Source organism: Tamandua tetradactyla, chromosome 2 (assembly GCF_023851605.1).
Source record: "Tamandua tetradactyla isolate mTamTet1 chromosome 2, mTamTet1.pri, whole genome shotgun sequence".
Classification (NCBI taxonomy): Eukaryota; Metazoa; Chordata; class Mammalia; order Pilosa; family Myrmecophagidae; genus Tamandua; species Tamandua tetradactyla.
The window spans coordinates 222396352-222466557 of record NC_135328.1 but is presented as its reverse complement, the minus strand read 5'-3'; the positions used below and the strand labels follow the sequence as shown (position 1 = coordinate 222466557).

The 70206-nt window shown below is 51.8% G+C and overlaps 2 protein-coding genes across 3 annotated transcripts; one reads left to right on the top strand and one right to left on the bottom strand.

Annotated features, from left to right (window-relative positions):
- The first annotated feature begins 11495 nt into the window (after positions 1-11495).
- Positions 11496-14162, top strand: PRXL2B (peroxiredoxin like 2B). Its single transcript, XM_077138252.1, has 7 exons — positions 11496-11662; positions 11748-11952; positions 12295-12346; positions 12888-12951; positions 13047-13122; positions 13440-13558; positions 14036-14162. The coding sequence occupies exons 1-7, from the start codon at positions 11600-11602 to the stop codon at positions 14060-14062; spliced, it is 606 nt and encodes a 201-aa protein (XP_076994367.1). The 5' UTR covers positions 11496-11599; the 3' UTR covers positions 14063-14162.
- A 926-nt stretch (positions 14163-15088) lies between these two features.
- Positions 15089-67359, bottom strand: MMEL1 (membrane metalloendopeptidase like 1). Of its 2 annotated transcripts, none has more exons than XM_077151539.1 (24): positions 67202-67359; positions 62701-62865; positions 34246-34323; positions 33562-33615; positions 32361-32522; positions 32114-32194; positions 31084-31179; positions 30507-30625; positions 29916-29981; positions 28795-28908; positions 28620-28709; positions 21748-21884; positions 21317-21410; positions 19468-19596; positions 18815-18913; positions 18210-18293; positions 17623-17726; positions 17443-17501; positions 17002-17121; positions 16180-16313; positions 16028-16093; positions 15812-15907; positions 15353-15429; positions 15089-15259 (listed from the first exon to the last, which is right to left on the bottom strand). In XM_077151539.1, the coding sequence occupies exons 2-24, from the start codon at positions 62855-62857 to the stop codon at positions 15160-15162; spliced, it is 2316 nt and encodes a 771-aa protein (XP_077007654.1). In that variant the 5' UTR covers positions 62858-62865; positions 67202-67359; the 3' UTR covers positions 15089-15159. The 2 variants fall into 2 exon arrangements, with proteins under 2 accessions (XP_077007654.1, XP_077007653.1); XM_077151538.1 differs by having other exon boundaries at positions 28795-28929; positions 62701-62863.
- Positions 67360-70206: the final 2847 nt, after the last annotated feature.

Sequence of the window (70206 nt, the reverse complement as noted above, 5' to 3'; positions counted from 1 at the left end):
CAAATGTACTAAGAAATGATGAATATGAAACTATGTGATGATATTAAGAATTACTGATTGTATATGTAGAATGGAATGATATTTAAATGTTTTGTTTGTTAATTTTTTTTAATTAATAAAAAAATTAAAAAAACACGATACAGCTAAATACTGCTTGTCAGACACTTACTAAAGATTCAAAAGACATAAATAGGTTGATAGTGAAAAGACAGGAAAAGATATATCTTTTTTTGCAAAGTGCAAACAAAGAGTGCTGGGTTGGCTTTACTAATATCAGACAAAATGGATAGTAAGTAAAATATTGTACTGAGTGACCAAGAAGTTCATTTATATTGATAAAATATCAATTCCTGAAGAAGATATAACATTATAAACATGCATGCACTAGCAAAAGAACCTCAAAATATATGAGGCAAATATTGGAGACTTCAGTGCCCATTTTAAGTAATGGATAAAACATCTCAACAGAAGATCAATAAACAATAGAGGATTTGAGCAACATTATGAACCAAGTCGATTTAACAGATATTGATAGCCCATTCTTCTCAACAACAGCAAAATACACATTCTCATCAAATGTATATGGAACATTCTCTAGGATGGACAACATGCCAAGCTACAAAATAATTCTCGGTGATTTGAAAGCATTGAAATCATACCAAGCATCTTTTAGGGCCACGACGGTAAAGCCAGAGACCAACAATAGAAGGGAAACTGGAAGAGGTACAAATATATGGAAATTAAGCAAAACACTCTTAAGCTACTAATGGGTCAAATAAAAATCAAAAGGGGAATTAGAAAATTCTATAAGATGAATGAAAAAGACAGTATAATGAAACTTATGGTTTTTTGAGAGGATCAACACACAGAATGTCCTTCCATTTATTTAGATCTTCTTTGATTTCTTTAAGCAATGTTTTGAAGTGTTCTGTATACAGTCTTTCACATCTTCGATTATGTTCATTCCTAGATATTTGATTCTTTTAGGTGCTATTGTAAGGCGGATTTTTTCCCTTGATTTCTTCTTCCAATTGTTCACTGCTTGTGTATAGAAATATTACTGATTTGGGGGTGTTGAACTTGTACCCCACCACTATGCTGAATTTATTTATTGGCTCTAGGAGTTTTGCTGTGGATTTTTCAAGGTTTTCTGTATGTAGGATCTTTTATCTGTAAGTAGGGAAAGTTTTACTTCTTCCTTTTCAATTTGGATGCTTTTTATTTCTCTTTCTTGCTTAAATGCTTTGCCAAGAACTTCCAGTACAATGTTGAATAACTATGGTGACAGTGGGCATCCTTATCTTATTCCAGTTCTTAGAGGAGAGTTTTCAGTCCTTCCCCATTAAGCAGAATGCGAGCCACTGTTTTTCATATGCCCTTTTTCATGCTGAAGAAGTTTCCTTCTATTCCTACTGTTCTGTTTTTTTCAAAAAATCAAGAACAGGCGCTGGATTTTTCAAACGCCTTGTCTGCATCAATTGAGGTGATTTTTCCCCCTTGGTTCTGTTAACATGGTGTATTATATTAATTAATTTTTTGTGTTAAACCATTCTTGCATACCTGGGAAAAATCTCACTTGATCATAGTCTATAATTCTTCTAATGTGTTGTTTGATTCAGCTTTGTTCTAATCTTTGTTATTTTCTTAGTCCTGCTCATGTTGGGTTTAATTTGCTCTTCTTTTCCTAGTTCTGCCAGTTTTGAGGTTAGGTGTCTGAAGTCTTTGTTCTTTTTTGGGGGGGGGTGCACTGTCTGGGAATCAAACCCGGGTCTCCCGCATGGAAGGCGAGTGTCCTACCACTGAACCACTCTGTTCTTTTTAAATGTAAGTATTTAGAGTTATAAATTTCCCTCTCAGCCCTGCTTTTGTTGCATCCCATAAATTGTGGTATGTTGTATTTTCAGTTTCATTCAACTCAAGATATTTCCTAATTTCCTTGTGATTTCCTCTTAGACCTATTGGTTGTTTATGTGTACTTTGCTGAATTTCCACATATGTGTACATTTTCCATTTCTCCCTGTTATTGATTTCTGGTGTCATTCTGTTGTGGTTGGAGAAGATGGATTGCATGATTTCCATATTTTTTAATTTATTGAGACTCGTTCTGTGACCTAAAGTGTGGTCTCTCCTGGAGAATGGCCCACGCACATGAGAGGAACGTGCATCCCGTTGCTGCTGGGTGAGGTGTTGGGCATATGTCTATTAGGTCTAGTTGGTTTAGAGCATCATTCCCCTTGTATTTCCTTACTGACCTTCTGACTAGATGCTCTATCCATTATTGAAAGTGGTGTTTTAAGGTTTCCTACTTTTTTTTTTTTTTTTACATGGGCAGGCACCGGGAATCGAACCCGGGTCCTCTGGCATGGCAGGCAAGCATTCTTGCCTGCTGAGCCACCGTGGCCCACCCAGGTCTCCTACTTTTAATGTCAACCCATCTATCTCTCCCTTCAGATCTTTCAGTATTTGCTTCACATATGTTGGACGTCCACTGTTAGGTGTATGTCCTAGTTTGCTGGCTGCTGGAACGCAACACACCAGAGACGGATTGGCTTTTAATAAAAGGGGATTTATTTCCTTAGTTCTTCAGAGGAAAGGCAGCTAACTTTCATCTGAGGTTCTTTCTTACGTGGGAAGGCTCGGGGTAATCTCTGCTGGCCTTCTCTCCAGGTCTCTGTGTTCCAACAACTTTCCCCGAGGTGATTCCTTTCTGCATCTCCAAAGGCCTGGGCTGAGCTGCGAGTGCTGTGATGAAGTATGCCAAGTTGCTTGGGCTGTGCTCCATTGAGCTCTCTCATTTAAGCACAAGCCAGTTAAGTCAAGCGTCATTCATTGCAGCAGGCACGCCTCCTAGCCGACTGCAGATGTAATCAGCAACAGATGAGGTTCATGTACCACTGGCTCATGTCCGCAGCAACAGAACTAGGTAACTTCACCTGGCCAAGTTGACACCTGAATCTAACTACCACAATGCATATACATTTATAATCGTTACATCTTCTTTTTTTAAAAAAAATTTATTCATTTATTAATTAAAAATTAACAACAAACAAAAATATTAACATATCATTCCATTCTACATATACAATCAGCAATTCTCAATATCATCACATAGTTGCATAGTCATCATTTCTTATAACATTTGCATCAATTTAGAAAAAGAAATAAAAAGACAACAAAAAAAGAAATAAAACGATAACAGAAAAAAAAAGATTATACATACCATACTCCTTACCCCTCACTTTCATTTATCACTAGCATTTCAAACTAAATTCGTTTTAACATTTGTTCCCCCTATTATTTATTTTTATTCTATATGTTCTACTCATCTGTTGACAAGGTAGATAAAAGAAGCATCAGACACAAGGTTTTCACAATCACACAGTCACATTGTGAAAGCTATATCATTGTTCAATTATCATCGAGAAACATGGCTACTGGAACACAGCTCTACATTTCCAGGCAGTTCCCTCCAGCCTCTCTGCTACATCTTGAACAACAAGGTGATATCTACTTAATGCGTAAGAATAACCTCCAGGATAACCTCTCAACTCTGTTTGGAATCTCTCAGCTGTCGACACTTTGTCTCATTTCACTCTTCCCCCTTTTGGTCAAGAAGGTTTCTCAATCCCTTGATGTTAATTCTCAGCTCATTCTAGAGTTTTTCTCAATCCCTTGATGCTGAGTCTCAGCTCATTCCAGGATCTCTGTCCCACGTTGCCAGGAAGGTCCACACCCCTGGGAGTCATGTCCCAAGCAGAGAGGGGGAGGGTGGCGAGACTGCTCGTCATGTTGGCTGGAGAGAGAGAGGCCACATCTGAGCAACAAAAGAGGCTCTCTTGGGGGTGACTCTTAGGCCTAGATTTTAAGTAGACTTGACCTATCCTTTGTGGGTTAAGTTTCATATGAACAAACCCCAAGACTGGGGGCTCAGCCTATAGCTTTGGTTGTCCACACTGCTTGTGAGAATATCAAGAATTCAACTTGGGGAAGTTGAATTTCTCCCCGTTCTCACCATTCCCCAAAGGGGACTTTGCAGATACTTTTCTACTCACTGATTGAATCACTCTGGGATTCATCGGGGGATCACTCTGGACAAACCAACAAAATCTCATGTCCTACCTGAGATTCCAAGTACTTATGGCATTCAATAAAACTATCTACATAAGTTATATTAGGAAATGCACTAGTCAAAACATAAATTTTGTTCATTACATCTTCTTAATAAATTGACCTCTTTATCAGTATATAATGATTGTCTTTGTCTTTTGAAATAGTTTTTGACTTAAAGTCTATTTTATCTGATATTAGTATAGCTACCTCGACCTTCTTTTGGTTACTGCTTGTGTGGTATATATTTTCCCATCCTTTCACTTTCAACCTTTCTGTGTCTTTGAATTTAAGGCAAGTCTCTGGTAAACAGCATATAGTTGGGTCATAATTTTATTACTCATTCTGCCAATCTCTACCTTTTGACTGGAAAGTTTAATTCATTTACATTTATATTCACTACTGATAATTCAGGACTTTCTTCTATCATTTCATCATTTAGGCTTTGCACCTTTTTGTTTCAGAATTCTTCTGTTAATAAAGCTTTATACCTATTTGATTTTTTGTATTGTACCCTATTGAGTACCTTTTCTTTTATATCTGGATATATATTTCAAACATTTTCCTTGTGGTTACCCTGGGGTTAAAATTTAACATGCTAAGTATACAACAATCCTGTATGGTTTACTAACAACCTGACTTCACTAGCATACACACACTTTTCCTATACTCCTGTGTTCCCCCATCTTTTCTTTTTATATAGCTATTACCACTTACGTCTTTGTATGTTGTATGTTCCAAACCATAGATATATCATTACTTTTTTAGGCACTTGGCTATCAGCACTGGTAAGAAGAAAGAAGTGGCGTTACATACCAAATAATACTGGCATTCATAATTTTCCACATGGTCACCGTCACTGGAGGTCTGCTTCTTTATGCCACTTTGAACTGCTGTCCGGTGTCCTGTCTGTTCAGTGTGTAGCCCTCCCTTAGGCATTGCCTGTTGGCAGGTCTGGTGGTGATGCACTCCCTTGGTTTTATCTTGAAAAGTCTTAATCTCTCCCTCATTTTTGAAAGAAAGTCTTACCAGATATAAAACTCTTGGCTGTGATACTGTGTCAAACATTAGGGACCCAAATCAATAGGCCGAGCCCTTGATCTCGAGGCTTACTCTTGCGAAGCTTATGTAGGTAGTGGGCAAGCTTAGTCTACCTATCGCTGTGCCTAAGAGTTACTTCTGGAGGACCTCTTTTGTTGCTCAGATGTGGCCTGATTCTAAGCCCAACTCTGCAAGTGAAATCATTGCCCTCCCCCTACATGGAACATGACATACAAGGGTGAGTCTCCCTGGCAGCGTGGGAGATGACTCCCAGAGATACGTCTGGCCCTGGCACCATGTGACCAATAGTGGCATCCTGACCAAAAGGAAAGGAAGTGTAACTAATAAAGTATCAGTGGCAGAGAGAGTTCAAATAGAGTCAAGAGGCTACTCTGGAGGTCACTCGTATGCAAGCTTCAGTTAGACCTTGCGACCTATTATAATTTGCCAAACCCCAAACAAAAATCATTCCAGCAAATCCTAAAGAACACCTAAGGCAATATATAAGATTCCACAAGGGTTCCATGCACTAGGGTAACTTTCCAGAAACCTACAACCTGTAGATGGGCCCCTGGGCAAGATAAGTACTGAAACCTAGAGGGGCCAGCCTCTCCAGAACCTCAGCTAGTTCCATCCCCCTACCCCATATTACTGACAGCCCCTTCCAACATGAAAAAGTTAGAATGGCCATAGCCCAAACACCCTAAAGAGAGGTATGGAAAGACCAAAGGTGATGGTGGAATTGTACATAGAAGATAGTACTTAACGAATGAATATGATTGCTGAGTCATTAAATTGTTATCTCTTTTAGTCTCCAGTATCTTAGAGCAGCTAGAAGTAAAAACCTAAAATTATGGAACTGTAACCCATACCAAACTCTGAAATCTGTTCTACAACTAATTGTTGTACTGTATTTGAAATTTATTGTTTTGTATATATATTATTTTCCCCAAAAAGAAAAAAAGTAGATTGTGATGATAAGAAAATATTTATTCCTTCTAAAAACAAACAAGCAAACAAAAAATGCTCTTGGCTGGCAGCTGTTTTCTTTCAGTACTGTAAGTATTTCATTCCACTGCCTTCTGGCTTCCATGATTTGTGATGAGAAATTGATGGTCAATCCAATCGGACGCCATTGTACATGTGTTGCTTTCCTTTTGCAGCTTTCAGGACTTTCTCCTTGTCCTTTGTATTTGATAGTGTGATCATTATATGATGGAATGTATTTTTTTGAGCTTCAGTCCTTCTATCAGGAAGGTCCACCAAAATGGTCCTCCCTGCTTTTTTTGAGCCTGCGTCTTGTCCTGGGCTTGTGCTTGCTAGTTGTTTTGGGGCTCCCCTGTTTACAGGAGTTTGGTTGAACCCTCTGTCTCCCAGAAGACAGACACCGCTCTACTGGATGTTTAAAGCAGGCAGACCTTTGCCCCAGACTGTCTGCCTCCATAGTTGCTCACACTTCTTTCGCTGTCTTGAGCTGCTCTTTCCTGCAGGGCAGATTCTGGGAGGGAGGTGCACCCAGAGGTGTGTCTCTAGCCCATTTTCCCCAGCAGGGACTCATGGAGGGGGGAACAGACTGGCTCCTAACCGCCTGGGGAGCGGTCAGGAAGGGCGCCAGGAACTTCTTCCATTGTTCTTCAAAGCCGAGCTTTCCCTTCCTGCCCAGTAAACACAGGCCTTCAGCCACTGTCCCCTGCAGCCTCGAGAAAGCTTAGTGTCTTTAATTCTCCTCTGCCGCTTTCACCTGGGGCAGGTTTGGACAATGATCTCCTTCAGAGCCAGGCCTCCAGGGATAAGAAGTCGCTAATCAAAAGCTGTGACCAGTGATTGGCTGTGTCCACCCCTGGTCTTGTAGAAGAGGATTTTTACACCCCTGTCTCCAGTGATCTAGCCAGGGGCTAGATCCACGGCAGCTTACTGCGAGTGTGGAGGTGGGAGCCAGTGAGCCGGCATGGAGAGAGCTGTGTACTGGTCTTTAATTTACTAGCCTCTTCCTCCCGCTCTTCCCTGGATGCGGTACAGTGTTCTATTGGCTTCTGGAGTTTCAAAATACTTGATTCAGACAGTTCCTCCGTGTTCATAGTAGTTCTAGTGGAGGAATGGATTCCTGGGGCTCCCTACTCCACCGTCCTCCCACAATCCTTACTCTCTTAATTACTCCAGCCTCGTAGTAAGTTTTGATGTCAAGAATGGTGAGGTCTACACTGTGCTCTCCTTTTTCAAGATTGTGTTGGCTATTGGGGGCCCCTTGTACTTCCACGTAAGTTTGAGGTTTGGCTTTTTCATTTCTGCAGACAGGACTGTTGAGATTTTGATTGGGATTACGCTGAATCTGTAGATAGCTTTGGGGAATACTGCCACCTTAACAACATTAAGCCATCCAGTCCATGACATGGGATGTGGCTCTATTTATTTAGGCTTTCTTGACTTTCTTTCAGCAATGTTTGGTAGTTTTTGGTGTAGAAGTCTTTCACCCCCTTGGTTAAATTTATCCCAGATATTTTATTCTTTTAAATGTCTTGTGAATGGAATTATCTTTTTTTTTTTCAGGTTGTTCATTACTGATGTCTAGAAACACAGTTGATTTTTGTGTTGATCTGGTATCCTGCAATTTTGCTGTATTTATTACCTCTAGTAGCTTTCTTATGGATTCTTTCTTTTAATAGGATCTGTCATCTTGAACAGAGATAGCTTTACTTTTTTTCCAATTTGGATGCCTTTTTCTTGTTCTTGCTTAATTTCTCTGGCTAGAACTTGAACTTTCAGCACAATGCTGATTAGCAGTGGTGACAGTGGGTATTTTTGTCTTATTTCTGATATTAGGGGGAAGCTTTCAGTCTTTCACCACCAAGTGTCATATTAGCTGCAGCATTTTCACTACTGCCCCTTATTTTAAAAATTCTCCTTCACTTTTGAAGGATAGTTTTGGTGGATTTAAAATTCCTCGATAACACTTTTTTCTTTTAGCACTTTCACTGTATCACCTTACTTCTGACCTCCATGATTCCAATGCAAAATTGGTTTTTAATCTTATTGAAAAACCTTTCTACAGGGCAAAACTTTTCTCTCTTGTTGCTTTTTCAAAATTCTTTGTCTTTGTTGTAAGACAAGTGTCTGGTTTGAATCTTGTGTACCCCAACAAAGTCATGTCCTTAATCGTCATTCAATACTGCTGGGTGGGACTTTTCTGATTGTTTTCATGGAGATGTAACGCAGCCATTCAAGGTAGGGCTGCTTACTTGAGTCCTTTAGAGGGAACCATTTTGGAAAAAGATTCAGAGCCTACACAACCAGAGACCTTTGGAGATGAAGGAAAATGCCCCCAGGGGCATTTCATCAAAGAACCCTGGAGTGAACAGCAACAGATGTTGCCATGTTCGCCATGTGCCTTTCCAGTTGAGAGAGAAACCCTGAACATAAATAGCCTTCTTGAACCAAGGTAACTTTCCCTGGATGCCTTAGATAGAACATTTCTATAGCCTTGCTTTAATATTGGACATTTTCACAAATTTAGAACTGCAAATGTGCAACTTAATAAATCCCCTTTTAAAAGCCATTCCATTTCTAGTATATTGCATTCCAGCAGCTAGTCACCTAGAACAGTTGATTCTAATACATCTCAGCGCAGGTTATCTTACTTGGAGTTCATTAAGCTTTTCAGATGTGCATATTCATGTCTCATCAATTTGGGAAGCTTTTGGCCATTATTTCTTCAAACACTTTTTTTTCTGACCTCTGCCTTCTCTTCCTGGACCCCCATAATGTGTCTGTTGGTGGGCTTGATGGTGTCCCAGAGGTCCTTCAGGTTCTGTTCATTTTTCTTCATTCTTTGTTCTTCCAGCACCTTAGACTGGGCAGTTTCAATGTCCTATCTTCCAGTCACTGACCCTGTCTTCTGACTGATCAAATCTGCTGTCAAATCCCTCTAATCAACTCTGATGGATTTCTTAAGCTTTTCAGTATACTACTGAACTTTTTGGCCCCAGAATTTTGATTTTCTTTTAAAAAATTCTATTTCATTATATTGTACTTCTTTATGCATCATTCTCCTGAGTTCTTTAGTTCTCTGAACATGGTTTCTGTTTTGGTCTGCTAAAGCTGCTGGATTACATTAAACCAGAAATGCATTGGCTTTTCAGTGGGGGTTTATTCATTTATAAATTTGCAGTTCTATGGCCATGAAAATGTCCAAATTAAAGTACCAAGAGTAAGACACCTTCTCTGAGGAAAGGCAGCTGGCATCTGGGGCTCCTCTTCCCATGGGAGGCACATGACAACGTCTGCTTGCCTTCTCTGCTGGTTCTGTTTTCTGCGGCTGTCTCTGAATGTCTCTGGGCATTTCTTTCTTGCTTAGCTTCTCCTGGGATGTTTTTTCCTGTTAACTTCTCACTCCATGAGCTCTCTTAAACAGTCAAGGACTAAGACCCACCTTGAACTGGGTGGGTCACATCTCCATGGAAACAACCTAATCAAAGGGTCCCACCCACAACACATCAGCCCCCAAAAATATGGGTTAAAAGAACATGGTCTTTTCTGGGGTACATAACAGATTTAAACCAGCACAGTTCCCCTCAACAATTTTAGCATATTAATTCAAAGTCACTGTCTGTTAAGTACATTTCTGGGCTTCCTCAGGGATCTTTTCTGTCAATATTTTTTTTCCTGCTTCTGTGTAGGCTTTGTAATATTTTCATTTGCAAACTGGACATTTTTAATATTATGAGGTGTTAAATCTGGAAATTAAATTCTTCCCCTTTCCAGGATGTCTTTGTTGTTGGCTGAGGGTTGTTTAGTGACTTCTCTAATCTGTTTTTCATAAAGACTATTTTTTGTTGTGTTTTGTCTCAGCAGTCCCTATGCTTTCAGTTTAGTGGCAAGCTAGTGGTTTAACACAGATTTCCTTAAATGCCTGGAGAAAAAAAAAAGGAAGAAAGTAAAAATACACTCCAAGTGTTTGCATATTGGTTTTGTGTTGGGCATTCTTCAATGCTAGTCAAGCCTTTTTCAACTCTGCCTAAGCTTTCACTTCCTACTTATGCTAGCACAAAGATCAGCCAGAGGCAAGAAGCTATGGTCTTTTCGGAGCAGCCATCCAGGGATCCCAGCAGGCATCCCTGGGCACCACGTGCCTTTCGAGGTTCACCAGCATACGTGAGGGCTTTCCAGAGCCTGGATTCTTCAAAACTTCCGACTCCCCAGCTTGCTCCCCCTGGTTGTCCACCTGCGTTTTGTTTTTACCCGCTTCCTTCTTTGCTACAGGTGGCTGCCTTTGTTCATTTGCATTTCACATTCTCTGCACACAAGTTCTCTGCGGGGCCAGAGCTGTGAGGTAGGAGAAACGCAGACCAGCCTCTTCCGTCAGGCCTTGGGGGAGCCCCTGGTGGGTGCAAACAGGCGCGCACGGTTCCTCCGGAATGAGGTCCGCTCTGCTCCTCCAGAACCAGGTACCACCAGCACGGAGGCTGCTGTGCTGCTAACATGCCAAGATTTGGAGAGCGCGCCTTCTTCCCCAGCCCCCGAGCAGGCGGCAGCCCCTCTGCACGCCCAGACCCCGCGGGGCAGCACCTCTGCTCCCACAGAACCAGCTCCGGCCGCTGGGGCTCCGGAACCAGGACCGCTTCCTCTGGGCCCCCAGGCCAGGTGTGCGGGCCCTCCACCTCCAAATGACTTCCCGCAGCTCCTGCCTTCAGCTAATTCTTCCTTCTCACCTGGCGGCAGGTGTGTTTCCCGCGTGGACCCTGAGCCCCGCGCACCTTGCACCGTCGGGGCGGAGGGGCAGCAGCACCGCTGTGGGGTCTCGGCTTCACCTCTTCCGCGTCTCCTAGGGGAGGGGCGGCCCCTTCCTCCCGGCCCTCCCCGGGCCCCCGGCGCCCTCTACGACGCCCTCCCGACGGGCAACGAGATCGCGCCCCTGCCCCTCCTCCCGGCCGGGCTCCGGCTCCCGCGCGACCCCCGCCGCCCCCTGGTCCCACCTCCTCCAAGGCCCCGCTATCGTCCCCCGGTCCCACCGCCCCCCTACGGCCCCCGGCCGGCCCCACGGCCCCCCGAGACCCCCGGCCGGCCCCACGGCCCCCCGAGACCCCCGACCGCCCCCAAGGCGCCCAGATCCCATAAACCCCCAGCCCCGCCGGCCCCCGCCGGCCGCCCCGCCCCTTGCCCTACAAGGCCGTCACTTCCGGGCCGCGGCACTCTGCGCAGGCGCATCGCGTGCGTAGGAGCGCACCACCAAGCTCCGCCTGCCGCCAAAGCGACCGCCCCATTGGCCGACGTCTCATGCATATGCAAACGAAGCGACCCACTTTCGCTCAGGCCCGGGCTCTGCTTTGGATGGCTGGGGCGGGGCCCGGGTCTGGGGCGGGGCCGGGCGCAGGGAAGGAGCCTGGAGTTCCCGCTGCGGCCGCAGCGGCTTCAGAACCCCGAGCAGGAGCCGGGCGCGGAGCTGGACGGCTCCGCCATGAGCGCCCTGGACCTGGCCCGAGTGGGCGCGTGCGTCCTGCAGAACGCGGTGACCCGGGAGGTGAGGCCCGGCTGGCGGGCGGGGACCAGGGCGAGGGGCGGGCCGGGGGTCGCTTGGGCGCCCCTCATCCGGCCACCGGCCGCAGGCGGTGGAGCTGCGGAGCCTGTGGCAGGAGCAGCCGTGCGTGGTGGTCGGGCTGCGGCGCTTCGGCTGCCTGGTGTGTCGCTGGATCGCCCGGGACCTCAGCGGCCTCGGGGGTCTTCTGGAGCAGCACGGCGTGCGCCTGGTGGGCGTGGGGCCCGAAGCCCTGGGCCTGCAGGAGTTCCTGGACGGCGGCTACTTCGCGGGAGGTGGGTGTCCCCCAACCTCCCACTGGAGACGCCCCTGGGCCCCCTGACACCCTCCTCCCGGAAACTGTCCATGAGCAGGAAGGCAGCCCCCAGCCTCCTAGGGCCTCAGCTTCTCCATCTGTAAGGGGCTTCCGAGGCTCTTTGTTTACTGTAGATGGGGCCCCAATGCTGCACCCTAAGTGGGAACAGCAGAGAAATAAGCCTGGTCTGGGCCTGTCCCCGCTTCCCCTGCATCCCCCAAACTGGGAGTGTGGGCCAGGGCCTGCTGGTGGGGGGCGAGCCTGGGTGACGGTGGAGCAGGGGCTGGGCCTGGGGCCCAAGGCTGTGGCCTCTGCTTTCCAGAGCTCTACCTGGATGAGAGCAAGCAGTTCTATAAGGAGCTGGGCTTCAAGAGGTGAGTGTGTGGGCAGGGGTGTCCTCTGGGGTAGGCCTGGGCTGGCTGGGAACCTCTGCCCTCCTGCCCCCTGTCCCGGCCCCTCTGCTTCTCCCAGCCAGCTGGCTCTGACGCTCTGGCCGTCCTATTTGCCTGTTTCTCTTTTGAGTGCTGGGGGTCTGTTAGGGGCTCTGGGTAGGTGTCACGGCCACGCCCTGCCCCAGACTGACTGCGGAGTCTGGACCCCCAGAGAGGTCTTGGAGCCTAGTACCCTGTCATGGCTACCCCAGCCTCTGGTGCCTGTGGTGCCAGGTTCCCCAGGCACACCCAGCCGGGGCCCTGTCCAGGTTCTTGCCCCCTCTGCAGGGCCCCTGGCCAGCTGCCTCCAGCCTGGGGCCCCCTGTCTGGACCCTTGCTCAGATCGCTACCCAGCCCACCCTGGAGCCCCTGCTGAGAAGGGTGTGGGTGGGGCAGGCCTGAGGGTGGGCACTGGCCCGTGCACCAGGCCGTGGGGCTCAGTCCTGGCCAAGGTGCCTGGACGAGTGAGCTGCCACCCCTGCAGGTACAACAGCTTGAGCATCCTGCCCGCCGCCCTGGGGAAGCCGGTGCGTGATGTGGCGGCCAAGGTCAGTGGTGGCCGAGGTTGTGCGGGGACCTGGTGGAGGCGGCAGCCACTGGGCCTCCCCCTTGGGCTGGCTAAGCCCTGGCCCCCTCCCTGCAGGCTAAGGCTGCTGGCCTCCAGGGGAACCTGTCCGGGGACCTGCTGCAGAGTGGAGGGCTGCTGGTGGTCAGCAAAGGTGGGCCGGGCGGTGCAGGGGACAGAGCCAAGGCCTGGGGGGGAGCCTGGAAAGCTCCCGCCAAATGCGGGACTGAACCTTCCCCTTGTTTTCCTGGGTGGGGTGGCCCTCCTCCTGGGGGTGTCAGGGTGGACCTCCCACCCTAGTGGGAGAGGCAGCCGGGGGGGGCGCCCTGCACATGGGGCTGTGTTTGGGACCTGAGGTGGCAGCTGGAGCTGATTCCTGAGCAGGCTGCCTCACCCTCACCCACGGGTGAGATGCACGGAGTCTGCTGAGGGGTGGCGCTGACCCATGTCCACCTCCTCTTGGGGCACCAGGTGGCGAGAATGTGCTGCTGCACTTTGTCCAGAAGTCCCCTGGGGACCACCTCCCCCGGGAGAGCATCCTCCAGGCTCTGGGCATCTCAGCTGAGGTCCCAGCCAGTGAGCCGCCCCAGGTGAGCTCGGGCCTGGGAGCAGGCGGGGGGCTGCTGGCTACAGAGCCCCCTACTCCAGCCCTACCCCTGGGGTGCCACCTGTGCCTCATGCCAGACTGAGCGGGAGCCTTCAAGGCTTCTAATCTCGGTAGCTCCAGGCTGCAGATGTTGCCGGGACCCCACTTTGCAGCAGGAGACTCAGAGTAGAGGGTTGAGGGGCTGAGGGGCTGGGCAAACGGGTAGGGAAGAGGCGAGTCCTGTCCTGTCGGCTTTTCTGGGCTGGGGTTCGGCCGGGGGGTGGCGGCAGGCATTCTGTGGTTCTCGGGGGCAGCCTGTGTCCTTGTGCCCAAGCGTAGGGGAGTGAGCGATGGGCTGGCTCCCCGCCCCTGCAGCAGTCTTGTCCCCCTGCCTGGACACGGTCTGCCTGGCGTGTGAGCCCAGCTGCCCCCAGACCCTCGGGCAGTGTGGCTGCCTGATGGGGTCCCTCTGTCTCTGCAGTGTGATGAGGACGCGTGTAGGAGGTGAAGGCCCCAGGCCTCCGAGGACCCAGGAGGGGCCAGGGTTGGAGGTGAAGAATGTTCCGGGAATCTCCAGGACACAAATTGCCTGTTCCCTGACATTTAATCAGCCATTAAAGCTGGGGTCCTGGGCACTGAGTTTTTTCCCTGGCTCCTGCTGGCCGCCTGTTGGGTTCGTGGCATTTCAGTCCCTAGGAGTCTCTTCCCTGCTGTGACAGTCCCTGTTTCTGGGAAGGGGACGTGGGGCTGGGACCTCTCTGCCTTGTCATTTCCTCTGGGGTGGCACTCTGGGTCGGGGGAGGCTCAGGGCTGGGGGACAGCATGGGAGGGAGCGGTTTCTCTGTTACCTGCTGGGTTTGGTAGGCTGTTGGGGGTTTAGGGAAGGGACTGGTCGCAGGAAGGACATACATCATGTGGGCACATGTCTCAGACCTGACAGGCCCAAAGCAGTACACCTCGCCCCCCCGGCCCGGGGCAGGGCTCCCCTGCCATCTGCGGCCCTCTCAGGAGCTGACTTGCAGTTGTGGACTCTGGTGTCCTTGGTATCTCCCCTGTACCTCTTATTCTAAGTGGGGGTACCCATGCCCTGCCCAGCTTCTGTCCCCGCCCCTCTCAGTGGTGGTTAACACGCTCATCCAGCGCCCAGACTCTAACCCCCTCATCTGGGTCCAGTTACCAAGGCCTCAAGTCCAGACTGTCCAGTGGTCCCCGCCCCGCAGTCTGCAAGCGGAGTCCAAGGGCGGGCCTCTGGGGCAGCCTGGTCACCTCCGTGTCCCTGGAAGAACAGTGCTGGGGAGAGGGCCTCTACCCTCAGACCCCCACAAAGGCCCCGAGCCAGCTTCTTTGAAGCCTTTACTTAGTCCAAGTGTTTAGCGCTGGACTTTGAGAAGGACGCGGTTGGCAGTGGGCGAGGGCCAGGAGAGCGTGTGCGGGCTGCGCCGGGGCGGCCGTGAACCCGCGTGGCGGCGGGGCGCGGGGCGGAGTCTGCGCGGGGGGCCGCGGGTCCGCCCGGGGCGCACGCTGGTCCCGGCTGGCAGCACCGTCTCAGCCGCAAGGCCTCCCGGCTGGGAGCGGGCGGGACCGCGCAGGGCGGCTGGGCGTTGGCTACCAGATGCGGCATCGCTCGTGCGGGTGCATGGGGGTGCCCAGCGCGCAGTGGAACGCGTCGGCGAAGGCCGCCAGGTTCTGCAGCGAGCCCAGCACCCTGCAGGTGGAGGGCGTGGCCTGAGGGGGCGCGGGGGGAGGCGGGGAGGGGCGGGGTGTGCGCGTGCGAGGCTGGGACGGGGTGGCCACTTGCCTGTATTTGAGGGGACTGTGGACGTCGGTCTTGATGGACTGGACGGCGAACTCGGGCCGGTAGGTCCCGCACCACACCTGTGGGCGCAGCGGGAGGCTGCGGGCTGGGCCCGGCTCAGGAGGGGGACCGGGAGGGCGCATGCGAGAGGGCTTTCCCCGCAGGCGCGGGGCAGGGAGAGGGGGCGGCCTTGGCTCCAGTGGGGGCGGGGGGGGGCAGCGCCCACTTTCCAGGCACCCACTAGTCCCGCCAGCCCAGGCTGCCCTTTCTTGGTGGGGAGAGGGCAGCGCAGGTTCTTTCTCTGTCCTGCGACTTCGTGGGACCCCACCCCAGCCCGCCCCCGCATCCTGCAGCAGGCCCGCCCGCCCAGAGGCGCCCCGCGGCGTGTGCGTGAGCCGGACTGCCGGCGTCTCCACGGGCGGCTGCAGGCGTGGGCGCCTGGGGCGGGCCCGCGGCCCCTACCTGTGCGTAGTTGATGAAGAAGAGCTGGCTGAGGGTCAGGTCCAGTCCCGGCAGTTGCGGGTCCCTGCCGCCCTCCATCAGCCACTTCATGTACGCCTGAAGGCGGGGACGGGCCCGGGGCGTGGGTTCCGGAGCGGCGGGCGGCCCTTCCCGCCTCCGCGACCGCAAGCCCGGGACTCCAGCGTCCCTGGAGGGGCCCGCCGCGCGCACACCCACCTTGTACGCCTGCCGCACGCCCCCGTTGTCAGCAATGTTCTCCCCGAGCGTGCTGAACCCGTTCACCTGTGCACAGGACACGGGATGGCGCGGCCGCGGGGGCCGGCAGTCCCCTCCGCGGGGCCGGGGCGCAGGGCGGGCGGCGCACTCACGTTCTGCTGGTCGGCCAGGTCCCAGGTGTAGTTCCCGTACTGGTAGGCCATGCACTCGGACTGCTCCTGAAAGTGCTGGGCCGAGAAGTTGCTCCACCAGTCCAGCATGTTCCCATCCTTGTCGAAGTTCCTGCCTGGCGGGGGCGGCAGAGGCGGCTGCCCACGCGTGCCCCTGCCGCCCCCACAGGCCTGCGGCCCCTCCTCCCAGCAGCAGGAGCCCCCGGTGGGCCAGGAGGCGCTGGCCCCCAAAGGGCACTGGCCTGTGTGAAGGGGACGGCCCGGCTGTGGTGTCTCTTGTGCCGCAATGCCAGGGGGAGGCACTGAGGTCTCAGCAGTCTTGCTCGAATGCCCAGAGTCTCGGACCCCCTGGGGAGGGAGCCCCTGGCCCCGGGACCGCTGCCCTGGAAGGGTCAGTGTACACAGCCACGTGGGGAGAGCGTGTTGAGACAGACCTGGGTGTGGGCAGCAGCTACTCAGAATGAGGCAGGGGTCCCTCGGGGTGGTGGGGGCGTTGGAATGTCAGGGCCAGCAGGTCCCCGCCAGGGAGGTGGCTGGGGATGCTGACATGCCCGGGGCTGCCTGGGCAGGACCGCCAGTCGGCTTTGTTAGGTTTGTGGGCTTTGGGGGGAGCTGCCTGGTCGGCTGGCTCTTGTGCACCTCCTGGCCAGGCATGTGGAGCCTGGTTGGCACCTGGAACCCGCTCTGGGCACCGGGTGATGGACAGTCCCCTGAGCCCTCTGTTCAGCAAAGAGAAGGGCTGATGCTTTCCAGGCAGTGGCTCGACAGGGGTGGGGTGGGGTGGGGTGTGCGCAGCCCCCTTACCATTGTCGTCAAAGCCGTGGGTGATCTCGTGCCCGATCACCATCCCGATGCCCCCGAAGTTCAAGGCCTGGGGCTGCTGCTTGCTGAAGAAGGGGGGCTGCAGGATCCCGGCGGGGAACACTGCCCGCCACCAAGGGGGCACAGAGAAGCTGTGGGCAAGCCCACCTCCCGGGTGCCAAGCTCGGATCCCCCTTCCCATTTTACAGTTGAGGAAACTGAGGTGCAGAGGTGGGGGACAGCTCCAGGACCTAAGTCCAGGGCCTCTGCTCTTTGGAGTTGCCTGTAGGGACAGGTCTCAGCCGACCTCACCCCCTACCCCCACCCTGCGTACCAACTGCACAGACAGGGCCTCTTCGTGCGCACGGGGTACAGGTAGCACCCTCGCAGGGGCCAGCGGGGCAACTGCTCCCTGGGTGGGCAGGGCGGGCGGGGCAGACGTACCGATCTGGTTTCGGTTCGGGGAGTAGAAGGCGTTGACCACAGCAGCCCCGATGATCCAGCTGTGACGAGCAGGTGGGTCGCCTGGAGCCCCATGTCCCAGGGACCCACCTGCAGGGCCCTCCCGCCCTGGCTGACCAGAGCCCCCCTGCCCAGGACCCCCGGCCCCACCACCACACTCACAGATTCTGGTCCACTTTCTCCCGCAGCTTCTTGAGGCTCCTCTGGGCGCCGGCCTGGAGGTTCTGCAGGCTGTTTTCAAAGTACAAGTCCTCGGAGAAGTTCAACTGTGGGGGGGGCGGACACTCACTCCTGGCCCCGGGGCTGGGTCTGCGCAGAGGCCGGCCGGGTGCTCGGGAAAGGGCCTCGGGACTGGCCAGGTGTGCCCCATGGCCTCTGGGCTCCGGGTGCAGAGGGCTGGGTGGTGACCAGCCCTCACTAGGTGTTTGTGACCAGGCAAGTCTGCTTTCCCCAAGCCAAGGTCGGCAATGGAGCCCCCCGGGGCTGGCTGGGCACGGGCTGGGCTAGCAGCTGGGAGGGGTTGGCAGGTGCTGGCACAGAACACTGCCTCCCGGGAATTGGGGGCCCCACAAGTGGGGGGCACCAAACAGCTGGATTGGGGGGAGGGTCTGAGGGAAAGCAGGTAAGGTTCTAGGGTTGGAGCCAAGGGTAGAGGGGCTCTGGGGGTGAAGCCAGGGACAGGCGGGGCTCTGGGGGCATGGCCCGGGGCAGGGGGCCTCTGGGCATGTGGCGCAGCAGCTGGGGCGCACATTGGAATACTCCTCATCCAGATGCTTGTTACTCTCCTCCAGGATGTAGTCGGGATATCCGATCTGCTCCCGGATGTTCATGGCCTATAGAGAAGAGGAGGGGCCACTAGCTGCCCGCCCCATCATGGGCACCCTGGCTCTCTCTCCCACCCAGCCTTGCCAAGGGGCTGTGCGGGGAACAGCTCACAAGAACCCACAGCCAGCAGGGCTCTGGGTGGGGCCGGGAGGAACCTGCAGGGATTCTGATGGCTTCTGGCCCTCACTTCAGGGTGCCCTGTGCCCTGTGGCCATGGCTGCCCTGCCCATCCTGGGGGTGTTGTAGGGTCCCCCAGGCACTGACCAGGGGCTCGGTTTCCCATCCTGTCTTGGGCCAGGATTCCTTTTTTGAGCAAATCACCCCCTCCTAGCCTCAGTTTTCTCACCTATAAAGTAGGGGTGAGGATGTCTGCCCAGATCCTCCCTGGGGGTGTGTGGGGGGGTGTCTAGGGAGGAGGGGGCTTGCCAGGCCCCACCTGGGGCTGTCTGTGCCTCTGTTTGGGTGGCACCACCATGCCCAGCTCCAGCCACCCAGAGCTGGGATTCCAGAGCCTCCGGTGGCCCCTCACCTTCTCCTGAGCCTTCTGCTTGGACTCATGGTCCATCCAGGCCAGCTCGTCCAGGGTCTCCACGAACACGCCTCGCACCTTGTTGATGAGCTCTTTGACCTGGGGGCGTGCACACACGGGCTTGTGCCCCAGCTGTGGCCCGATGGGCCCTTTGCAGAGGGCTCAGTCTCAAAGGCTGCCAGGACCTACGTCTACCCGAGCAGGTGGGGGCGGGGAGGGACGGGGCAGAGCAGTGACCCCGGGACAGGGTCCTCACTGCTTTGGCTTCCATCCTCACACACAGGCCCAGGGCCTGGCCTCTCCTGAACCCACAGCTTGTCCCTGTCCTAAGGCAGCAGGGTCCTGGGGCATGACCCTGGCTGGGGGTTTAGAGGTGCCAGTTTGGAGGTGCCATCAGTGGCACTCTGACTCAGCAGAGGCACACCTAGGCTAAGTGTGACGGTGTGGTGGACACAGGATGCCTTTGGGTATACACCTGGTGCCATTGGAGGGTATGTCGCCCATGGGCCTGGAGCAGTGGAACTTGCTACAGGGGGCTGGGGGTGATGTGAACTGCTCCCCTTCTTGCCATGGGGCAAGGACATTGTGGGGAGGCTGTGCCAGGGTGAGCCAGCCTGGGAGGGACACTTGAGAGCAGAAAGCAGTCCACCTACCATCTTTTTGCTTTCTCTAGGAAATGCCTCCTTGACGTAGAGGAAACCTACGGCGCTCTCCATGTTGCTGTTGACATAGCTGACACACTCCCGCCAGCGCACCTCCTCCACTGTTGTGCCATACAGTGCCTGGTGGGGAGGGTGGGGGGCACCTGTGCATATGTTCATCCACCCATCCACCTGTCCACTCACCCACCCCTCCACTCACCCATCAATCCATCCACTCATCCACCCATCCATCTCTCCATCCATCCATGCATCCATCCACCCATCTATCCTTCATCCACTCACACACCCGTCCACCCACCCACCCACCCATCCATCCATCCATCCATCCACCCATCTACCCAATGACCATCTACTCACCCACCTATCCACCCATCCATCCATCCATCCACCCAACCCCCAACTACTCATCCATCCATCCACCCACCCATGCATCCATCCACCCATCCACCCAACCCCAATTAGTCACCCACCCATCCACTCATCCAACCCCCAACTACTCACCCATCCATCCACCTATCCATCCATCCATCCATCCATCCATGCATCCATCCATCATTCATCCACCCACCCATCCATCCATCCACCCCATCTACCCAACCCCCGATTAGTCACCCACCCATCCATCCACCCATCCACCCAAACCCCAATTAGTCACCCACCCATCCATCCATCCATCCACCCATCCACCCAAACCCCCATCCACTCACCCGCACACCCACCCACCATCCACCCATCTATCACTCATCCACCCATCCACCCATACACCCATCCACTTGCCTACCCATTCATCACCCATCTATCCATCCTTCACTTTGCCACCACATTTACCAACATATAGTGCCTGGCAGGATGTGCAGAAGGTGTCTGTGCATGTGCTCATTCATTCATTCATCTACTTACTCTGCCATACTCGCCAACACACAGCACCTTGCAGGGTGGCAGGCCAGAGAAAGTCCAGACATTCATTCATTCATTCACTCATTAAGCCACATTTACCACTGTCCCCACCTCAGTTTCCCCATCACAATGTAGGGCCTCCATCCTCCATCACTCAGGAGAAGAGCCTTGGAGTTCTCCTCGACTCCCTTCATTCCCTTTTCTCCCATATCTAATCCATCAACATCTGGTCTCCACTGCGTCTCCCGAATCCATCCACTGCCAGCACCCTGGTCCATCTCTGCCATCTCCCTTCTGGATGATCACAGCAGCCTCCCAGAATGCCCCTTCCCTCCACTTGAACCCCCACCCTCCGCCCCAGGCATTCTCAGAGCAGCCAGAATGACTGAGCAGGCAGGAGACATGACCACATCTGCTCCCCACACATGGAAGACAATCCAAAGGCACTGCTCTGGCCCAGGATTACCAGTCCCTGCCTCCCGCCCAGCCCCTGCCTCTATCCCGGCCCCTGCCTGCCTCCCCGCCTCTGCATCCCTCTCAGGCCCCAGCCCCCACCCCCAGCCCCCCGGCATCATCGTCCTCCTGTTGTTCCTGCCTCGGGCCTCCACGCTGGCTGTCCCGCTCCCTGGAAATCTCCCCCGAGGCCTCTTCGTGCCTGGCCCATTCTTGCCTTAAGGGTCTTAGAAGTCACCTCTGTAGGGAAGCCCTCCCTGCCCTCAGCTGCTCCCCCTCCACCACCCTTTTTATTTTGATAGGGCAGATTTCTGATCTGTTGATTGTCCCCCCAACCAGGTCAGGCGCCTCATCTTTCTTCTCTGTGGCTCTGACCCCAGTGTTGAGCTCTGTGTGTGGCCCATACAGATGTGCATATCATATATACACTGAATGAATGAATGAATGAATGAATGAATGGAGGGCCAAGAGCCTCCTCTCTGAGGCGCACCTTGCGGTAGTTCACGCGTGCATCCTTGAACCGCTGGCTCAGGCTGCTGACACGGTCCAGCACCAGGCGCCAGACCAGGTAGTTCTGTACTGTCCTGGGGGTAGGAGGTAAAGGGGGTGAGTGACATTCTCCCGGGAAGGAGTCATGGCTCATGGTCCCCTAATCCGTAGGCTCCGCCCCAAGCAGGGAGTTCAGGGCTCTGGAAAAGACCTCAGACAACAGCCCCTGCCCCAGCCCCTGCCCCAGATACTCCTGTCTGGCCCTGGAGGCTTGAGGTGCCCCGAGGAGAGGTCTGCATCTCTAATGTAAGGCTCCAATGACCCCTGAGATGTCACCCTTCATGTCCCTCTCCCCTTGGCAAATGCTCTTTGGGGGAGGGGGAGAGAAGGGCAGAGATGGAGGGGCCCCTTGGCACCTTTGTTAGGTCTCACCTGGCTGAGAAGATACCTATGATGTCCTCGAGATTCTGGAGGTAGGGGATGCCGTAGACCACCACTTCCTCATTCGGTAGCAGGTTGATTGTGACAGAGGCTAGCACAGTTTGTATGAAGAGGGTCCAGTTAAATCCCTGGGAAAGGAGGCAGTGGTGAGTGTGTGTGAGAGAGAGAGAGAGGGAGATTGAGAGAGAGAAACAGACACTGTTCTGGGCATCCAAGAAACCCAGCCTTTACCCAGGCCTGTTAAAGAATTACGAGTGAAGGCATAGTTGATCAAAGGTGGTACATTAGTACAGAGCCTACAGATGGTAAAAGATAATAAGAGGCTATGTCAATATGCTTGGAAACTTAAGTGTGATGGAAGAATTTCTGGAAAAACGTCATTTGGGGAAACTGACATAAGAATTAGAAAATATGAAGTCTTATATGGTAAATAAGCTGAATCTCTAATTGAAAACATTTCCTCAAAGAAATTTCCAGGCCTACTTACTTTACCAGTGGATTCTCTCTGGCATTTAAAGAAGAAATACTGCCAATTTTATTCCAACTTTCCAAAGAGAAAAACAGTGAACTTGATTTATGAGGCCAAGAATAATCTTAAAACCAAAATAAGGACAGTACATGAAACAAAAACAATTAGCCAGTCTCACTTATAATCATATGATCACAGATGCAAAAATCCTAAATAACATATTAGCAAGCAGAATTCAGCTAGACATATGTAAAAAGGATAATATTTCACAGCCAAATTAGATTTATTCCAGGAATGTACGTTTGGTTGAACATTTGAAAATCCATACTGTGGTGTGGACGCTGTGATAACTGAGGAATGAAGGAAAGGGATGTGGTCATTTCAACAGATGGAGCAAAAGCCAACGCTCATAGCAAACTTGAAATAGAAGGCAATTTCCCTGAACCAATAAAGGGAACCTATAAAACAACAACAGTGATGAAAAGCAAACTGCCACAGCAAACTTTCTGGCAAAATGTTGATAGCTTTTCCTCTGAGGGTAGGAAGGAAATAAGATGTCTACTGTGATGGTTTGAAGCTGGAGATACCAGAGAAATGTGTTCTTAAATTTAACCCGTTCTTCTGGGTGCAAACCCGTTGTAAGCGGGACCTTGTGACGAGGCTACTTCACTTAGGGTGTGTTTCACCTCAGTCAGGGTGAGTCTTTGTGATGGTTTCGAGGCTTATGGACCCCGGAAGATCATGTTCTTAAAGCTAATCCATTCCTGCGGATTTGGACCTATTGTGGCTGGGGCTTCCGATTAGGTGTTTCCTTGAGGTGTGACCCAGGTGGGTCTTACTCTTTTTAGGAGAGGATGAAACTTGGAGAAAGAAACAGAGCAACAGACCAGAAGTTGAGAGAGAAGCGCACAGAAGCTGCGAGAGAAAGCCCCAGAAACAGAGAGGAAGCCACTGACACGACGCTGAGAGCAGTGAACCCCAGAAGAGGAGGGAGAGACCAGCAGATGCTGCCTTACCACATGGCAAGCCAAGGGCCCCGGGATCACTGGCAGCCAAGGCCAGAGAGCTCCGGTCTTTGGGGAAAAAGCATCACTTTGACGATACCTTCATTTGGACTTTCTTTTGGCCTCAAAACCATATGCTAATCAATTGCCATTGTTTAAGTTGGCCTACTTCATGGTATTTGCTTGAGCAGCCTAGCAAACAGATTTTAGTACTGGGAGTGGGGTGCCACTATTGCAGTTACCAAATATGTGGAAACAGCATTGGAGTTGGGTAATGGATAAAGGCTGGAAGAATTGTGAGGTGCGTGATAGAAGGGCCCAGATTGTTTTGGTACAAATATGGACACTAAAGGTACTTCCAGGAGGCCTTAGAAATGATGACTGTGTTGCTGAAAACAGGAGGAAAAGTGATCCTTGCTTTCAAGTGGTAGAGAACTTGGTGAAATCGATTTCTGACGTTGAGTGAAGGCAGAATTTGAGTATAAACTTGGATATTTTGCTGAGATTATTTCCAAGATAAGTCTGGAAATCCTGGCTTCTTCTTAACTTTATAGTGAAATGAGAGAGGAAAGGGACAAGCTGAGAACTGAACTCCTGGGCACAAAGAAACCAGAACCTGATGTTTTGGAAAATTCTCAGCTTCTGGAAAGCACGCCCCCAGAGAATAGTGCTCCATGGGAAATTTAACTGAACATGGAACCAGTCAGCAATTTTTGTGCAAGTCAGGTTTGGAGGTGCAGTTATCCAGGAAGGGTCTGTCCAAAGTCCTGCTGTCCAATGCTGGGCCCCTGGGAACATATGCAAAACTGACAAGTTTTTGCATGATTTGTCTGGACCACTGTCAGCTAGATCAATAGGGACAGAGAGGGGACAAATTGAGGGAAAAATCACTCCAAGGGCAGAAGCATGGAAGCTGAGGCCTGGACCCAACACCTACCCTTGTGTGTGGAAAGGGTGAGTCTTCCCTGGGGGCTTAGAGAGGGCAGGCCTCCCACCCATTGGGCAGCAGAGTGCGGCCGCCCCAGTGCTCACAGAGGGTGGAGCTTGTGTCCTGGGGACTGGGGAGAGTCTGGCCATCACCCTGAAGCTTGGAGAGGGTGGAGCCTTCACCTAGAGTTTGGGGAACACGGCCACTGGGAAGACATTTGGAAAGGGTTGGGGCCACACTCGTCAGGTCCAGAGGACAAAACATGGAGCCATAGATGACTCTCAGACCTTGAAATCGAATGGAGTTTGCCCTGCTGGGGTTTGAACTTGTTTGGGACCCATGATCCTGTTTTCCTCCTAATTTTTCCTTATGGGAATGGAGATGTTTCTCCTAGGCCAGTCTCTCCACTGCATATCGGAAGCAGATAACTTGTTCTCTGGTTTCCCAGGTCCAGACGGGGTGGGGGGGGAGGAATTCTGCCCCAGGAGTGACCACACCATAATTGATTTTGATGAGACTTTGTACTTAGTATTGTTTCTGAAATGACTTGAGGGTTTTGGGATATTCTGATGGAATCAATGTATTTTGCATATAGAAAGAAAATCTCTTTTTTGGGGTCCAGAGGGTGGAATGTGGTGGTCTGTAGCCGTTATGTCCCAAAACATGTGTTCTTAAGGTTGAGCCATTCCTGTGGAAGTTGGACCTTTTGGTGTGGTCACTTCAGTTAAGGCGTTGCCCGCCTTATTCAGGATGGTTTTAATCTGATTACTGGAGTCCTTTATAAACAGAATGAATTCAGACACGAGAGAGAAAGCCATGGAAAGCAAGAAATGAACTTGGAAGGAAAGAGAGACCGAGAAACACCACATGTGCGTTGCCATGTGACAAGCTAAGGACCCCAGGACACCGGCAGCCGCCCTGCCCACCATTCTTCAGGGAGAGGCACTGCCTTGAGGACACCTTGATTTGGACTTTCTTTTAGGCTCAAAACCCATTGTTGAAGTTGGCCCATTTCACGGTGTTTGCTTGAGTAGCCCAAAAACCTAAAACAGATTACTCTCAGAATTTAATTATGCTGAAAGTCCTAGCTGGTTCAATAAAACAAGAACACTAAATAAGAGTGATAGGCATTGAAATGAAGACATGAAAGTTATTTTTCACAAATGCAAAGAAAATCTGAAAAGTTGTACAAATAAACTATTAGAATTAGTGCATGGACTTGGGAAGGCTTCTGGATCTAAGGTCAGCATTTCTACGTGCCAGCACCAAACAAGAAGATGACACCTAACAAAATTATACCATTGACGATCATTTAAAAAAACAACAGCAGTCCCCTAGGAACAAATCTAACATGTGTAAGACCTTGAAATAGGAAACTGCGAAACTGAGAGAAATTAAAGAATGCCTCAACGTCAGGTTTGTGGGCTGGGAGACGTGGCAGAGATGTCAGTCTTCCTGAAATCAGGCTGTGGATTCCAGGCAATCCCTTCAGAAATCCCAGCAGGTTTTCTGTGGAATCGACAAGCTGATTCTCAGTTTTATATGAAGATGCAAAGGGCCCACCATACTTCGGACAGTCTTGAGGACACAAGTTGCTACACTTCTCTCTCTTGGATACCAAGACTTATAGGAAGCTGCAGAAGCAAAGTCGGCCTGGAGATACCAGGAGACCAAGGGAGCAGAAGAGGTTCCTGGAATGCACAGATATGATAAATGTCACTGCAGAGCAGCGGGTAAAAGGGAGTCCTTTCAGCCAGTGGCACCGGCTCATCTGCCTTTCCATGAGGACAAGTCTGGAACTTCTCCATCTCACTGTCTACAAAACTCAATTCCAGGTGGACGGTGGATCTATGCGGCCTCGAGAGTATATGCAAAGATTTCTTAGACAGAGAGCCCTACTCAGAAAGGATGAAGTCTTTGATAAGTTGATAAATTGCATTACTTTAAAAGCTCATTTGGAAACCAAAGAACCATTATGAGAGTAAAGAGGCAAGCTGTGGAGAGGGAGAGGGTATTAGTTGCATATCTACTGAGAAAGGGTGGTGGGCACCTCCCAAATATATACGAACTCTAAAATCAAGAAGAAAAAGGCAGACAGCCCAAAAAGCAAAAGGGCAAGAAGCTTGAACAGTCACGTCACAAAAGAAGGCAAAAAGCAGGAGGTGGTGATCAGCTCCTCAGCTGCTGGGGAAGTAAAGGGGACCCGGCCCCAGAATGGCTAAGATGGAAAGGATGTCTCCAAGCAGGGTGAGGCCCTCTTGCATGCTGGCTTGACATCAGCTTTTAGAGTAGAACCCGTGCCCGCTCTGCCGCCGCTTCATTCCAACAGAAGTGCACGTGGGTGTGCGCCGAAGGTACACAAGAGTGACATGGCGGCCTCGTGGGACACAACCGGAACTGGGCTCACCCAAAGGGGCAGCACAGCAGCCCAGGATGAGCCTGCGTCTGCTGCCAGCACCCAGATGAGCCGGCGCCGCGGCGTGGCTGAGTTCCACCTGCAGAACATGGCGCAAAAGAAGCGAGGAGCGAACAGCTGCGTGTGTGAGAAGCCGGGTCAGGCCCCTGGGGAGGACGGGGGTGACCAGAAGGGGCGTGGGGGGGCTTCTGGGCTGTGGCCTGTGGTGCGGTGGCGGGAGCACGTTCACTCTGGAGATTCTAAGAGTGAAAAAGGCCTTTTAAAGCAAACACGCAGGAACCCCGGGTTCCTGGGCTCCCCTGAACCTGCTCCCATGCCAGCTCCACGGCACCCTCAGGCCTTGTGCCGTCTTCCTCTCACTTCCGTAACTAGTCCATTTGCAAAAAGCCTTTGGTCCTGCCCTGAAAATCAGTCCAGAGCCTGCGCCCCTGGCCAGCCCCTGCTCACCACGCTGGCCGCCTTATCTGTCTGGGAAGTTGCCCAGCTGACCTCTCTATCTCAGGCTTGTGCCCTTTAGCTCAAGAGCCAGAGGGAGCCTCTTAAAACCTGAGTCAGAGCCTGTCCCTCCTGCGCTCCTCCACCCCCCACGTGGTCCTCTCCACCCGCCTTTCCCCTCCACCTGCGCCTCCTCGCCTCTTCCCACATGCCAGGCAGCCCCTGCCCCAGGGCCTTGGCACGCGCCGCTGGACCACGGCACCCAGACTTCACGCATCACCTCCCCGCAGAGGCCTCTCTGCACCCCCCTCCTCCCCGCAGAGGCCTCTCTGACCCCCCCCCCCGTCCCTACCCTCCTCTGCCTCAGCCCACGGGTGGCCGCCCTACACTCTGCACGGCCCTGTGCTCTCCCCGCCCCTCTCCCATCAGAGCTCAGGTGCCCTGGCAGGGGCTCCGTCCTTGAGTTCAACTGTGCCACTCAGTGCCCGGGCAGCGCCTGGTGCCTGGACAAGGCCGTGGTTGAGAAATGGTGGCCCCAAAAGTTGCGTCCCCCCGGGACCTGTGGGCGGGAGATACTTTGGTAAGGAGGTCTCTGCAGGTGGAAGGGAGCACCTTGGGACAGGACACCCTGCATTCCCGGGCAGCCCCAACTCCAACCAAAGAGTCCTTGGAAACCGAGGTGAATACACCCAGGCGGAGTGCGTGACAACAGGACTGCGGCCCAAGGGGTGCCCAGGACAGCCGCAGCGGGGAGCGAACACGGGACGGGGCGCAGGCCGTGCTGACGTGGGCTGCCAGCGCCCCAAGCTGCCCCGTTTGTGGACGTGATGGCTGAACTCAACGGAGGAGCCGCCCTGGGGCTGCCTTGGGGCTGGCGGGCGGCACCCCGCAGGCCGACATGGGGCTGGGCTGCGACTGAAACAGGGGCCCCAGGACCCAGGAGAGCGAACGCCCGGGGTGGATGGGCCTGGGCCCCCCTCACCCCCAGTTTTCTTGTTTTGTCCTGGCTAAGGGCTCTATCACCAGACACCTAGAATTTCCCAACAGGAGGGTGAGTGGAGCTTCGGGTTGCATTCCTGCCCACGCCTTCTGCCCTGCCATGGGGGCCACCCTGCCCATGCCCTCGGCCCTCCGCCTGGGGGGCCACCCTGCCCACGCCCTCGGCCCTCCACCTGGGGGTCCACCCTGCCCATGGCTTCCACCTGGGGGTCCAGCCTGCCCACGCCCTCGGCCCTCCGCCTGGGGGGTCCACCCTGCCCACGCCCTCGGCCCTCCGCCTGGGGGGTCCACCCTGCCCACGCCCTCGGCCCTCCGCCTGGGGGGTCCACCCTGCCCTCGGCCCTCCACCTGGGGGGTCCACCCTGCCCACGCCCTCGGCCCTCCGCCTGGGGGGGTCCACCCTGCCCTCGGCCCTCCACCTGGGGGGTCCACCCTGCCCACACCCTCGGCCCTCCGCCTGGGGGGTCCACCCTGCCCTCGGCCCTCCACCTGGGGGGTCCACCCTGCCCACACCCTCGGCCCTCCACCTGGGGGTCCACCCCCTGCCCACAGCCTCTGCCTGGCCTGAGCCCGCCTCCCGGGCTTCCTGCTCCTGGGACGCGCCGGCCTCACCTTCAGGTTGAACCTGATCTGGAGCTCTTGCAGGTCCATCCTGTGGTACAGGGCGGTCACGTCGTGCCGCTCCTCCTGGGGGGCTGTGGCCTGCGGTGGGGGGGACCGCGAGGTCACGGCAGGCCCCCCGGGACCCCACCGCCGGCAGCCCTGGCCCCGCAGCTCCCTGCCGTACATTCGCCAGCTGCGTCTCCAGCTCCAGCACCTGCGCCATGTCCTGCTGGACCAGCCGCCTGTCCTCGGGCAGGTTCAAGTCCTCGCGCAGCATCGCGGCCACTGAGACCATGAACTGCAGGTAGGCGTCACGCACCTGGGCCGGGGGGCGGCAGGCTGCATCCCGGGATGGGGGAGGGGCGCAGGGCCGGTGGCGCCCCGGAACGTGAGCACCACAACCTGCCCGCACCCTCCAGGGTGGACTCCTGCGTGTGCACCCCCGGCCGGGCTGTCACTCCCGCCCCCCCCGAGCGAGCCTGCCCAGTGGGGCCGTGAGTGCCCAGGCCGGACGTGCCTGCCTCCCTGCACCCTGCATGCAGGCCCGGCTTGCTTAGAGGCCTCCCTCCTTTCCCCCCACCATATCTTCCCAACCTCCAGGGACAGGCCTGTCTGGGCATTTGAGCCAGAGGGTCAGGGATGGGGAAACCCAGAAGCTGCCTCTGTTGAGTCCTTGGCCCCTCATTCTGTGCCAGAGAGGGGGGCATGAGCCCTTTGGTCGTGCTCCCTCCTGCTGCTGCACCCTGGGGCTCCTGGCCTGCTTCTCCCTGCTTCAGCGACCCATCCCGGGACTCCCATCTTTGGCCACACCTACCCTGCCTCCCGGCTCTACCCATCCTTCAGGCCACGTCCTCCAGGAAGCCCCTGGGATGAATGCACACCCCCAGCCATTGCACACTCCTGTCCTCCCGCCTGCTCCTGTCCTTCTCTTTCCCCGTCCCTGACTGGTTCTGGTCCTGCCTGCTCCCCATCCCCGGGCCCCAGCGTGCCTCTGCTGCCTCCTTGCCTTTCTCCTCTCTTGCCTCTCAGCTCTGAGAGGTGGGGGTGGGAAGGCAGGGTGGGGGGCTCTCAGCTCTCAGGCCCAGTCCTGCCTCGGTGGTGGGTGCCACAGAGCAGCCCGGGGCTTCTGAGCTGGGCCCGGGGCGGGGATGGGCCTGCGGTGACAGCCGAGGAGGGGGCTCACGCCTGCGTCCCTGGACCCCTGCACCGGGCTGGACGCAGTGAAGGTGGTGAGGGGCAGCGGCCGGAGTGGAGACGAGCCCAGGGCTGTTGTGAGCTCGGCAGGCAGGCGAGGCCTCCACGTACCTTCCTGTTGCTGCCCTCGTTGAAGTAGTACTCGCGGGACGGCATCCCCAGGGTGGGCTGGTCGATCTGCAGGCAGGACGCCGTGAGCCTGCGCCCGGCAGCGCAGCAGCTCCCCTCTGCCCCCATGGGCCCTCGAGTGGCCGAGCCCCTCTCTGTGCATGACGGGCAGAGGCTTGAAGGGGAACAGTCGGGGGTGCCACGGCGGGGACAGGGGAGGTCCTGAGTGGCCTCACTGCCCACTTGGTCCTCCAACTGCCAACTGGCCTCTGAGGCCGACCCTGCCCCACCTGGAGGGACCACCAGTGACTCTGGCTTCCTGCCTGTGCCCTCGGGGCAGGCGTCCTGCTGTGGCGCCACAGGCCTCCGCCGACCTCCTGAGAGCCAGGTCCAGCCCCCTCGGACCCCCATGGCCAGGCCCAGGCCTCCCCGAGACACCAGGCTCGGGCCAGGGGCCGGGTGGGTCAGCGGCCGTCCCTGAACCCCTGACGTGGACACGCATAGGAGCCCAGAGCCTGGGCCCCAGGGACTCCCCGCCCCCCCCCCCAGGCCACCCCCCAGGGCCCCTGGCCGCCCGCCCGGCGCGGCGCTCACGTAGATGATGTGGCGGCTGGAGTTCTGGTCGTCGTTCCAGATGAAGAGGTCGATGAGGACGCGCTTGTTGAACTGGCTGTTCATCATGGCCAGCTGCTGCTCGAGCTCCCACCTGGGGCCTGGGGAGGAACGTCCCCGCTGGGGCTCCGGGGTCCCTCAGCCAGCCCCTGGGCTGGACAAGGGGGGCTCAGAGGACCCCAGCAGACATGGGTGCCTTCCCACAGGAGATACCCGGGCCTTAGGAGCAGGCTGGGTGTCCAGTGCAGCTTGGGGCCCCCTTCCCAGTACGAGAAGGCCGGGAGGGTGAGAGTGGGGTGTGGGCTCAGAGCAGGGGGCTTGGGGCCCGAGTCGGGGAGACAGAGCCTCCCTGCAGAGCTGAAGAGGCCCGGCCCAGGCAGCCCCGTCCCCAGAGGCACACGTGTCCCCCCAGGGCTTGAACCCAGGACTCCGCAGTTGGCCTCTTGGGGCTCTCGAGAGAGGGCAGCAGCTGGTGCAGTGGCTGGAGCCAGGAGGGCAAGCCCTGCAGGGCCCCGAGGCCAGTCCCCACACCGAGGGCCTCAGTGGACCCTGGCCTTACCTTCTGTCTCGTTCCACTTGTCCATGGTCACCGGCCACCCTCCCACCTCTTGTAGGATGTCCAGCAGGGGTTGGGAGTCCCGTTTCTCTATCAGACCTGGAAGAGAGGGCGCGACCTCACCTGGAGCCAGGTGTGCGGACACACTGTCACACACTCCCTTGGGGACGTGAGCACGGCCCACACAGGCCCCCACCCTCTGCGGCCCAAGACAGAGGCTGGACATGGGCCTGGCAGGAGGCTCCAGTTGTGGCTCAAAGTCCACCGAGAGGGAGCTCAGGAAAGCAGTTAGCAGGGCAGGCAGTCAGGGAAACTGAGGAGAAGGAAAAGCTCGAAGCCCCACACCCCGTGTCCGCAGCGAGGGGCAGCAGACAGACCAGGAGGGCAGGAGAACTGAGGCTGGTCATGTTGGGTGGGGACGCGGAGGACACCTGGAGCGTGTCGGCCAAACCAGGTGATCTGACCTTCAGTTTTGATGGGGAGGAGAGGAGGTGTGCTCCCCCCATAAAGCTGGGGTCCCAAAGAGTCCCGCTCTCGGGGTCCTAGTCACAAGCCCCGCCCCCAGGAGCCCCTGGAGATCTGCTCGTCCCCAGGTGGAGGGCTGAACAGGGCTCCAGACTGGGGACCCCGAGTGTCTAGACGAGGAGATGTCAATCTTTTTAACAGGTACCCAAACACCAACAGTTACCCCCAAAACACATGGGTTTCTGGGTTCCCCAGTGGGTTCCGGGGTGACCTCCTGCCCGACAGAGTGTGGCCTGGGGCAAGCGTGGATGTGCACCCCAGGGAGCCTGGAGCCAGTGCCCCGGCAGGGACAGACACCCCAATATGAGACCTGAGCAGCCCCCCACTCTCACACTGCCATGCTGCAGGGCATGCTGGGGGGGCTGTTTCGGTTTCCCTGAGGCTGCCGGGGATCCTGACTCTCGTCAGGGGTTCTGGGGGCTCTGGGTGTCCTGGGGCTGCCACCGGGGCTCCTGGGGCTGGACTGGGCTCTCGCGGGCAGCCACCCCCCGCCGCGGCCCACGCTCACTCTCGTTCATGCAGGAGCGGTACAGCAGCTTGGCCTTCTGCACGGCCGGCCGGTCCTCAGTGGTGGTGTTCTCCAGCACCGCTGCGGGCAGAGGTGACGCTGCGCTTGACAGAGGCCGTGCTGGCCGGGCTCTGTCCTCCGCGCGCCCTGCCAGTCCGCCGGATGGAAGAGGAGGTGGCGTCCGGGGGCTGCCAGGCGTACCCCGCCAGGGCAAGACCCTGGCCCCCCGCCGGCCGCAGTGCCCCACCTTTGAGGATGACCTCCAGCTCGTCCCGAAGGATGTCGAAGACGCTGTAGCGGGAGTTGGTCTCGGGGATCACGTGGCGGCGCAGCCAGCCCCCGCAGGCGTACTGGTAGAAGTCGTCGCAGGGCTCCTGGGATGGGTCCATGTTCTGGAGGATTCTGGCGGCTGCTCGTTGGGGCGGGGGTGGGGTGAGGAGGAAAAGGGGCTCAGGGTGACAGCCTGTCCCTTGTCCTGAGATGCTGTCCTGTCCCCAGGGGGCGGACTGTTGTCTGTCATCCCTGCTGTATGTCCTTGGGAGAGTGAAGCGCCTTCTCTGAGCCCCAGCAGGGTTGGATGCTGGGGGAGCCACCCGATCTGGATTTGAGGTCGAGCATCAGCTCCTATTAGCCACACGGCCTTGAGCCCCTGGGGCCTCTCCCAGTTCCCGTTTCCTTGTCTGTAGATGGGGGGCGGCATTGGCTGTCCCCCCTTGCTGCACGGCCCCTATGCGCTGGCGCTCGCTCCGGCTGGGGTCAGGGTCTTTGGGGCGAGCTCTGCCCCGGCTGCACAGCTTTGTGGTCAGCGGTGGGTCCCGTGGTGGGGGTGCGGCTCGTGCTGCCATGCGTGGGGGCTTTGCCCCAGGAGTGGGCAGTGGGCAGGGCCGGCAGGGCCCTGGGGTGGCCCCGCCCTGCACGGCCCTGGGATGGCCCCGCCCTGCACGGCCCTGGGGTGGCCCCGCCCTGCACGGCCCTGAGTCGCCCTGGAGGCTGGGCCTTTGCAGAAAGTGTCACCCCGGGCTCTGTGCCCCAACATTTCTGAGGGGTTGTCCCTAGCGGTGCTGCACACCATTTTCACTCGTTTTGTCACCTGCAAATAGCAGCACAGGGCCCCCAGCTTCAAGACAAATTACGAAGGAAAACTTAAAATCAAGAGGGCTGGGGTGGGTGGGGGTGTGGCTGCGGGGCGCAGGGGTGTCCTGACTGGGCTGCTTTCGTGGGGCACCATGGGGAGGGGCAGGGGCTAGGAACACTTCCTGCTTCCCAGGGTGGGGTTTCTCCTCTCCTCTCCTCCCACTCTCCTCCTCCCCCTCCCTCCTTCTTCCCCCCTTCCCTCCCCCCCCCAACCCCGCTGAGCTCTCCGGGTGGTCTCCTCGGCCTGGGGCCAGAGGCGTGCCAGCTGGGAGCAGGGCCATGGGAGAATTTGAGGGCGGGGGTGGGGCCTTCACCTGCGATCACGCAGCCGGGGCTGGTGCAGACCTCTTTCCCGGGTACTGCCACGTCTGTGGGCAAGGGGCAGCGTGAGCACCGGGAGAGGCCGAGCAGGCGGGCAGGGCAGCCTGCACCCCAGCCATGGAGCCCAGCCCCGATCCCCCGAGATGGACCCAGCCTGGGGCCTGAATTGTGGGGGGCCTTATCCCTGCTTGACCCCCGTAGACCTCTGTGGCCCGTCACACCATCTGCCTCGCTGACCCTCCTCTCCCAGCCCCCAGCCCCCAGTGCCAAGGTGGGTCTTTCCACCCACCCTTGGCTCTGCCGCCTCCCTCTCATACCCACCTACCACCCCCCTAACCCCCAACCCCCACACCAGTGCCCCCAGGGAGCCGCCCCTGGGCCCTGCCCCACCCTTCGCCCTGCACAGCCTGTTGCACTGACTGCCCAGTTATGTTGCATTAACTGCCCTACCCCAGGCCTGGGACCCAGTAGGTGCTGGGGGCGAAGGGGGTCCTGCCACTGTCCTCTCTGCCCTAGGGGGACCCTGGGTGATGGAGCGCACGGCCCTCCAGCCCACGGTGCTGCGGGACCGCCTGGGAGGGCTCCCTGCCCCTCCACGAAGCCCCCTGCCCCACGGGAGGCCCCGTGTCCAAGCCCACGTGCTTCAGACCACGTTTGGGTGGGGAAGGCAGGGCTACCTCGGGGTTTTCGTTTTACAGTGGTCCTCTCTTCCTTTGAGAAACAAGGCAGAATAGTAAAGAGTGGCCGCTGCTTCCCTGAAGAGAGAGAGAAGGCTCTGCTTGCTGCCGCCCTCCAGCCCCAGCTCCTTGGGGCCCGCTTGGGACAGCACCAGCCTCTGCCTCCAGGACTGGGATCACAGGGTGCCCGGGGCTCCCTGCTGGGTGGGGTGTGCAGCGGGGGCCCCCTGGCCTCGGGCACAGCCCCTGCCTGCCCTTCCCACGGGCCAGACCTGCCCCCTCACCCCCCTCCACCTCAGCTCCGCCTATGCGCCGGGGCTTAGAAGGCTCTGGAAGTGGAAACTCTTTCCCCCAAAGGAGCCCCGTCTGATTTAGTGGGGAAGGCGCCCGGTGGAGGGAGTCACGCGGCCCCGCCGGGTCGCCCAGCCAAGCCCCTCCACCCTCGCGTCCGAAGACGGTGCACAGTCGCCCACCCTGTCCCTCCGGCTACTCCCAGGAGGGGATGCCGGACCCACTGCTGGAGTTCTGGGTGGGCTGCCAGCTCCGTCGGGCGTGGGGAAGGAGGGACCAGAAAGAGGGAAGGGGAGGCCCCAGGCCTGGCCAGGCCCCTTCGGACCTGTGCAGCTGAGCCCTGGAGGGACGGAGGGAGGCGGGGGCAAGTCCAGGGCCGGGTGGGGGCCTGGCTCAGCTCTGGGTGCACAGACCGCGGGGGTGGGGGGACGACGGAGCGCGTGGCTGAGGGAGGGGTGCTCTCTCCTTCCACCCGGGTTTTCATCCATCAGCCCCACACCATTGGGAGCATCAGGCGTGAGCCACCCATCTGCTGATGCAGACACGCAAGGTGCAGCCCCTGCTGGGTGCATTGCCGCCAGGCTGCACTGTGGGAGAAGTCCGGCCTCGCGGGCAGAGGCAGCAGTGGAGCGGTGAGAGGCCAGAGCCCCCTGCAGATGGGCGAGAGCAGCGTCTTCCGTCCAGCAAAACGGGAGAGTGAGATGGAGACTGGACACGTGTAGGAGCTGTTAGAAGAGCCACCCGAGAGCTGAGGGTGGGCAGAAGCCCAGTGGACCGAATTTCAGAAAGGGATGCGCCTTCCCTGGAGAGACACCAGGGGCTGTGGGGAGGGGGCAGGGCTGCCCTGGAGGGGGCTTATAAAAAGAGGACACACTTAAAAAAAAAATTGCTTTTGTTGTTGTTTTTGGGTGAACTTTTGCTTTTTATGATTACTTTTTAACTTTCTTTTCTGTTTTTGTTCTTGGATGAATTTTACCAAGCCTTTTGCACCTGTGCATGGGCTGGTTTGAGGGCTCTAAGGAGCCAGCCTCAGGTGTCTGAGCCCATCAGCTCGGCAGATGTGCCCAAGGCCAGGGCAGGGCAGGAGAGCTCAGAAAGGCTGGAAAATGTCACCCATGGCCCAAAGAAGTGGACTCAGATAACCTGGGTGTCAGAATTAGCAAACTAGGTCCTTACAATAACTATGATAAGTAAGTTAAAGGGTCTTGTAGAAAAAGTGCAAGACATATAGCAATAGGGTGAATTTCATCTGAGAAGAGGAACTATGAAAAAGAACTAAGTGGAAAGGAAATAAAAGTGATGAGGAATTTGCTCAGTGGGTATTATGGGTTGACCTGCATCCCCCAAAAGATATATTTAAGTCCTGACCCCAGTTATGTGAGTGTGACCTACTTGGAAAGCAGATTATCTCCAAGAGTTAATCAAGACGAGGTCAAATTGGATTCATGTGGGTCCTAATCCTATATGACTGGAGTCCTTATAGGAAGAGGAGACGTGGGGGGTGGGGGGGTAGGGGGGTGGACGGAGGTGGCCGTGTGATGGGGGTAAGTGAGGGCACAAGCCAGGGCGTGTCATGGCCGTGCCGTCACCATCAGGACCCCCGAGGGGGTGCGGACCTGCCGACCCGGTGATTTTGGACTTCGAGCCCCCAGACCTGTGAGACATTCAAATTCCACTGTTTTAAGCCCCGGCCTGTGGTACTTCGTTACTGCAGTCCCAGGAAACTAAGACAACAGGTGGAGCAGCAGACCAAGTGCCGCAAAAGAACGAATCAGCAAACACGGAGGCAGGCCACTATAAATGTTCCAAACTGAGCACAAAGGAAAAAGCATGAAAAAACTGAACACAGGAGAATATCTACAAAAACCTAGATATAATATCCTAGGTAATGGTGAGAAGCTGGGCACGTTCCCGCTAAGGCTGGAAACAAGGCAAGGATGCCCTCTCTTACTGCTTCTTTTCAACACGTACATACTGGAAATCCTAGCTGTTGCCATAAGACAAGAGAAGGAAATAAAAGGTATACAGACTGGAAAGGAAGAAATAAAATTGTGTCTATTCACAGATGATATGATCACTTTTGTAGAAAACCCCAAAGAATTGATCGATAAAACTCCTGAAAGTAATAAGTTGAGTATTGCAGTGTCCAAGAATAAAAGGTTAATAAAAGTCAACCCTTTCCCCATATACCAGCAACAAATGATTTGAATTTGAAAATTTTAAAAATATCATTTTAATATCACCTAAAAAATGGAAAAAGGTATAAAGCTAGCAAAATACATACAGGACTTATAGGTAAAAAACTACCAAATTCTGGTGAAAAAAAAAGCAACGATCTAAATAAATGGAGAGATATTCCGTGTTCATGGATTGTAAGACTCAACATTAAGATATCATTTGTTCCCAACTTGATGTGTAGATTCGGTGCAATTCCAATTAAAATCCCAGCAAGCTATTTTGCGTATATTGACAAAAAGATTCTAAGGTTTGTATAGAAAGACAAGTGATCTGGAACAGCCAGTACAATGCTGGTGAAGATGAGAGTTGAGTACTTTACACTACTTGATTTTGAGACTTACTATAAGACCATGAGTAATCAACACAGTGTGACAGTGGTGAAAGGAAAGACGCAAAGATCAGACAGAAAAGGAAGTTCAGAAAGACGTCTGCACAAATACAGTCAACTGATCTTTGACAAAGAGGCAAAGACAATTCAATGGAGAAAGGCTGGGTTTTTACCAAATGGTGCTCAAACACTTGGATGTCCAAACGCATGCAAGAATGAGCCTAGACACAAAAACGGACTCAAAATTACACAAAACTCTTTGAAGAAAACATAGGAGAAAATCTATATGAACTTGGATTTGGCAATAAATTTTTAAATACAACACAAATAGCATGATCCACAAAGGAAAAAAAGTGGTGTTGGACTTCATTAAAATGAAAATTTCTGCTCTGTGAAGGACACTAAGAGAATGAAATGACAAACCAAAGACTGGAAGGAAATAACTGCAAAACATGTATCTGATAAAATATCTGTGCTCAAAATATGGCAGAGTACTCTTAAGACTCAATAAAAAGGAAACAAACAGCCTGATTACAAAATGGGAAAGAGATCTGAACAGACACCTCACCCAGAATCATGCAAATTTGGAAAATAATCATATGAAAAGATGCTCAACATCATTTGTCATTGGGAAATTGCAAATTAAAACAAAAATGAGATACCACTGCACACCTATTAGAATGGCTGAAAAACAAAAAACTGGCAACCAAAACAGCAAAAATCAAAGCCGACAACACAGATTTCTGGCGGAGATAAAGGAACTCTCATTTATTGCTGGTGGGAATACAAAATGTACAGTCGCATCGGAAGACAGTTTGGCAGAACTTACAATGCAAAACATAATCTCACTATTTGACCCAAAGCTCATGCTTTCCAGCATTTAACCAACTGATTTGAACACTTATGTACGCACCAAAAAAACCCCACAAAAAACCATGCATGTGAATGTTTATAGTAGAGCTTTCTTCATCACATGACCAAAAACTGGAAGCAAATAAGATGTCCTTCAATGGATGAATGGCTGCATAAACTGTTTCACATCATACAACAGAACACTATAATCAATAGAGAGAAATGAGTTATCAAGCCATTAAAATGCATGAATAAATCTTAAATGCATATTGCTAAGTGAATGAAGCCTGCCAAAAAGTTACATGTGGTGTGATGCTAATTTTATATGACATTCTGGAAAAGGCAAAACTATAGAGATATAGAAAAATCTATGGCTGCTGGGAATTCGTGTGTGTGTGTGTGTGTGTGTGTGTTTGAATAGGTGAAGCACAGTGGATTTTAGGATGATGAAACTATTCTGTATGATATGGTAATAGTGAATACAAGATATCAAGCATTTGTCAAAACCCATAGAGCTTTACAGCACAAAGAATAAGCCTTAATGTATGCAAATAAAAAAAATCATTTCGGAGGACGAGGTATCCCAGGATGGAATGCAGAATGTGACAAAAGAACCTAAATGTATTACAAATGTATGAAAGAACCTCGGTGAGGTGGGCAGGGAATAAAATGCTGACCCAAGTAGCTGGATGTGGCTGTACTATAAGAGGACGTAGGCGTAAGCACGGTACTCTGTTTGATAAAGCTGTTCGCACTGGGGATACAGGTTAAGAATTCCGCAACCACTAGGAACAATGAAATAAATGGACAGGAGATGGTGGGAGCCGGTTTCTCAGTGTTGAAGTGGGAGGTTAGGGATAAGCAAGGGGAGGAGGCTAGAATGATCCATGGGGTGATGAATTAGAGTTGGAGACACTGATGTGAACTCCTGTGTAGCTTAACATAGATAGAGCAGCTCCACAGAGAAACGCTCAGAGACGTGCGTGCGTCTAGGGGTTGGTGCGCATGCACAGGTCTCCTGGCGTGCATAGAAACGCTTACAGACGCACATGCGTCTAGGGGTTGGTGCGCATGCACAGGTCTCCTGGCGTGCATAGAAACGCTTACAGACGCACATGCGTCTAGGGGTTGGTGCGCATGCACAGGTCTCCTGGCGTGCATAGAAACGCTCAGAGACGTGCGTGCGTCTAGGGGTTGGTGCGCATGCACAGGTCTCCTGGCGTGCATAGAAACGCTTACAGACGCGTGCGTCTAGGGGTTGGTGCGCATGCACAGGTCTCCTGGCGTGCATAGAAACGCTTACAGACGCGTGCGTCTAGGGGTTGGTGCGCATGCACAGGTCTCCTGGCGTGCATAGAAACGCTTACAGACGTGCGTGCGTCTAGGGGTTGGTGCGCATGCACAGGTCTCCTGGCATGCATAGAAACGCTTACAGACGCGTGTGCGTCTAGGGGTTGGTGCGCATGCACAGGTCTCCTGGCGTGCATAGAAACGCTTACAGACGCGTGCGTCTAGGGGTTGGTGCGCATGCACAGGTCTCCTGGCGTGCATAGAAACGCTTACAGACGTGCGTGCGTCTAGGGGTTGGTGCGCATGCACAGGTCTCCTGGTGTGGACAGGGCCTAGAAACAGTGACACTTCAGTCACAGTGAGCGTACCGGCACAAAGATCCTTTTTTTATACCATTCTCCAACAGATGTAACCAAGACTCCTTGTAGAAAAGACCAATTCCAGGATTGTGGCAGGAAACATACAGTTGGGCCTGGTATATGTTGTAGCACAAGAAAATAAGGAAGGGTTTGGAAAAACAACCCTCAGTGATGGGTATGTATAAGGGATACACAAGCCAAGAGTTGAAACACTTTGAGTAATAAAATAAAATACTATTAGTTTATAACCCAAAATATAAAATAAATACATCTACTCCTTAGTGATAAAAATAAATGTGTGTTTGGGGAGGGGGGGAAGACAAATGCCTCATGCAGAAGAGCTCCCAAGAGTTTATATAAATCCTCCTCTCTAAGGGAGCGTTGGTAACCCCCCCTCCTTATGTGTTGACTGCACACAGCGACTTCCTTCCAGAGAGGTGAGGAGAGAAAAGAGGAGAAACTACAGTGGCAAGCACTGCTTCAAGATGAGTGATCCAGGGATCCAGGTCAACATCAACAGTGCCACGTCATGTTGGTTCTACGTGCCCTTGGTGTGACATGATGAGGCCATCACTCTCATCATGACAAAAACATGGGACAAATCCCAAGTGAATGCTGAGAATGAAGAGTTTGGATAATGGCTCCTTCATGCTCGCTCCCTCTTCTGTTGCCTCCATAACATTTCCGACAGTGCGTACCACAGCTGCTTGTTGGAAGAAATTACCGAGGAAAATTTATCATATGCAGCAGCTCAACAGTTGCTCTAAGACGCAGTGGGCTCTCAAGGCAGCATTTCCAGTACTGAGATGGATGAGGTCATCGTTTTGTCCATGGCATTGCCCCTCGACTTGTATGAAGTCAGTAATTATCCTAAGAAACCTGTGAGGTTAGGACAGTGGAGTCATAAACCCAAGGCCACACAACCGGCAAGTGGCAGAATTTGGAGTTCCAACCTCCATTCTCATTCAAAATATTTGTTCTGTGTAAGATAAAAAGCCAAAGAGCAAGACTGCTTTGACACAAAAGCTGATTTGAAATGAAGACTGACGTACTATAATGCTCAAATACAAACAAAAGGAAACAGAAGGATGCTTTTCTCCTGAATACATGGCCTTTTCCTCCTTCACGAGTCCAGAAGGCAGTAGCTTTCTTTAAATACGCAGCTGACAGGTTATCTTTCTTTTTCTTTTATTGACTTGAATAACTTTTGTGAAATGCTACTTATTTTCACTTAGACTTTCTATTCTTTAAAAATAAATTTTGGGAGCCACTGGGACAGCAGTTTTAGGGTGCGAGGGACCTGAGAGGGTCTTCTGCACCATATGGGGAGGTCCTGGATGAAAAAGCTGAGGAATTGGGACGCAGAGAACAGGGCGAGTGAGATTGGTCGTGACTCCACTGGGGACTAGAGGCTGTGCCCAGGAAAGTGCCTGCCCCCCCAGCTACCTCGGAGATGAGCCCCCTCGGCTCCACAGACCAGGACTTACTGACAAACCAAGTGCAAATGGGGACCGTCAGTGCAAACCCAGACAAACACAAAGCCTTAGGTGACTGAAGGAAATCAACTTTCAAAATAAACTTATCAGGATAATCAAATGCCTTGAAACCAGCTACTATATCACATAAATTAGTCTTTAAATGTAAAGACGTCATAAGAGACAAGGAAGGACACTACATATTAATAAACGGAATAACTCACCAAGAAGAAACCAACATAAATATTTATGCTTCCAATGAAAGAGCTCCAAAGTACATGAGAGAGACACTGGCAAAACTGAAGGGAGCGATAGATGTTTCAACAATAATAGTAGGAGACTTCAGTACACCACTCTCCTCTATAGATAGAACAACCAGACAGAAGATCAACAAGGTAATAGAGAACTTAAACAATTTGATGAATGAATTAGATTTAACAGACATATATAGGTCGTTACACCCCAAACACAAAGATACATTCTTCTCTAGTGCCCATGGAACACACTCTAGAACAGATCATATGCTGAGGTTTTTGTGTTCCCAGTAATTTCAAAATCATTCAAAAATTATTCAAAGCACTCTCTCTGATCACAATGGAATGAAGCTGGAAGTCAATAACCACCGAAGAACCAGAGCTTTCACAAACATATGTAGAGTAAATAACACGCTCTTAAACAACCAGTGGGTCAAAGAAGAAATTGCTAGAGAAATTGGTAGCTATCTGGAAATGAATGAAAATGAGAATACAACATATTAGAACTTATGGGATGTAGCAAAGGCTGTGCTGAGAGGAAAATTGATTGCCCTAAATGCCTTTTATTAAAAAAAAGAAAAAGAAAAAATCAAGAACTTCACCACTCACCTGGAGTAACTTGAGAAAGTTCAGCAAATTAACCCCAAAGCAAATAGAAGAAGAAAAATAACAAAGTTTAAAGCAGCTAAATGAATGCAAGAACAAAAGAACAATCAAAATAGTAAATAAAACTATAACTTGGTTCTTGGAGAAAATCAGTAAAATTGATGGACCTGCTAGCTAGGCTGACAAAGGAAAAAAAAAAAAACAGAGAGAATGCAAATAAACAAAATCAGAAATGAGAGAGGGGATCATTACCATGGACCCTGAGGAAATAAAAAAAAATCATAAGATGATACTATGAACAACTATATGCCAACAAACTAGACAACTTAGATGAACAAACTCCTAGAAACACACGAAGAACCTACAGTGATTCAAGAAGAAATAAATAACAAAACAATCCCAAGTATAGAGATTCAATCAGACACCAAAATTTTCCTACAAAGAAAAGCCCAGGGCCAGATGGCTTCACAGGGGAGTTTTCTCAAGCATTCCAAAAAGAACTAATACCAATCTTGCTCAAACTCTTCCAAAAATCTAAGGAAAAAGGAACACTACCTAACCATTTTATGAAGCTAATATCACTCTAATACAAATTGGGTAAAGATGCTATAAGAAAGGAGAACTACTGGTCAATCTCTCTAATGAATATAGATGCAAAAATTCTCAACAAAATATTAGCAAATCTAATCCAATTACACATTAAAATAGTTATACACCACAAGAAGTGGGGTTTATACCAGGAATGCAAGGGTAATTCAACAGAAGAAAATCAATCAACATAACACAGCACATTAACAAATTGAAAGGGAAAAATCACATAATCATCTCAGTTGATGCTGAAAAAGCATTCGACAAGATTCAGCATCCTTTTTGATAATAAAAAAGTCAAAAGGTAGGAATTGAAGGAAACTTCTTCAATATGATAAAAAACATATATGTAAAACCCATAGCCAACATCATACTCAATGGAGACAGACTGAAAGCTTTCCCCCTAAGATCAGGAACAGGACAAGGATGCCCTCTGTCACCACTACTATTCAACATTGTAATAGAAGTTCTAGCTAGAGCAATCAGGCAGGAAAAAGAAATGAGACATCCAGATTGGAAAGGAAGAAGTAAAACTTTCATCATTTGCAGATGTCCTGATACTATACTTGGAAAATCCTGAGAAATCTATGACAAAGCTTCTTGAGCTAATAAACAAATTCAGCAAAGTGGTGGGATACAAGATTAATGAGCAAAAATCGTAATGTTTCTATACACTAGCAATGACCTAACTGAGGAGACAATTAGGGATAAACTTCCATTCAGAATAGCAACTAAAAGAATCAAGTATCTAGAAATAAACTTAAGCAGGGAAATAAAGGACTTGTACACAAAAAATGAGAAAACATTGCTAAGAGAAATCAAAGATCTAAATCAGTGGAAAAACATTTCCTGCTCATGCATAGGAAGGTTAAATGTAGTTAAGGTGCCAGTTCTATCCAAACCTATTTACAGATTCAATGTAATACCAATAAAAATTCCAACAACTGACTTTGAAGACTTGGAAAAGCTAGTTATCAAATTCATTTGGGAGGGAAAGAGAACTTGCATACCTAAAAATATCCTAAAAAAGAAGAACAAAGTGGGAAGTCTAAACACTTCCTGATTTTAAAGTATATTATAAAGCCACAGTGCTCAAAACAGCATGGTACTGGCACAAAGATAGAAGCATTGACCAATCAATCAAGATTGATCAAATCAAGAGAGCAGAGATAGACCACCAAATCCATGGTCAATTATCTTCAACAAGGCCCCCAAATCCACTGAACTGGGTCAGAATAGTCTTTTCAATAAACAAGTATCAGAGAACTGGATATCAATAGCCAAAATAATGAAAGTGGACACTTGCCTTACACCCTGTTTTAGTTTGCTAGCTGCTTGAACGCGATATACAAGAAACAGAATGGCTTTTAAAAAGGGGAATTTATTAAGTTGCATGTTTACAATTCTAAGGCAAGAAAAGATTCCAATTAAAGTGAGTCTATAAAAATGTTCAAATTAAGGCACCAACAAGAGGTTATCTTCACTCAAGAGAGGCTGATGAAGTTCATGGTTTCTCTCTCAACTGGAAAGGCACATGGTGAACACGGTGACATCCGCTAGCTTCCTCTCCAGGCTTCTTGTTTCATGAAGCTCCCCTGGGGATGTCTTCCTTCTTCATCTCCAAAGGTCTCTGGCTGTGCGGGCTCTCGTGGGTCTGTCTCGTGCCTCTCCTGGATCTGCTCTCTCCAAAATGCTTCCTCTCTTAAAGGATTTCAGTAAACTAATCAAGACCCATCTGGAATGGGTGGAGTCACATCTCCCTCTAAGACAATTTATACCCACCATTGGGCATGTCACATCTCCGTGGAGATAACTAAATAAGTTTTCAACCTGCAGTACTGAATAGGGATTAGAAGAAATGTCTCCCTCCACAGGATGGATCAGGATTAAAACATGGCTTTTCTGGGGTACATAATCCTCAAATCAGCACATACCATGTGCAAAAACTAACTCCAAGTGAATCAAAGACCTAAATATGAGCCAATACCATAAAATTCCTAGAAGAAAATATAAGGAAACATCTTTAAGGCCTAGTAATAGGAAGTAGCTTTGTAAACTTTACACTCAAAGCACAAGCAATGAAAGAAAAAATACATAAAGGGGAACTCCTCAATATCAAAACTTCTGTGCCCCCAAAAGGTAAAGAGGCAGCCAACTCAATGGGAGAAAATATTTGGAAATCACATATATGGATAAAGGCTTGATATCCTGTACACATAAAGAAATCAAACAACTCAGCATCAAAAGAACAAACAACCTAATTACGAATTGGGCTAAAGATATGAAGACATTTTTCCAAAGAGCAAATACACATGGCTTAAAAGCCCATGAAGAGATGCTAATTTTCTTTTTTTTAAATTATTTTATTTTATTTTTTTAAATACCAAAAAACACCAAGCAAACGCAAACATTCCTAATTTCGTTCTACATATATAATCAGTAATTCACAATATCATCACATAGTTGCATATTCATCATCATGATCATTTCTTGGAACATCTGCATCAATTCAGAAAAAGAAATAAAATTAAAACAGAAAAAAATTTATACATGCCATACCCCTTACCCCTCCCTTTCATTGATCACTAGCATTTCAAACTAAATTTATTTTAACATTTGTTCCCCCTATTACTTGAGATGCTTATTTTCATTAGCCGTAAGGGAAATGCAGCTCAGGATTTCAATGAGATACCACCTCACACCTATAAGAATGGCTGCTATTAAACAAACAGGAAACTACAAATGTGGGAGAGGATGTGGAGAAATTGGAATGCTCGTTCATTGCTGGTGGGAATGTATAGTGGTGCAGCCACTGTGGAAGACAGTTTGGTCATTCTTAGAAAACTAAATATTGAGTTGCCCGATGACCCAGCAATACCACTACTTGGTATATGCCCAGAGGAGTCGAGGGCAGTGACACAGATATTTGCACACCAATGTTCATAGCTGCAGTATTCACAATTGGCAAAAGTGGAAACAATCCAAGTGCCCATCAACAGACGAGTGGATAAACAAAATGTGATATATACACATGATGGAATATTATGCAGCAGTAAGACAAAATGATGTCCTGAAGCACAAGAAAAGATGGATGAGCCTTGAGGAGATAATGCTGAGTGAAATGTCAGACACAAAAGGACAGATACTGTATGATTTCGCTATTATGACTTTGGTAAAGGTAAACTCAGAGGTTTATAATACAGAATATAGAGGCCTAGAGATACACAGAAGCTCGAGATGGCTGGATGGTTAGCTAATGAGGTTGAACTTAAATATAAGGGAATGGATAGAAGTGAAGGTAGCTCCTTAGTGGATGTGGTAGTTAGATTCAGGTGTCAACTTGGCCAGGTGAAGGTGCCTAGTTCTGTTTCTGTGGACATGAGCCAATGGCGTGGGAACCTCATCTGTTGCTGATTACATCTGCAGTTGGCTAGGAGGCGTGTCTGCTGCAATGAATGATGTTTAACTTAACTGGCTGGTGCTTAAATGAGAGAGCACGACATAGCACATTCCAGGCAGCTCGGCATACCTCATCTCAGCACTCACAGCTCAGCCCAGGCCTTTGGAGATGCAGAAAAGAATCACCCTGGGGAAAGTTGTTGGAACCCAGAGGCCTGGAGGGAAGGCCAGCAGAGACCATCCTGAGCCTTCCCACGTAAGAAAGAACCTCAGATGAAAGTTAGCTGCCTTTACTCTGAAGAACTAATGAAATAGATCCCCTTTTATTAAAAGTCAATCCATCTCTGGTGTGTTGCATTCCGGCCGCCAGCAAACTAGAACAGTGGGTCTATAAATAAATTGCTATATTAAAAGTGAACATGATTGAAAGGGGATGTATAGAGCCATGTGTCCCACCAATTAATACCACAAATATAAATAAGTTCTTGCATGAACTACTTCAAAGTTATGAATCTTGTACAGAGAGTCAATAATAGAGGGGTTTGGGGGAACACTACTATTGCATGCTACAGTCTGTATATAGCAGGAAGACATCAACAGCACATGGCAACACCAGGGGTAAGTAATTTGGTGTGGAGAGGACAAGAGTTAAGGGGAGTTTGGGATTTTCTATTTGGCGTGGGGGTTATTGGTTAGTTTTCTCTTTGAAGCAATGGAAATTGTCTAAAATTGAGAGAGTTGATATTTGGACAATGACGTGAGGGTAACGTGAGACGTAGAGTGTTGACGTTGGACGTTATCCTGATGCCCAATTGCTGGAGGTGTCTGAGAAGAGAATGGTGAGCTGCAGTGTACACATGTGATGGAATATTGTGTGGCCACAGAAAGAGTGGAGTCATGAAGCAGGCAACGAGGCGAATGAACCTTGGTGACATTATGTAGCGCAATATAAGCCAGAAACAAAAGAACAAATTTTTTATGTTCTCTTTTAGAGAATACTTACAAGAAAATTGGGGCCTAGATTGTAAGCTCTTAGAGCAGTCACATTTGGTTCAGAGCCGCTAATGTTATTTCTAGATTCTGAGATGCTGGGCTATATGTAGAACCTGGTATCTCCCTGGAACTTCGGCTACCTGTGTGACACCTGAGCCTCAGAGTTGGAGTTCTGCAACTCTGGAAGTCAGCATTGCCACATACAACAGCTGTTAAAGAAACAAAAAAAGAGATCAGGCTTCAATCGGAGATAAGAATGAAGCCAATGTGGCTGGGACTACGGTGAGTCAGAATACGGGGGTAAAGAGGACATTGTCTGTATCTTAGAACTTCACCTACTCGATGGGACCACAGGAAGAGAGGTTTCTTTTGTCCCAAACCTAAATTTTCTGTAGCACATAATCTAACTCAACCTGCCTGGATAGATCATTCAAACAACCCGAACGCATGGAGCCCAGAATGGGAGTGAGGGCTTGTGATTCCATATGGCTTAAGGTAATGCCCAGATACCAGAGTTTGTTGGGCAGATAATTAAAAAGTATTGCAAAGTCCCTTGAAGGACTGGGTGAAAAGTACGAAACTCCTAAAGTTTACCGCCGGGAAACCGCTGATAACTGTCTCAAACATTAAGGACTCCCAAGTCAAGTCAATAGGCCAAGCCCTGGATCCTGAGGCTTCCTCTGGTGACACTCCTGCAGGTAGTGGAGAAGCTTAGCCTACTTCTGGAGGAACCTCTGCTGTGGCTCAGATGTGGCCTCTGTCTCTCTAAGCCCAACTCTGCAAGAGAAATCACTGCCCTCCCCGCTACGTGGGACATGATATCCAGGGGTGAAAGTTTCCCTGGCATTGTGGGAGAGGACTCCCAGGGATGAACATGGGGTCGACAATGCTTTCCTAATCAAAAGGGGGAAAACAAGTGTAATAAAATAAGGTATCAGTGGCTGAAAAAGTTCAAATAGAGTTGAGAGGCTATTCTGGAGGCTACTCGTACATAAGCTTCAGTTAGATATTGTTAATTCCATGGTTTGCCAACCCCCAACCAAAAGCACTTCTATTAACCCTAAAGAACACCGAGGGCTTTATCTGAGTGTCTGCAAAATGTTCATGCACTGAGATTACTTTCCTGAAACCTACAACCTCCAGATGTTTCCTAGGCCAGGTAGGTCCTGAAACCCAGAGGGGCCAACCTCTCCAGAGCATCAACTAGTTCTATCCTTTATCCCACATTCAACACCCCCTTCTAACATGAAAAAGCTAGAATGGGAGTAGCCCAAATACCCCTAAAGATTGGGAGAAGGATCAAAGGAGAAGGAGGAGTTATAGCAGAGAAGATAAGATAGGATTTACTTCTTGTAATGAGTATGAGTGCTGAGTCATCATATTAATATTTCTGTTAGTCTCCAGTGTCTTGGAGCAGCTAAAAGGAAAAACCTGAAATTGTGGAACATTTCAGGACCCATACCAAACTCTGAAATCTGTGCTATAACTACCTGTTACAATGTATTTCAAAATTTATTGCTTTTTCTGGTATATGTGTTTCATTTCACAATAAAAAATGTTAAAAAAGAAAGAATTTTGACATTTCTTCAGAAACTTTTGATTTCCTAAAGGTTGACCTTGATCTGAATAATTGTATGTTTCTTTTCTCTCTCTTTAAAAAAAGAGGGCTGGCAATGAGTTTGGCTGAGTGGAAAACACAAGCCTTCCCTGAGAGTGTGTGCTCAGCGGCTGGTTGTCAGGCAGGTGTGGTGGATGAGCTCCTACGACTGCGTGGTCAAGGGAACCACAAGCCGAGAAATTAATTTACGGCGGCCCCAGGCTCACAGCCTCCCCAGGTGCCAGATGAACACCAACGCAGGGACCCTCCAGAGGGCAATTTCTCAGCCCCAGCCACCAGGATCCCACAGACAACATGAGCTGTGTTTATGAGCAGACAAGTTCCTAGGAGAGAGAAACTGTCAACAGCCGAACCAGAGCCCCAGGGAGCTCAGAGTTTGGGATGATCGGATGGAGGAGTTGTGGAAGATGGCATCAGTGGCTCTAAGTGTGGACTTGCACGATGCGAAGGGGACCGTCTTGGCGTCCATGCCTTTGCCACTATGGGCAGAGGATATCTTCCCATCTCATGATGCTGGGTTTGCCCATGTGATTTGCTTTGACCAACAGAATGGAGGGTGGGGAGATGTTATGGGAGGACGTGAGCCCTCTGAGTCTCGTGGGTTTTCGTGCTGTGATAGGGAGCAAGCGCTAACCACTGGCAGGATAATAACTAGGTAAATCTGAAATATTTAAAAAGAATTGAAAACAAGGGCAAGGGAATCATAACAAAATAACTAATTGTAGATTTGAAAATATTTATTGTCATTCTAGAAATAAAAAAGCATTTGTGAGGTTTAAAAATGCACAACTAAATGGATAGCTTAAATGGCCGATAAAACAAATCCGGAGAGAGAGTCAGTGAATTGAAACTAGGTTTAAACAAAATTACCAAGGATGCAGAAAAGAGACATGGAAATGTGAAAGAAAATGTCAGAGACATGAAGGATAGAGTGAGAGAAATCAAGCTTATATGATCAGAACTTTAGAAAGAGAGGTTAGAGGGAATATGGAAGGCACAATACTAACAAAAGACTGGCTGAAATTTTCAAAATTGATAGAAGTCATTAATTCTTGGATTCAGAAAGCACAGCTAATCCAAAGCAGGACAGAGAAAAAGAAACATCTCACACTAACAATGCAGAATACTGACGACAGCTCACCACGCAAAAGAATGACAATTAGCCTGAGAAGTCATTCCATGGCACAACCAACAGAAGTCAGAAGACAGTGGAACGAAATCTTCAACATATAGAGAGACAATAACTCCAAGTCCAGTTTTATTTAACCAGCTAAACGATTACCCAAGGGTGACCGCTAAATGAAGTCAGTTTCAGACAAAAACTAAGAGTTGACTGATGAAAGGTTATCTGAAAGCACGTTCCTGAAACTCGCCCGGTGGAGATGAAGGTACACATGCAGGAACCAGGCCTTGCCTTGCGCACTCCTATCCCTTCCCCAATGTGGGTCTCAGCAACTGCCCAGGCTGCTCCGAGCATCTGGGAAGTGAAGCGAGTCTGGAGGGAGCTGCGAGTTCCCGTATTTCGAGCCAGCTCTGGGACAATGCAGGCACCTCTGCTCCGCAGACAACGCTTGATTATTAAATGTCTAAAATGTGCACTTCAGAATGAAGGGAAACTGCCTCATCAGGGATGCCTGGGATGTAGGAAGAATGATGCACATGAGAAAATGTAAACTAACCTTGGCCGATCTAATAATGATGCTGCCTGCATTTAGTGGGTAATATATACACCAGAAACCAGATACCCAACAGGAATTACATTTGCGCTGGGGGATGGGTGTGAGAAGACCTAAAGTCCTTGTATGGTGTGGAAGAAGGGCAGATATATTCATTAGCTTAATACTTTATCACATTAAATAGGAGTATAAAAATTTAAGGTAGAGAAGTTCTGCTATACTTAGGACATTGGAAGCCACAAGAGAATATGTTCCTCATCTTGATAAGAAAAAGCCAGATAATTTACAAACAGCATAACTTCTCTGGAGTCCACCCAAGAGTTGATGTCACCAGGCAACCAGGACAACTCCACTGCAGACTGACAAGGGCGTCCACGGAGAGACGACACATGATGGCTTCAGCTATGACACAGCATGACACAGCCCAGAACAAGAGCTGGTCGCGACACAGGTGGGTCAGGAGCCATCAGCTAACAAATCTTACAGGTCGCGTATGGGTTAGCACTTCAGTTAGGAACAGTTGGTGGTGGTCCACAGAAGGGGATTTTGCACTTGCACCTTCTTTCCTGGGGCCCTCACCAGGTGTGTGAGAAACATCAGGGCAGGTCAGAAGACCAGAGAGATGCTCCTTGGAGACACAGGTGCGAAGCCCTCCTTCTTCTCTTATAGGAATGAAACGCCTAAGGCAGTGGGGTCCTCCCACCTCCGGGACAGGCAGAAATCTACTACTCTGGAGCAGGGTGAGGAGAGGAAATCCTCTGCCTGGGGGAGCGGGGCAGGCAGTCGCCAGGGGCTCAGGGTCCTTGCCCAGCACCAGGTAGAGGTGTGAGCGGAATGGAGCAGGGAGCGCTCTCCTGCCCAAGGCGAGCCTTGGGTGAAAGGCAGAGGCTGGTGGTGCGGGGATGGGGAGAATGCCGAGAGCGCTCTACCCCCAGCGGGGGCTTAGTACTGCAACACCACCACAGTCCATGACCGTGACCCAGGCACAGGGGCCTCTGAGAGCCGGGGTGGAACAGGAATAGGAGAAACACACTGGCACCCTGAGCCACTGCTCTAAGCATAGGGCAATGACGACCCACTGCTCAGGAGGGGTTTAAATGTCCGGTGATCTGGAGGTGACAAAACCCAACATCAGCTGACTCCTGGCTGGACTGACTCACTGCCACACTGACCACCTGGCAGAAGACAACGTGTGCCCATTTCTGGGTGCAAATATCATTGACTGTGGCCTCTGCTCTTCTGCACATGATGTCCACCATCCAGGAAGAAATTATGACACACGGAAGAAAGGCAAGAAAAAGCAATCTATTGTCAAGGGATAAAGCAACCAATAGAACGTGACTCAGAGAAGCCCAGATTTGGGCACTATTGGAGAGGGCCTTTAAAATGACTCGGATTAAAATGTCAATTTTGGGACAAGATGCAAAACACACACAGACAGAAAATTTCAGCCAAGAGATGGAAACTATAAAAAGGAGTCACATGGAAATATCAGAAATATAAAGCACATTATTACAGGTGAAGAATTTCTTTGACCCGATTTGTCAGCACACTGGATGCAGCTGAGGAAAGAATCAGTGAACCTGGAGGCTAATTAGGCCAAACTTTCCAAATTGAGCGTATTAGTTAGGGTTCTCTAGAGAAACAGAATCAACAGGGAACACTCACAAATATAAAATTTATACAAGTGTCTCACGTAACCATGAGAACATAGAGTCCAAAATCCACAGGGCAGGCTGTGAAGCCAGCGATTTCGATGGAGGGTCTGTACAAACTCCACAGGAGAGGCTCGCGGGCTGAAATAGGAAGAGAGCCTGTTTATTCTGAATCCTCCTTAAAAGGCTTCCAGTGATTAGATTAAGCATCACTAATTGTAGAAGACACTCCACTTGGCTGATTACAAATGGAATCAGCTGTGGATGCAGCTGACGTGATCATGATTTAATTCTATGAAATGTCCTCCTTGCAACAGACAGGCCAGCACTTGCCCAACCAGACAAACAGGTACCACCACTTGGCCAAGTTGACACATGAACCTGACCATGACAGTTCACCCCTTGTCAACTTGGCAGCTATAAATATCACCTTAAACCATACCTAATTTCTAAATAAAACACAATAAAACACACATTCTTTCTTTCACCTAACAATACTCAACTGTCCTGCATATAACTGGAAACACATTAAATCTCTCCAGAATAGGGTGCAAGTAGTTGGGTAATAGTCATTCTTAAACTTGATATCTTACAACTTAAATAGAATAACAGGAACAAAACAGCATTACAGTCCTCGTTTCTGTAATTGATCACGTGGTCGAAGTTCATATTTATCACTACCTTCTTCCACTACCCATTCCATGTTCCCTTTACCCTCAGCAAGCACTTCAGCTGGCCGTGGTTCTTTGTCTGGTGGGGTGACCCAAACCTTCATTCCTGAAGTTTCAGAGCCATTGGTAGCCCTGCCTGGATTGGGTTGTTGTACTTTTCCATTGATTTTAATCACAGGGCATGGTAGTACTAAAAGATGCCCTAGGGGATCTCCTATATTCCAAGAAAACTCTTCTCTACCTCCATTGTATAGTAGCAGTCTTGTTTCCCCTTGATAGTCAGGGTCAGTCACCCCAGACAATAATGCATTCCCCTTCTTGGCTTGTTGATCCAGGGGCATGAGTAGCCCAAAATGACCAGGTGGCAGTCTTAGTTTCCAGTTCAGTGGAATCATTGTTGTTTCTCCTGATGGAAGCACTCCTTGTTTTGGAACTAAAACCTGTAAACCAGCAGAGCTCAGGGTCACAGGGACAGGAAGCAAAAATTTTCCTAGTGGATCACTAGGGGTAATAGTGGGTGGTACCACTCCCATTTCCACCCCTTGGTTCCTGGACCCATGGACCCTGGCTATGCGAGAAATAACACCATACAGTGGATGCTGATTCAGAGCATTTACAGCTTCCTGGAGAACATTACCCCAGCCTTTCAAGGTATTGCCACCTAGTTGGCACCGTAATTGAGTTTTCAAAAGGCCATTCCACCGTTCTATCAATCCAGCTGCTTCTGGATGATGGGGAACATGGTAAGACCAGAGAATTCCATGAACATATGCCCATTTCCGCACTTCATTTGCTGTGAAGTGTGTTCCTGGATCAGAAGCAATGCTATGTGGAGTACTATGACAATGGATAAGGCATTCTGTAAGCCCACGGATGGTAGTTTTGGCAGAAGCATTGCATGCAGGAAAACAAAACTCATATCCAGAGTATGTGTCTATTCCAGTTAGAACAAATCGCTGCCCCTTCCATGAAGGGAGTGGTCTAATATAATCAACTTACCACCATGTCGTTGGCTGGTCACCTCAGGGAATGGTGCCATACTGAAGGCTGAGTGTGGGGCCCTGCTCCTGGAAGATTGGGCACTCAGCAGTGGCTGTGGCCAAGTCAGCCTTGGTGAGTGGAAGTCCATGTTGCTGAGCCCATGCATAACCTCCATCCCTACCACCATGACCACTTTGTTCATGAGCCCATTGGGCAATAACAGGAGTTGCTGGGGAAAGAGGCTGACTGGTATCCACAGAATGGGTCATCTTATCCACTGGATTATTAAAATCTTCCTCTGCTGAAGTCACCCTCTGGTGTGCATTAACATGGGACACAAATATCTTCATGTTTTTAGCCCACTCAGAAAGGTCTATCCACATACTTCTTCCCCAGACCTCTTTGCCACCAATTTTCCAATTATGGTCTTTCCAAGTCCCTGACCATCCAGCCAAACCATTAGCAACAACCCATGAGTCAGTATACAAACGCACCTCTGGCCAGTTTTCCTTCCAAGCAAAATGAACAACCAGGTGCACTGCTCGAAGTTCTGCCCACTGGGAGGATTTCCCCTCACCACTGTCCTTCAGGGACATCCCAGAAAGGGGTTGTAATGCTGCAGCTGTCCACTTTCGGGTGGTACCTGCATATCGTGCTGAACCATCTGTAAACCAGGCCCGAGTTTTCTCTTCCTCAGTCAATTCACTGTAAGGAACTCCCCAAGAGGCCATAGCTCTGGTCTGGGAAAGAGAAGGTAATGTGGCAGGAGTGGAGACTACGGGCATTTGGGCCACTTCTTCATGTATTTACCATTTTGGCCCTATCTTGTATAGACCATTTCCACTTTACAATAGAGTGCTGCTGCACATGCCCAACTTTATGGCCTGGTGGGTCAGACAACACCCAGCTCATGACAGGCAACTCAGGTCCCATGGTAACTTGGTGGCCCAAGGTTAAGCGTTCAGTCTCTACTAAGGCCCAGTAGGAGGCCAAAAGCTGTCTCTCAAGAGGAGAGTAGTTAGCCGCAGCAGACGGTAAGGCTTTGCTCCAAAATCCCAAGGGTCTGTGTTGCGATTCTCCTTTAGGGACAAGCCAAAGGCTCCAAACATCATCTCTCTTTGCCACTGACACCTCCAGCACCATTGGATCTGCTGCATCATATGGGCCAAGTGGCAGAGCAGCTTGTACAGCAGCCTGGACCTGTTGCAGAGCCTCCTCTTGTTCAGGTCCCCACTCAAAATTAGCAGTTTTTCTGGTCACTTGATAAATGGGCTGGAGTAGCACACCCAAATGAGGAATATGTTGTCACCAAAATCCAAAGAGACCAACTAGGTGTTGTGCCTCTTTTTTGGTTGTAGGAGGGGCCAGATGCAGCAACTTATCCTTCACCTTAGAAGGGATATCTCGACATGCCCCACACCACTGGACACCTAGAAATTTCACTGAGTTGGAAGGCCCCTGTATTTTTGTTGGATTTATCTTCCATCTTCTGACATGCAAATGCCTTACCAGTAAGTCTAGAGTAGTTGCTAGTTCTTGCTTGCTAAGTCCAATCAACATAATATCCTCAATATAATGAACCAGTGTGATGTCTCGTGGGAGGGAGAAATGATCAAGGTCCCTGCAGACAAGATTATGACATAGGGCTGGAGAGTTGATATACCCTGAGGTAGGACAGTGAAAGTATATTGCTGACCTTGCCAGCAGAAAGCAAACTGTTTCTGGTGGTCCTTACTAACAGCTATTGAGACAAAAGCATTTGCCAGATCAATAGCTGCATACCAGCTACCAGGGGATGTACTGATTTGCTCAAGCAATGATACCACATCTAGAACAGCAATTGCAATTGGAGTTACCACCTGGTTGAGCTTACAATAATTCACTGTCATCCTCCAAGACCCATCTGTCTTCTGCACAGGCCAAATAGGAGAGTTGAACGGGGATGTGGTGGGAATCACCACCCCTGTATCTTTCAAGTCTTTAAGAGTGGCAGTAATCTCTGCAATCCCTCCAGGAATCTGGTATTGCTTCTGATTTACTATTTTGCTCAGTAGGGGCAGTTCTAGTGGCTTCCACTTGGCCTTTCCCACCATAATAGCCCTCACTGCATGAGTTAGAGAGCCAATGTGGGGATTCTGCCAGTTGCTCAGTGTGTCTATTCCAATTATACATTCTGGAACTGGGAAATAACAACAGAATGGGTTCAGGGGCCCACTGGACTCACTGTGAGGTGGACCTGAGCTAAAACTTCATTGATGACCTGGCCTCCACAAGCCCCCACTCTGGTGGACCAGAGTGACGTTTTGGGTCCCCTGGAATTAATGTCACTTTTGAACCAGTGTCTAATAATCCCCGAAATATCTGATCATTTCCTTTTCCCCAGTGCACAGTTACCCTGGTAAAAGGCCATCGGTCTCCTTGGGGAAAGCTCAGAGGAAGATTAACAGTATAAATTTGTGGCAGTGTAACAGGGTTCTCCCCCAAAGGGACCTGGGCTCCCCTTCATTCAAGGGGGTTAGGGTCTGTAAACTGTCTCAAGTCTGGAAACTGATTAAGGGACCATGACTCCGTGTTTTTGTATTTTGAGTTAGACTTCTGTTCACTTGACCTAGAACTCTTTTGTTTATACAGCTCGAACAAGAATTTAGTAGACTGCCCTTCTATTGTATTTCTAGGTACCCCGTGATTTACTACAACTCATATAATTTTGACTCCTGCTTTGAGTTTGCTGTCTATTATAGTAGCCACATCTACCCTGTCTTTGGCGATTAAGTGCTGCCACCTGGCTTCTGCCAACTTGGGATCTGGTCATCCCCATTGTGTTTAAGGATTCCAGCTCAGTGACAGCAGTTCCTACAGTAATATCTGACCTACAGAGAAGTTCAACTACAGAGCTCTTTAGGGATGATGGTGCTAGTCTCACAAATTTATTTCTCACTGTTCTGATAAAAGGTGCATCCTCTGGACATTCCTGGGGTATAAGAGCAGGCTTTGCATGATAAATCCACTCTAACATTCCAATCTCTCTAAGCCTCTGGATCCCTCATCTACATTATACCAGGGCAGTTCTGGCATTTCAACCTCAGGTAATGTCGGCCACCTTTGATTCATGTTTCAACCAACCATCCACACAAACTGTTAATACCTTTTCTAAGCCTTCGAGCTATAACACTGAATGCAGAATCTCTGCTTAGTGGGCCCATATCAATAAATTCAGCCTGATCCAGCCTTATATTCCTCCCACCATTATCCCACACTCTTAAAATCCATTGCCACACATATTCCCCTGATTTCTGTCCATATAAATTGGAAAACTCACACAGTTCTTTTGGAGTATAACGTACCTCCTCATGTGTGATACTTTGTACCTCACCTTTAGAGGCCTGTTGGGACTTTAGTCTAGTTATAGGTCTGGAAGAAATGACGGGTGGTGGGGTGGGTCATGAAAAGAATTAGAAACATCTTCCAAGCCATTTGCCTCAGGGTCTCATTTGCAGTTTCATCTGGTGAAACAGGATTAATAACTCTAGGGCTAATCCCTTCAGGAGGAGGTTGGGTGGCCAATTCCTCAAGGCAGGCTGGAGGTGGGGCGGCTATTTCCTCAGGGCAGACTATTACAGGGTTATCTAGAGAAGACTCAGCATGACCTAGGGTTTCAACCTCGCCCCCAACATCATTATCAATCCATATGTCACCATCCCATTTTTCAGGGTCCCACTCCTTTCCAATCAGTGCCCTCACTTTAACAGCAGACACCGTGCAAGACTGAGATTTCAGTTTACGTTGTAAAGTTGCTACTCTAACAGTAAGATTCTGAGTCTGATTTCAGAGATCTCAAGTCTACGGCTATAGGAAATAAGATTTTTCCTTCAGGATATTCATAGAAACGTCTACATCTGTCAGACGGCACTTAAGCTTCTTGTCTGAAGCCTTAAGCCCATCCCTTTCACTCCTTAATGTAGCCCGCGTATCTAACAACAACCAGCCAACATCTCTATAACTCTTATTTCCACAAAACTCTGTAAAGGTGTCAAAAACATTATCCCCCAGAGTCTGGCTTCGTACAAGCAAAGCATTAGGAGAATCGAATGATGATATTTTGACTCTTTTGCAAACTCACTCCATGGATTGGGAGTGTCATCCTGATTATGGGAATCAGAGTCCTTAGTGCCTTTGAGTCCAGTCAGAGTAGAAAACCATTCATAAAAACTCATTTTTAAGATTCTGTGTCTTAAGAACCACTCCTGGTACCAAGTTGTATTATTTAGAGTTCTCTAGAGAAACAGAATCAGAAGGAAACACTCGCAAATATAAAATTTATAAAAGTGTCTCACGTGACCGTGGGAATGCAGAGCCCAAAATCCACAGGGCAGCCTGTGAAGCTGACGATTCTGATGGAGGGTCTGGATGAACTCCTTGGCCAAAGCAGGAAGAGAACCTGTTTCTTCTGAATCCTCCTTAAAAGGCTTCCAGTGATTAGGTTAAGCATCACTCATTGCAGAAGACACGCCCCTTGGCTGATTACAAATGGGATCAGCTGTGGATGCAGCTGACGTGATCATGATTTAATTCTATGAAATGTCCTCATTGCAACAGACAGGCCAGCGCTTGCCCAACTAGGTAGACAGGTACCACCACTTGGCCAAGCTGACACATGAACCTGACCATGACACTGAGTTACAAAGAATAAAAGGGTAAATAAAAATAACATCCTCATACTATAGGATAATATCTGACTAACATTCATGCAACTAGAGTCAGAGAAAGAACAGAGAAAGAAGTTGAAGAATCATCTGAAGAGACTATAGCTAAGAATTCTCCAGAATTAGTTAAAAAACGAGAAGCCACAAAGCCAGAGAACTACAGGCAGAGTGAGCACCGACACACACACACGTATGCACACATCACTCCTTGACACACAAAAACAAGAATTTCAGCAGTAACATGAAAGCTAGAAGAAAATGGAGTGACAGAAAGTAAAAACTTGCTAACCCATAATACTATACCCAGCAAAAATACCTTTAAAAAATAAAGATGAAATAAAGAACTTTTCAATTCAACAAAGGCTGAGAGAATTCATTGCCAATACAGTTCAACTACAAGAAATGTTAAAAGAAATTCATGAATAAGGAAAGAGATATCAGAAAGGAATTTGGATCTACATATAGAAATGAAGGGCACTGAAAATGCTTTTTTTTTTAGAGATGAGAGAGGTCAGCCAGGGTCATCCAGCTCTAGCATTCTTGGAATTTTGGAAAGATAATTATACTTTATATTTTTGTTGGTTCAAGCCATGTTATCAAACATCAGCTGCCTAATAATGCAAAGCGGCACAAGAATTGCCCTCTTCTGCAGCTTCATAGACTCACTGGATTTCAGAGATGAATATGGTCTTAGAGTTTTAGCCTAATGTCCACTTTCAAAAAAAGCAAAAACCAAGACAAGGTGAAGTAAGTTCTCTAGGACCACACAGCCAGCAAGCAGCAGAGGATAAAGTATACACGTGCTCTGAACCATGTTTCAGTTTAGAAACTAGTAGGAGGTCTCTTATTTAATTCAAGCTCATAACTTTGTGCAGAAAATAGCGAGTTGTATCTGGTCGTGCAAAATTAAAAGCTGTTCACTTAAAAAAAAGATTTTTGAGAAAAGGTCGGAAAGTTTGGGAAAACAATTTAAAAAATTATAAATATCAGTTTGAATTGGTTTACGTGTACAGTGATTAACAATAAGTGATATTTGTGAACTATCATTACCTTACACAAGTAAGCCACATGCCATGACTTTCCACAATTAACTAAAATATGTTTTACAAGCATGAGGCTTATATTTGAAATGGGAGAAGATAGTCCTTCTAATAAAAGTAATTTGACAGAAGAGAAAAAGAAAGCCTTCAAACAGGATAGCTATTAATGACAGAATACCAAATAATGACAAAGAAAGGAAATATAATCTCACTATTCTTCATAGCTCGGCTATGAACAAAACTTACATAGTAAATAAATATAGTAAATGATGATGTGGATTTAACCCAAGGCTACAGTAAACCGAAATTGGTAGAGTGAGCCCAGGTGGCTTAAGGAGTATCCAGGAAGTCAGTAATGGAATCTGACATTTATTGACCGTGTACAGCATGATGGACATTTTTTTGACTGTTACTGATGCACTGAAGTCATTAACTCTCAAATAAGCTTCTAAAGTGTATGCTACTATTTCCTCCACAGATAATGTAATGGAGGCACAGATAGGTTGAGAAAACCTACCATGGTCACACAGCCAGGATGCAGGAGAGCTGGGATGCCCAGCCTGGCTGTCATATTAGGAGCCTGGGTGTTAGCCACCCCCTTATAATGCCTTCTCGTGATCTAAAAATGTATAATAAAGAGAAAAGAGTATAGGGATAAGGTCTAGACACACAAGATACTCTAAGTCCAGAGGTTGAAAAATTTTTTTGTTAAGGACCAGACAGTGCATACTTTAGGCTTTGTGGTACACATATAGTCTCTGTCTTTATCAGACAATTTGTGTTGCAGCACAAAAGTAGTCATAGACAATGCGTGAACAAATGGGTGTGGTTTTATTACAATAAAACTCTATTTACAAAAAATAGGCAATTGGCAAGATTTGGTACATTGGCTATGGATTACCAACCCCTGTGCTAGACAGACAGTGAATGTGGTTGCTTCTGGGCAGCAGAATTCCAAGAATGGAGCCATGGGAAGTGATTCTCATTGTAAATTTTGTGAAAAGATTTGATTTTCTTAATGATGTTTATCTATAACTTTAAGCATAATAAATAATCAAAAAATTTTAAGATAACTATTAAAATCATAAAATATAAAACTTCCAAGCTAGTAGAGGGATAATGAAATGAAAAGATAACAGATCAGTACAACAGAGGGAAAGGAAGTGGAAACGAGAGGCAGAAGAAGCATAAAACAAAATGGAAAAAAATACGTTCAGTTATCACAATAAATGTAAGTAGACTAAATCCTTCAGCTAAAAGACAGAGATTGCCAGACAGACAAAAACCAAAATCCAGTTGTGCACTGTTACAAGAGACACATCCAAAACTAAAGATATGATAAAGTTCAAAGAAAAAGAGTAGAAAAATAAGCCAATCAAATATTCATGAGTTATTACTAGTTATGTCAAACAAAATAAAATTTGAAGCAAAAAAGCACTATTAAAACAGGGAGGATTATTACACAATTAAAGACAGTTTAGGAAGATAGACCAATTCTAAATTTGTATTCACTGAATAATGTTGTTTTAAAATAGGTAAATTAACATTCAGATAAATACAAGGAGAAATTACTCAATAGTGCAAGATTTTAACACACATCTGTCAATAATGGAAAGATCAAACAAATGAAAAACAGCAAATATATAGAAGATTTGATTGATTAACTATATATAAAAGCTTTCATTTAACAACTTACATTCCACAAGCACACATGAATTGCTTATAAAAATGACTGTTAGCCCTAAACAAGCGTCAACAAACACCAAAGAACTAATATAACATGAACCATAGTTCTGATAATGTAATTAAGTTAGCAATCTATTTAAAAAGGTAATAATGGCAACCCCCACCCCCCAAAAAGCATGCATCTGGAAATTAAGAAAGATTTGTAAATAACGCATGAATTAATAACAATAATCATAGCAGAAATGAGAAAATACTTGGAAATAAATGATAACACTGTACATAAAACCTTCTGACATTGAGCCAAAATGGCACCTCGAAGGAAATATTTAAGTTTACATACTTATATTAGAAAGAAGAGAACTAACTAGCCAAGTAAACAGGCTAAGAAATCAGACAGAGAACAGTGGAGGAAATCTAAAAATAAAAGGAAAGCAACACTAAGGGTAAAGTCAGAAATAAATTAAATAGAAATAAAGATACAATACAGAGAATTAATCAAACTCAAAGTTGGATCTTTGAAAAGGCTGAGACGTGTCAGTCCCGACGGCCTGAAATGGGCAGGAAGTGAAGTCAGGAAATGAGGTCCCGTGGATGCAGCTTGCCTGGCTGATGGTGGGATGCCCGCTCAAGTTGCCAAGGCATGGGTGCAGCTTGGGACCCCACTCCTTCTGGGCTCAGCATGGGCACCTCCGTCTCCACCTCCCCTGGTGACCCCGCTTGACCACCGGGGCGTGTGGTGCCCCTACCTCTATCCCACCCCGGCCCCTGGGGCTTGCGCAGGAGACTCCAGGTGCCCAAAGGCGGCCCTGGCACTGGGTAACTAACTGCATGGTAATGGATGGCTGCCGACGGCGCAGGGACCTGGGGTCGTACCGCCCAGGGTGGACCTTGGCCTCTTAACAGCCAGGGGATCTGGGCAGGTTACAAGACCCTGGAGGCCTCAGTGTCCCCAGAAGAGGTGGGATAAAGCAGAGCCCCCCACTGGAGAGGGTTGCCTTGAAGGCAGCGTGCACTCCCGTCCCGCTGCGCTCGTGCCTCGCCCTCCCCGGAAGAGAAAAATCCTCCTTGCACCCTCAGCTGGGGTGGGGGAGTCAGTCCTGCCCCTGGAAGCCTCAAAACTAAGCGCGCTTGTCCCCTGAGGGCTCCCCAGGGCTCTCCCCACCCCGTCCCCGCCCATGGTGGGCAGTGCCGTCGACTGCAGGAGGGGATCCGAGGGCCATCGGGCCGCAGCCACACTGCGCAGCGCTCCTTCGGCGGCAGGGGCTGGGGACTCCCGCGGGACCTGGCGGTGCGGGTGGCGGTGGGGGCAGCCAGGCGAGCCCGGCCAGTCCCCGCCGCCGTGGGACGCGGCCTCTGCACTGCACAGAGCCGGGAGCGGCCGCGCGCGGGCGGCGGGGATGCGCCTCCCACGGCGGGCGGGGGGCAGCCCGAGCGGGGCCGGGGCCGGGAGGGGACAGGCGGGGTGCGGGGGCTGCGGCCTCGCGGGACCGCGCGGAGCCCGAGAGCCGGGAGGCCCGGCGGAGCCCCGGGCAGAGGCTGCTGGAAGAAGCAGCGGCTCCCTGCAGGTCAGTGCCCGTCCCGGCGTCCCGCCCGGCGCCCCCTCAGCCGCCTTTGCGCAGCCCCCCGCCTCCCGCTCCCGCCCACCGCGGGCACGCACCTGCCACGCTCGTGACTGCCTCCTTCACGAAAGTCCAGGGGCTTGGGCTGGCTGGGGTCAGCTGGGATGGCGGTCCTGGGGGACCCCTCACTCACCTCTGCTGGTGGCCAAGAGGCCACCCAGGGCCACCAGGGCTCCGGTCAGCAGCAGCAGCAGCAGGAGCAGCAGCCCCCCTTCCAGGAGGCGCCGGCCCTTCTTCCCAGGCCAGCCGGCCCTCTCTGCCATCTCCACCTGGCTTTCCGACTTGCCCATCACCGTCTCTAGACAGGGGCACAGTGTGTGGCTGAGCCCCTAAAGACCAAGGGCGGGAGGGAGGCAGGGGCGCCAGGGCAGGGGGACGTGGCTAGCGCCTACCTCCAAGGCCCTGGCCGAGACCGCAAGGGCCAGCCGCTGGCTGGGAGCAGTACTTGGTCCTTTCTGAACGACCGGCCTTTTCCTACCTCTCCACCCCACACCAGCGTGGCTGGGTCTCAGCCTCCCCACACGAGCCCTCAGTGCCAGGCTCCCAGTGCCCAGGGGCGTCCATGACAGGGGCGGGGCCCAGGCCTGCTGGGTCACTCCTCCCACGTGGTCAGCCTGTCTCCCAGCCCACCCTCTGGCTGAGGGTGACCCAGGGCCCAGCCTGCTCATGGTGTGGGGTCTGCATGCGGAAGCCAGTGGCCGAGTCCTGGGCTGAGGAGCTCACAGGGCTGCTCATGGCTGGGGAGGTGTCTTAGGTGCTGGGTCTGGGAGGTGGCTTAGGCCACTGGACTCCCTGCCCACTTTCTGTCTGGAACCCAGGGTGGGAAAAGGCTGTGCGGCCTCCAGAGGCTCTGCAGTCTCTGGGCTGGTGGGCAGCTCTTGTCACTGTCTCTGCCTTGTCACCGCAGATGGACTGTGTTCTCGAGCTGGGCAGGCAGTGGGCAGGGTGGGGGGACACGTGGGCTAGGGGTGGGGCTGCTGCCAGGTGTGGGAGAGGGGGTGCTGCCTGGAGCTGGGTGGGGGACTGAGAGGGGACAAGAACATGCACAGCTACGAGCTTCCAGGTCTGCATGTGTGTGAGTGAGTTTGTATGTGCATGTGTGAGAGAGTTGTGGGATGTGTGTGTGTGAATGAGTGTCTCCCTGTGAGAGTGTGCACACGTGAGTGTATTATGCATGAATGCATTCGTGGAAGAGCGTGTTGGGTATGTAAGTGTATGAGATCATAAGTGTTCACGTGTGAGTGTGAGAATGTGTATGTGTGCACGCATGTGTATGTGTGAGTGTGTGCTGGAAGAGGCGGCAGCTCCTGCCGGTCAGTGCCTGTCCCGGCGCCCCTCGCTGGCCTCTGAGCTGCCTCTCGGGCCTGCAGCTTCCAGCCCTTGTGGGGACGCGCCCAGGGGTCTGAGCCTGTGTCCCGTCCATGCCCAGTGGGGTCGGGGCTTGGAGAGAACAAGACAGCTGGGCCACCCTCAGAGGTGTCCGGTGGCAGAGACTGGCTCTGCTGGGTTCAGTGCTCTGAGCCTGGCCACCCACTGCGGGTCTGGCCTGAGTCCTGTCCCCCGCTGCCTTTGTCTTTGACATGTCCCAGCCTCTCTGGGCATCACTCCCCGTGGGGGCTTTAGACATGACCCCGGCAGTCCCTGATCGTCAAGCGAGTCTCAGCAAGGGGCCAAACCCCAGGCCCCCGCCTCCCAGTCCAGCCCCCATCCCCGGCCCATGCAGGCTGTAGACTGGCTGTCCCTACTCTGTGGCCTGAGACCCCCTGGGCCCCGTGACACTGAATCTGGCTCTGCTCTGCGGTTAGGGTGGGCCCTGTGGGTCCCAGGTTCTGGAATATGCTGGGCACCCCTCTTTCTCTGCCAGCTGCAGCCTGATGGGTTCCCTGGCAATGAGGAGACCCTGCAGGCAGGGCCATGCTCTCCTGCCGCTGGATCCGTCCATCTGGCCCCGGCGAGACAGGGCTGAGGCTACCCCGGAGCCCCCGCGGCAGTGTGGGGGGCACCAAGAGTTGACCTGAATGTCAACCCCCTGCACCCCAAGTCTCTGTTCCCAGCCTTTCAGGGTGCAGCTGAACCTGAGATTCCTAATGTTGGACAGGGCTCCCAAGTCCCCATGCCCCCAGACTGAAAAGCTCAGAACCCCCAGAATTTGGTGTCCTGGGGAATGGCTGTGGGTGGTGCAGGGCTGGTTCTGCAAGATGGGGGTGCCTCTGGGGGGTTCTGAGCAGGGATTCCGTGTGCTGGGTGGGGGTGGGGTGGGGTGGGGGGAAGGATCGGCTCCTTCCCGTCCTAACAAGGCTTCCTGATACAGAGGGCTGAAGGGCAGATCCAGCGTCACTGCCACCTCTTCTCAAATGCTGCCTCCTCCAGGAAGCCCTCAGGCTTTCCTAAGCTCTCACATGTCACCCTGGGCAAACGGGGGTATCGAGGCCCAGAGAACATGGGAGACTCGATGAGGTCACAGAAGGTGGGGCTGACCTTGGGCCCCAGGGCAGCCCATGGCTTTTCTCCCCGGGCTGCGTCCTGGCTTGTCTTGCACTGTGCCCTCACCTGGTGCCTCCCTCTGTCCTGGCCCAACACCATCCACCCCTCGGGGCTGATCCCAGCCAGGACACCCGAGAGCTGCCCTGGCAGACCTGTCCTGGGCCCGCGGCCCCCATGAGGCCCGTACTTCTCGGATTCACGTGCGATGGTGGCTGTGTGTGTGTGTGGGGCACACGTGTAGTGGCCCCTGCCCAGCACGCGAGCCCCCTCTACACTTCAGTCCTTTCTCCCGCCCTCTGAGTTCTGCCTCCCACAGCACTTTGTGGGGAAGGGAGCCAGGACCCCCATGCTGGGAAGGAGCAGTGGGGCCTGCAGCCGTGCACAGCCTGTGGGAGGGGGTGTCCCGAGGCCGAGGGGGTGTGGCCCCATGGAAAGCGCCTGTGCTGGGTGGGCCGGGACCCCCTCATTGGACTGCGCAGTTCCCAAACCCAGGCTCTGGTCACCCTTTACCCCTGTGCATGGGACCCGAGTCCCCTTTTGTTCTTTAAGCTTTCATTTCCTGCAGAATCCCATGTGGGTGGATGCTTGGGAGCCCTCCATCTCCCAGAACCGGCCTGAGCTCCCACTCCCTCTGGGGCGGGGCGAGGTGGGCACTTGTCCTGCCCCCCGGGCCCCGTGAGACTGGGCACTCCCGTGGGTTACCTGGGGCCGGTAACCCCCTAAACGCGAGACCAGATGTCCACTTAACAGACCCTGTGACCACCAGCCGGCTGGGTCCCAGTGGTGTGGCCATCGCCCGGGACCCTTCCCCTGCACGCCCCCTCCTGCCTTGACCTTGCGCCCAGAAGCCAGCACCCCCTCCTGCCCCCCGAGTCCCACACCACGCTCTCCTTGCTGGGGACCTTTCCCTCGGGGCCCTTGCCCGTCCTGCCCTCTCGGCTGGGTCCTCCCGCCGGTAGAGAAACTGCTGCTGGGTCTCCCCCTCCAGCCCTCTCGGGGCTGCCTGTCCTTGCCTGGACCTGCACCTCGGTCCTGTCCCAGTCTGCCCTCCTGCCAGGGCAGATGCCCTGGCAGGCCGTTCTCTCGTGCCTCCCCGACACTCGGGGTGCCCTGCTCTGCCTCTGCCCGTTGGCCCCTCCTCGCTGGCCTCCCTCTGCCCGGGCTCTGCCGTCCAGCCCCGAGCTCCCCTCTGGCCAGGTGTCCCCGTCCCTGACCTGCGTGGTGTCTCTCCCTTGAGTATGGCCCACGTACCCATTCATCCAAGCTGAGCTCCTGTGTCCACGCCCACCCTCCTGGCCCCCAACCTTTGTCTTTCCAACGGCCGGGCCCTCTCTCACCAGCGTTGGATCCACCCCACACGGCAGAGGGTTCTCAGGGGAGCCCCAAACCTAGCATAGGAGGTCGCCTCTCCCTGCTCCCCTCGAAGGTGAAGCCGGCCCTGGCCGTGACCTCAGGAGGCCCTCCCCCACCAGCACAGCCCTCCCCCACCAGCCCCCCACAGCCCTCCCCCCACAGCCCTCCCCCCACAGCCCCACACCTGGGCAGGCTCTTCATGGGCTTCCCTGTTCCCAGACCTTGCCCTGACTCCCTCTCGCCTCCTTCAAGTTCTTGCTCAAAGCCACCCTCTTGGCGACCTCAGTACCACGAGAGCAAGCCCGGCCCTGCCTGATAACGGCACCCTGCCAGCCCCCCATCTCTACCTGCCACCGTCTGTCAGCTCTGGGTCAGGGGTCTCACCTGTGCTGTGCCCCAGCACCTGCACCAGCACCCACGGGCCCCGGGAGCCTCATCAGTGTCAGGAAACGAACACGTGAGGAGTGAATGAATGGCCGGGCATGGCATTTGGAGCTCTGGCCTCGCCAGGTTTTGATTGCTCAGTGGGAATGATCTCTCCTGCCCTTTGGGTGCTTCGTGCAGTCCTAACCCCCAGGGACTAGAGAGGGCAGGATGGGCCCAAGGGGCCTGCTGGACCAGCGGCCACGCTGAGCCATGGCCAGAGGGAGGTTGTGAAGCATCTGCTGAAAAGGCTGGGAGACCCAGCTCTGCCCAGCCGGGGCCCGCGGCCTCTCCAGGGAAGGGGCGACACCCCCTGCGCAGGCGAAGCCCCCTGCCCTTCACGCACCCTGGGTCCTGCTGTCCGCGCGGCTCACCTTTGGATCACTTGGGAGCAGCAGCGTCACCCACGGGCAGGTCCCTGCAGGCGGCCTGGGGCTGGGGACAACCAGGTCAGGCAGATGGACTCCCAGGAGGAGAGGGCTGCGGCTTCTGGGGGCCGAGCCGAGCGGAGTGGAGGCTGGCAGGCGCTGGGCTTCCGCCTCCATTGTGATGCGGTCGGGGCACCCGGAGGCTGTGATCTCTGGTGCCCACAGTCAGGGCATTCCGTGGGGGTGGGGAGGGGCCGGAGCGGCTCGTCCGGAGGGCTGCGGGGTGGGGCGTGTTCAGGGCTGCGGGGCGCGGCTGCACGCCCCCATGTGCGTGCACACACATACACGCACACGCACACCTGGTCAAGGCTTGCCTGTGAGGCAGGGTCGGGGCTGCCGTGCGGTGGCCGGGCAGGGCCGGGCTGGGCAGAGCAGTGCCCACTTGTTTCAGGCCCCGCGGAGCCAGCCTTCCCGGCCGGACCCCTGACACCCTGCGAGGGCATCGGCCAGGGCTGGGCATACAGCCCTTCAGGATGGCCCCTCGCCTGCGGCTGGCTCCTGGCGCCTCCTCTCCTTTCTGTGGCCCCCAGCCCAGTCTCACCTGGAGGGTGCACGCCATGGAGCCCTGAAGCTGGGGCTCAAACCCCAGCCCTGACCCCACGGTCCAGGGAGTCGCCTTCAGCTGCCCGGCCGTCCCGAGGCCGCCTGCCCTGAGGTCCAGAAACAACCCCCGCAGGGCCCCAGTGGCCCCAGGCGGCCTCAGGGAGCACAGTCTGGGGAGGCGAGGGCCCCTGGGGGTGGCGGGGGGACCCTTGGCTGCCAGGGGCGCCTTCTGGGAGCATGGGCACCCCAGGGAGTGGTGGGTCCTCTGATGTCCATCTGTCCCTTGCCGCACCTCCTGTATCCTGGCTGGGTTTCCCAGCGCCTCTCTTCTGCCAGCTGCAGAGCCGGGGTCCTCCCACATCCCCCAGAGCCCCTGGGCCAGCCCCACCTTCCCTCTCGGCTCCTGTGGCCCACCCGTGTGCCACATCATCCACTGGAGCTGCCCTGTCCCTCTGGGCAGGCCCCAGGTGCCGGGTGCAGGGCTCAGCCACGTGGACACCTGGGCCCACAGGCTGCCTGTATCGGGAACATGGCCCCATTGCCCACCTCCACCTCGGCGCCTGGGATAGAAGAGACCAGCCAAGCCTGGGGCTGCCCTGTTCCCGGTTCTCCCCTCTCTGCCGCTCCTGTGGCAGCAAGAGGCTGAGCTTTAGGCTGGGCCCTGCTGGTCACAGCAGCGCTGGGGCAGGGGCTGGGGGAGGGAGGCGGGGCCAAGCAGGACGGCACCCTCAAGCCCCCCCCACTCCCCGCACAACTGCACCCACTGCAGGCCACACCCAGCCCGGGGCAGACCCACAGACACCTAGGCAGGTGTGCAGACTCACGGATGCCCAGGCAGACCCACAGACACCTAGGCAGGTGTGCAGACTCACGGATGCCCAGGCAGACCCACAGACACCTAGGCAGGTGTGCAGACTCACGGATGCCCAGGCAGACCCACAGACACCTAGGCAGGTGTGCAGACTCACAGATGCCCAGGCAGACCCACAGACACCTAGGCAGGTGTGCAGACTCACAGACACCTGTACAGGTGTACAGACACCTAGATAGACAGACATATAGACACACAGGTGCCTAGGCAAACATACAGCAGACACCCAGGCGGACTACACAGACACACTGATGCCCAGGCGGACTACACAGACACACGGACACCCAGGAGGACGCCCAGACGCTCCACGGCTGGGGCTCAGGACCATCGTGAAGGGTGGACCTTCCCCTTTTCTCCAGGGCGCGGCCCCGAGGTCGGGGTAGTCTGCGGTCCCTGCTCGTGCTCCCTCTCGCTTGGGCGGGAGCCTGGGATGTGAGCTTGGGGCCCAGGAAAGGGGACGGCCCCCGCCAGCGGGTGGGACAGGCCACCCCTTCCCAGGTCAGGGTCTCAGACAGACGGTGTCTAGAGACCGTCAGCCTGTGGGCAGTGGTCACGCTGTTGCAGTGGCCAGCCCAGGCCCCAGACTCCTGCCCTTGACCACTGTGCCGTCCTTCCCTGCTGCCTTCCTCGGCCTGGGCGGTTTGGTGACAGTCCTGTACTGCACGCACCCCGCTGCATCCTGCCTAGCCGCACCCCCTCCCTGGATCTGCCGAGCCACACAGGCTGGGCACAGGTGGCCCACTCACAGGACATGGGTAGGCTGGAAGAGGTCTGGCTTATGGCAGGGCAGATCCAGAGCAAGGCGAGACCCGTAAACATCCACACACATGCACTGGAGTAACTACTGAGGGATTTATTCTAGGAATCGGCTCACATGACTGTGGGATTAGCAAGTCCAAATCCCACAAGTTGGAAACTATGGATGTGACATTGAATTCTCCAGGAGAAGCTGGTTGAAGCAGAGATAGAGATTATTTCTGACTGCTCTCGCTTTAAGGCCTCCAACTGAGTGGATGAGGAGAGTCCCCTCATTGCTGAAGGGAACCCCCTTTGTTGACTGTGGATGCAATCAACTGTCGATGCAGTCAACAGACTGATTCTTTAAGTCCAAGCATTTACCTCCAAAATATGCCCCTAGTAACGATCAGGCTTGCACTTGCTTGACTCAACAACTGGATGCCACAACCCTGCCAAGCTGACACATGAAATTGTCCACCAGAGTTAAGCAGTTCTGGAGCTGGGGGTCCTGGCTTCTGGGAGCCACCTCCTACATCCCTCCCCACCAAGGCGTGGGCCTTCTGGACAGGAGGACAGGGCGGGGTGGTCTCCTCTGCCCCAGGACCGTTCTCAAGTCCACTCGCTGCCAGGCCCTGCAGCAAACACTGCTGGGAACAGACCTGGAGCTGAGCAAAGGTCGGTCTACTGAGTGGCGGCAGGGAGGGAAGGGGATGCCACGGGGACTGCGGTGGGGGGAGTGTCTGAGCAGGAGGTGTGGGAGGCACGTGTTACAGGGCCAGGGGCTGTGCGCGGGGCCTTG

Coding starts and splice junctions, on each gene's coding strand:
- PRXL2B (XM_077138252.1), top strand. CDS start 11,600: ATGAGCGCCCTGGACCTGGCCCGAGTGGGCGCGTGCGTCCTGCAGAAC. Junction 11,663..11,747: donor AGAACGCGGTGACCCGGGAG/GTGAGGCCCGGC, acceptor CACCGGCCGCAG/GCGGTGGAGCTGCGGAGCCT. Junction 11,953..12,294: donor CGGCGGCTACTTCGCGGGAG/GTGGGTGTCCCC, acceptor TCTGCTTTCCAG/AGCTCTACCTGGATGAGAGC.
- MMEL1 (XM_077151538.1), bottom strand. CDS start 62,857: ATGGGCAAGTCGGAAAGCCAGGTGGAGATGGCAGAGAGGGCCGGCTGG. Junction 21,411..21,747: donor ATAGGTATCTTCTCAGCCAG/GTGAGACCTAAC, acceptor TCCTACCCCCAG/GACAGTACAGAACTACCTGG. Junction 18,294..18,814: donor AGCAGAAGGCTCAGGAGAAG/GTGAGGGGCCAC, acceptor TCTTCTCTATAG/GCCATGAACATCCGGGAGCA.